The sequence below is a fragment of the Kryptolebias marmoratus genome, linkage group LG11, assembly GCF_001649575.2.
Source record: "Kryptolebias marmoratus isolate JLee-2015 linkage group LG11, ASM164957v2, whole genome shotgun sequence".
In the NCBI taxonomy this organism is placed as follows: Eukaryota; Metazoa; Chordata; class Actinopteri; order Cyprinodontiformes; family Rivulidae; genus Kryptolebias; species Kryptolebias marmoratus.
In genome coordinates, this window is record NC_051440.1 from 8,152,983 (window position 1) to 8,225,071 (window position 72,089).

Consider the following 72,089-nt stretch of genomic DNA (forward strand, 5'->3'; position numbering starts at 1 on the left):
TCTGCTAAATTCTCTATAAGAACAATTTAGCAAAGGGACAAACGCAGTAGGTAGTGGAAAAGTCATAAGCAAACAAATAGCTGATAAACCCAACAGACGCAACCCAACATCAGTCAATGAGTAAGTGTTACCTACGCATTATCTTAACATCTAAAATGTGCTCGGAGCCACCATTAACCTTTGCTGATTGCTCCAAAATGTTGTTTTTGCTTTAAAATGTCATCACCATGCAAAGTACTATTGATGGAGGTGTAAAATAGGGCTGCACAATAGAAAAAAACGTGTGATGTTTGACATTTTTGTTTAATATTGCAACAATGTTATTATTATGAGAAACCCACATTTCCCTCACTCTTGACTTTCTCTTCTATCATCACTATTATCTAAACCAGGTTTGGACATCATGGGCAGTGAGAGTTTGTTGGATTGACCAGATGCACTATTAGCATGCGGAACATTAATATAATATAAAGGCCTATGATTTATTGCCATCCAAGCAGTCTTTTGCGATGATGATATTACATTCACTGATATTGTGATGACAATAAATTTGCGATATATTGTGCAGCTGTAATGTAAAAGTTTTGAAGGTAACATTTGCATGAACCACCGTTAGACTGGCCATTGGCTCATAAATGTAAAGTTGAAGCAAATCAAATTTGAACTCCACCAGATTTCTATTAAATGCTTATTGCAGAATGATTGGAACCTGTTCAGATAAACACTTAAATCTGTATTTCCTTAAAATACATAGAAGTTGCAGCATCATCTGGTTGTGTCGAGCACACATCGCTGCTGCCGTGAGGCCCTTCCTCACCACTTTGACCACAGGTGGCTCGTCTGACACAGAACCATATGTACCATATCACTGTTTCATGTGATATGCAGTATCTGGCTCTGCCCACAAGGTCTTTTTGTGGATTTGGAGCAATAGTTGGTTAGTTCTAGACACAAGACTCATTTAATGAGGGTCCCGGTGGTGCACCTGTTTATTGGAAGCCCAGAAAATATCAGAGCTGCTGTGGTATAGAAGTCCTTGTCTTCTCAAGTCAGAGATGTTGTCAGTGAGCGTCTGAGACATCTCATTGCCTTCCCAAAATTGCAGAGCAGAGTTTTCCTCTGCACACAAAAACATGCCACGTTGGTTTCATTTGATATCTGATCACAGATTATGTTCCCGATTCATGATTAGGAAATATTTCTTTCGGTCATTTTGTGCCAGCAACATTATATTATGGTTAAAGAAAACCATTCATGCAATGTTGAAACAGCAGGGCTTGAGGGGGGAAAAAGAAGCCTTTTTTTTTTTTTTTTTTTTTTCAAAAAATGTCCTCGTATTCTGTATCATTGAAGGCATTTCTTTCCCCTCTGAGTGCCCAAATTACTTTAACCAACACTTGTCACCAGCCAAACCATCAAATAACTGACATGCAACATATTTTAAACCAAATGTGAGCAAGTTACCACAACAACTCTTAGAAAGCCAAGCTCCTCTCAGGCAGGGGGGCTGTAAATGAGTCCAAATAATGACACAATGCCACTAAGAAACAGCTGTTTGGGAATGATGGGAAAGAAAAGTGGCCTGACTAGGCAGTGAGGACCCATGTGGGGTCCTTTTCAGGACTAGGGAGGAGAGATCTGTGAAAGGGCCTGCCATGGGGGGAAAAAGAAACCTCTCATGGCTCATTGTGCATGAATACACCAACCTCCAGACTTGTCTCCCTGCTGACCCGTTCTCATTGCCCAGGCTCTCCTGCTCAGCCTGTAGGAATGTTTGTGTTTGTTTGTGCACCTCTTTCACTTGACTTCACTTCCACTGTGACAAATTTCAAGCTTTTCTGTAATATCATACTACTTTACATTGTTATTGTGTGAATGCAAAGTCAACATTCACACTATTGTTTTCCAGTTTGTTTGTTTTTTCCGTACGTTCTTTGCAGTCTAACTACGTCTGCATACTTTTTGCTTTTTAAATCGTTCATATATGAAAACATTCATGTCAGGACTTGTTGTTTTTTTAGTTTCCTTTGTATTAGGTTTATTTTTTTCTGTAATTTTGTTTAATTTCTTTATTGTTCCCGTGTTTAGTTTTGTGTTTAGTTTTGCTCCCTGTGCCCTCTGTGTCTTCTGCCATTAATAACCTGTCCTCAGTTCAGTACCTGTCAGCCTGCCACACCCATCTGCACCTGTCCCTCGTTTGCTAATCATTTCACCTGTGTCCACTTCCTCATCGGCCCCTGTCTTTAAAACCTGGTTCTCAACTTCACATACCCACTAGTTGATTGTTTGTTTGCTATCTGGTTCCCTTGTGTTTTCCTCCTAGTGTTCCAGGTTTGTCGTTCCTTGAGAGTTTTGTTATTTAGTCTCTGCTGCCACATCCACCATTTGTTTTTGTTTCTTTTCTTTAAATAAAGTAGTTTTACTTTTGAGCTCCTGTGTGTGTCTGCATTTTGGGTCCAAATCCTCTACCCATTATCTTGACAATTCAGCTCATTCAGAAGATGTGTTACCATACCAATCAGCTACCTTTATTGTTTAGCAAGCCTTTTGGTAGTTTTAGCTTTTACCTAGCTTTTTTCTACAATTGGCGTATAGCTAGTGTTTTGTTTTCTTTGTCTCTAACAACTCAATTCCATGTTTGTATCAAAATCGTTCAGCAGTCAGCATTCACTCTGCATCTTCACAGAAAATGGAATTTCACTGGTTATTACTGTCATTAGCTGAAGTCTGTAATTTCTGCTTTCTTAAAATATTGCATATTTTGTTATTTATCCTGGTATTTAAATACAAAGTGAAGAAATGAAGAATGATAAAAGTAATTAATTTAATACTTTGTTCTTTTCTCCTTGAAGTCCACCACTCTATAATGTCTTCCGTTTTTTTATTACATGAATGCAGTGATCTTTATTATTCCGCTATCTTTTTGCCAAGGTTGATATTTTAGAATTTATTCACAGCAGTTTATCAACCAGCGACCTGCAGACCCTATCTGGCCTGTGGGCTTCTTCGATTTGGCCAGTAAAATATTAAAATTGAATCGTATAGATCCAACTGAGCTCAACAAACCAAAGAGCTGCAAGAAACATTAAAATTCAGAAAATGCAGGAGTCCTGGGGAATCTTGTGTTGACTTGCAATTTTTTTTTTTTTTATTGTTGTTGTTGTTCTTTCCACATCTTGGCTTACTATGATTTTTTAAGTTTTCTGTGATTGTTTTGAAGTAGGAGTACACGGCAGATGTGGTAACTGCTAGAAAAAATGTCCCACATTTGTGCTTAAAGAAGCTCCTCTTAAGAAAAACTAACCCTGTCAATTACTAATACACTGCTTTTGTTTTTTGTTTTTTATAGGCATTCATGTTATCTCATATTAAAAAAAAACTATTAATGATTTATTTAACATTTGGAAACCACAACCAAAACTTTTAAATCTCAAAACAGCAAGGCAAACACCATTTGAGTTCGATAGCGGAAACTGAAATTCATAAGACAGATCAGTTATATTTGGTTTAAAAAAAAAATTATTGCTAATGAAAGGTCAGCACCCTATATGTGCTACTGTAGATCATTGGTCAGTCAGTGCTGCAGCCCCGTTACTCTGAGGCTGCGAGTTTGAGTCCAGATTGCATCAGGGAGGGCAGCCGGCATAAAAAGAAAACAATTACCAAATCTCTTGTTCAAGTTCGCTCGCTGTGGCGACCCCTGCTTAGTGGAGCAACTGAAAGAATAACAAAGGTCAAAATCTTTGGTTTTTGGTTAGGAAAAATTCTGACCCTGGAAGGAACTTTGTTAGCGATCTATAGCTGATTTGATTATCAAGTACATTTTATATTATATATAAAATGGATGCAAAGTAAGAAGCAATTGTTCTCATTATGATCAGGTCTGGTTGGCAAGGAAGGAAAGAGAGGGAAGGAAGAGGGGTGGATGTGGTCAAAGTTCTGCACAGAAAACCTGTTTTCCTGCATTGTTTGTGCTGCTAAGTGGTGTTTCCTCTAGAGCAAGGCTGAAGCTGATGGTGGAGCCCCAGAAAACTTTGCTTGTGACAAAGTCATGAAAATATGTGCAGACATGAAACCTGTGGCGGTATCGTTGTGCTAGCTGCCTAATCTTCTACCACAGAGCTACTTCCTGATCCAATCTTAGACGGTCATGCCAGAGCATGGAAGATACTTTCATGGAAGTATTGTCGTGGGATCGTTCTCATGTGTGGTGAGGATGCAGGAGAGCATCTTGGCAATGTGAAAAACAGCACAGAAATACTATAAATGAGCACTAAAGAGTGTTGCAAATTGATGATTACCTTCATACTGAAGGACATTTTTCCAAATTTGTTGCAATCCACCCACATTCTGATAGGCTGTGTTGACCTTGAAGAACACCAACAAATATTAGGAGGCCAAAATCAATCCTCCAAATTAAGCCTACAAAATGTGCTGCAACAGAAATGATCACAGAAAACGCTGACTCCATTTTTTTTTACAGCTTTATCAGAAATTTGAATGTAATAAAGTTACTTGTTTAGATCACAGGTAATGTGGCAGCATTTCAACACAACATGGAGAGAATGGAAGTGAGAAAACGGTATGCTCCCCTAATTACAACCCACCCCTCTCTCACCCCCATTCTCTGTACATTTTATTATTCTACATTCATCACTTTCATTTAGAGTCAGCCTGAGTTGTGAGGCTTTAATGCCATCATGTCTTAACATTATGGCCATCCAGCTCTGCAATCATGGGGCCTCCAAGGTACTAAGTGTTGAGTTTGCAGATAGTTTTTCTAACTGCGCCTCCAACCTATAATCTGAAAGATTTACTATCTACCTTTTTCCCACCTCTGTAATTAGCAAACTCTTTAATAACTCACCTCATACATTTAACAACATTCACCGTCCCCGTACACCAGCGCACAACGGGACCTATTGAGACGTCCAACTGAAAACATGAGGGTGTTGCCATGGTGACGGCCATCACTCAAACTAACCAAGCCTTACTGTTCTTCTGCCAAATCTGGAGATCAACTGAGGGAACACAGGGTAGCATATTTTATGAAAGAGGGAAGAAGGCAAGTCTTCATGTTCAAATAACAGGGTCACAAATCCCAGTTTGTATGGCTGTAAACCTATTTAGCTGGATTTCAAACCATTCATGACAGATGGATAAACATGTGAATATAGAAAAACATTTTTCTGTCAGAACCCTCTGGATCTGATGCGACCATATACACACAGGAAATCCAGGTCACCTAGGCTGCTGTCTTTTATCTAAGCAGTCGTTGACCCTGAGAACCACATAACGTCAACCAGCAGTCTGAGGCAGGCTTCAGGCGTCAATTCTCTGCCTGTGGCTCAGAGCAGCAGCGCAAGTGCTTGGTCAGACCCGCTAGTCAGGAACAACGCCCTGCCAACAACCACTGTCTGACAGCTGCAGTTGCCTCAACAACCCCTGCACATGGGAAAAGTCCACAAAGGGGCCAAGCAGACATTTGGACCTTCGGACAGTAGAAGCCTGAGCGTCTGCACGCTCCATCACTTCAGCTGCCTCAGCTCCACGTGGAACAGGCCGTGTTCTTTATTGGTCTGAGTGATGAGAGGTGTAACTGCAGGTTGTAGACCAACGAACTGGCACAAGCTTGAGATGGATTTTACCGCTGCTCCAAGACCTAATGGCACTTCCCAGTGAGGTCTAATGCGTTTATGTATTTGTGGATCACATTTTACTGCAATTCAGCTCAATAAAACAGAGAATATAGGGGTAGACGTTTTCTTTGGAGCGACGACACACAGTCCATATGTAGAAACCATGACACTTAAAATTAGAAACATTAATTTTTCCTCTGCTTTCTGCCCAAAACCAGCTAATTGATACAACATATCCAAAAGCGGGTAAAGCGATCCTGAAATGAACAGATTGAGCAGCCATTCTTCCAGACCCTAATAAATTTTTAACGTAATGAGATGATTTTGCAAATCTTTCCTAACAATAAACAACATTAAGCCTTAAAAGGGGAAAGAGAAACTCTGTGTTAGTGTAATGTATGAATATAAATTTGATTTGTTTTTACATTACTCAAAGCTGGAGGATGTTATTAACATCAGACAAGGAACTGTTTAACTCCTTTATCCTCCGAGCAGATTTATGGCACATATGGCACTTCACAGTCCTGCTAGAATCCCACAGAAAGAAAAAAAATGTTATTCACAGAAAAACTTCAAGAGATCAATAATTAAAACCATGAAGCAATGACGTTAAGCAGAATTTGGTTCCTATTTCTAAGATGTTTTTATGCATGGGCAACTTTGGCACACCACTAATGTATACTTGTTTCTTTTGTACTGTGCGCTTGGGGGTCTTTGTTATGACGTCTAGCTAAAGAAATATGCTGCACATTTCCTCAGATCAAGGCTGCAAACAAGCTTATGCAGGCACAATAAAATGAGCGTTACACAGTCAGTTGCAGAGAGACTTTTGCGAACGTTCTGAAGATATTCACTTGACCCAGACAAAATGTCTCGCAATCATGCAAATGATTAAAAAACTGGCCTCACGGGGTAAATGTGTTCACAAGTGCAAAAACAGAATCCATTGATTTGTATTTACAGATGCAATGCTTGCTCTTTTTGTTTCTTGAGGTAGCAAAGACAGAATTTGGAAACATATCCCAGAGCATGTTTGCTGCAAAGCTGCGTATTTTTAAATTAAATTCTGCTAGACTTCATTACACACAAAATCAATAAAGAAAGAAATGTTTTCATTGTTTTATATGCATAGTAAAAATTGTTTCTTGTTTGTGTCGGTCTTTACATTTTTACGAGGCTATAACACTGTTAGAAGGTCGGAGGCTGTGGCTGTGGAGTTTTACACGATATTCAACCAGAATGCCCAGATTTCGCCTCTGTTCCATTCAGTAAACTTTACACTTCATTTTGCTTTTAATCCACTTTCGCTATAAATCACTGTTTACTTTTGTTTTGTTTCTTTTTCCCTAAGTTTAGACAATTAATGACTTGGCTGAGTGAGGGAAAAATAAGACTTGATTAGAACACTCTTTCATTTTAAAAGTGGTGCTAAACTAGGCCGGTATGAATAAAACATACATTTTTTTGTGGAAATTAATAAAATGCTTTTAAATGTGAAACTATGCAAAAGCTAATTTCAAATGATTTGTGTGAGTTCAAATTATAGTAAGTGACAAATGCACTGTTGAAGCCAAATGTCCAAATTTGAAAATTACATTCTCCCTATTCACAGAGACATCAGGTGTCTTAAATGGTTAGTTCAAGTTTTTAAAAGTGGGTTATTTTGGTAAGATTATGAACAGTTATTATCTTACCTGTTGTAGATAGTTTTTTTGAACAACCTCAGAATGTAGAAATAGTTTAATTATTGACAAGCTATTGGTTAGTAAGAGCGGGACTAAGACCAAAGTGGATTACTGATGTCTTGAAACAACTCCAATCTCAAAAGGTTCAACAAGGTTCACAAAATTGCCAGTTCCGTATTACACAACTACTGTATTTATGCAGAATCTTGTGGTCATATGCAAGCACAAATAGCAGCAGTAGCAACCAGCTGTAGCACTTCCAGTCCAGTTGTGGCAACCCTTTCAGCAGGAATATCTTGCATGAACTGCTGTAAAAAAAAAAATTTCGACTTGAGATGTTTTATTATGGCAGCAATCCACATTGGTCTTGGCCCATCTTGGACCAGCCATTACCTCATCAATCCAGTCAAAATTAATCTCTATTTCCTCAAACCGGGGCCATTCAAAAACATACAGTATCTACAACAGATAAGATATTAATTGTTTGCTAGATTTCACATAGAAACCACCTTTAAATGGTCAAATGGATATTGGCTGTACTTCTACATTTATCAGAAATATATAGGAGTGTTAAGAACTTTCAAATTCATGCTGATTTCTCGGTTTATCGATAGTTGACATTTTAAAAACATGTTTTTCAGTAAAACATACAAGTGTCTCTGTGCACTTTCTCTCAAGATCTGCTCCATGTTACTTTTGTCGGGGTTTTAAAGACGCAGAGGAGTGTGGGGGACTGTCACTGATGGAGCTTAAACAAACCCATGTGTGAGCAAAGGGACGTCAGCCTGCTCCATACCCAGCGCTGTGTAACTAAATCCATATTCTCATTCACTGATGGGGGCTCTCAGAAAGAAAGGGTTAACTATATTGATCAAAGACTGATGATGTACCAAAGGGCGTCTCCAGATCATTAGCATGTGATCAGCGCATCCATCAGCCATGTGGACATTGGGACTGTGACGAGGCGAGGCCCAGCTGGTGGGCAGGGGCTTGGGAGGGGGTGGAGCGCGACTCCGTTTGGGAACTGGGGTGCTGATGGACCTATGTGGTTCACCGGGAGCTTGTTGGGGAAAATAAAATCCACAGAGACAAGAAAAAAAAAAGGGAAAACTGGAAGGAAGGTTGCTGGAATAAAGCCTTAACCAGGCTTTAAGTTTTCCCAAACCACATAGAGCCGGTGTCCAATGCCCTACATGTTAGTAGTACACTTGCCCACTTCCAGCTCATGACACAGATGGTGATAGAAATATACAAGAGCTGTGCAGTCACTTTCTCTGATGTTGTATTCTCTGTGGTGCACTCTGCTGACAGGCCGAGTTAGCCATCAGCTCTTGAAGCAATAGACGGACAAGTTCACTTTGTTAAATGAACTTTGCCACCGTGCCGCTCATCATTACTTGCCAGAATAACTTAAAATCTGTAGTACTTGCTGGGTTTGGCACAGCTGAAAAAGCCATTAAACGGATGACGATAATTGGTCTGAACACTGAGGATGAGTGTTGTGTGGAACAGACTTAGAGCATTAGCACATATATTTAACTGGAGCTTTTTGTGTTTTGTTCCGGTGACCTTCCATCCTCATGGAAAAGCAACAAATTCGGCAGAAATTTCCATGCATGAGGCCCACATCACCTCCACCACGGCTCTTTCCACAGGCTACAGACATGGAAGGATGATCCACTGGCGCTGGATCTCATTGGCACTTGCTGTGTTCTGGGTTTGGTTTTCCCTGAAAATCCCATCGAGCTGCTGACATTTAGCGGAGTAGAAAGGAAATGTATTTGATGCTCAATTTGTTGACTTACAGTTGCAAACTAGCTTTGCGAGGTTTGTAGTGAAGCAGCTCAAGGGTTACAAACTGCTTTGAGGATTTTTTTCTTTTTTTTTCTTGAGTTCTAGACAACATTTTTGCCATGAACGAAGACCTAAATTTTACAAATAGCAGCTGCGGAGTGTCAAGTTCTGTGGTCTCAGCTGTGTAGCATATTGATGCCGTTTTTATCAGAAAGGATCATTTATAAGTGAAGAACTTGGCAGTCTTTGTTTTTTTTGGTTTTTTTTTTGACGTGATATGGTTTGGAGGGAGTTAATTTGTTGTATTTTACTTTTCAGTTTTGTTTATCAGGTGGAGCTTCTGAATGATTTGTAAAATTTTATTAAAAGAGAAAATATTCATCCTGGTTTGGGAGAATGAATTGTAAAGCAATCAACTATGGAAAAAAAAACATACCAAAGCCTGATCAACAACAGGTAATGGAAAAATATGTTATAAAGAAATGATATTTCAGTTGTTTATGCTTGGCGTATCTGTGATTCCCTTCCTCCGAAAAGTTTTTATGTTTTAAATCACAGAGGGCGAGGGGCAACTTTCTAGGAAAAGGGCAGTCCAAGGGTCTTGTAGGCTTTTTCCCTGTGCAGAGTCCAATTTTAGAACCACGACCTCACTTCATTAAAACAAAGCACGGTGAGAAAAATAACCTCAAGGAGAAGCCGTGGCCTAGCCAACCGCTGGACGCTGAGCAGCACAAAAGCGCGTGTGGGCTGCCCTTAACCTCCCGTTATTAAACGTATCCCTGTAGAAACCCACTTCCCATAAGATCGTGTGTGTCTTCTTGCACACTTTGCACACACATAAACAAAAGTACACACCTAAAGAAACACGAGGTGAGCAGACGCAGCAGCTCCAGGAAATAGACCCGTCCAGTCATCTCAGACTGCTGATGCTGTCCTCCCTGTACCTCTGAGGCCTAAGAGCGTCACCACAAAAGTTTTAACTCCACTCCTAATGGATTTTACTCCCCCACTCCAACATAAACAGACATACATGCCAATTTGGCTGCCATTACATTCCAAACTGCTGTCTCTTAAAGGTGTAAAATGCAAACATTTTACTTCACTATCGGCAAATCTCACGTTATTTAGTTTTCACCTTAGCTTGGGATTCACCTCTAAATCACTGTAGCATTATATTATCAGTTTAAACAAGATAATTTTATCCTCATGCGCTTCCTTTTTCTTTTATGTCGGCTTGTTTTTCACTCAATTTACTCAGCTCTCAATGCTTTTTTTTCTTGAGAAGATTATGTAGTTATTTTGAAAAATGTTTTTTTTTTTTTTTGTCAACACACAGCTCTACAAAGAGCTCAAGCCCGCATGCAGAAAGTCTTGCTGGTTCACTACTTGAACAATATAGTTGCAGATGGGTGAAAACAGTCAGGTGGTGTTAACAGACCTCAGCCTGGGGTCTCGATGAGCCCCACTTTGCCTTGTGGTCTATGATGTCACGCCGGGTTTTGCCTTTGAATGGCCATGTGTTCCTCACCACTAATATCAAACAGATGGATGCGAAATCTCCGAGTGATGGTCTTTCACAAAGACAAGCAGACAAAACAAAGATGTAGGAACACAGAAAAACACCACTCGGAGTGGTCACATGACAGAATCGACTATGCACTTTTAACTGCTGCAGGCTGTGCTGCGGTTCAACTGTATTGTGTGCTACTTTGCTTTATTTAAAGTTTAATTTTAAACCTGCATTTATGACAGCATAAAGAATGACTGAATATCTGCCCAGTGAGGCTTTACAGATGTTTTCCAACATGGTAGTTTCTCAGCAATTTTACATTACGTGAACCATAGCTTTAACATCCTGACATAACAAACAATGCTCAAAGAATTGCACTAGAATAATTTGTCATGCATGAAACTCTTAAACATCCCTTTCCGCAATTTAGAAGCAGTCTGTAATTAAACAGTGGTGGAAGACAACAGTCCTCACCGAGGGTCTGGGTGAAGGAATCTGGAATCAGGTCAGTGTACGTTTGACTCTCCAAGAAGCCGAGTGTCTAGCCTGAATTTTCTTGCCAAAGCTAGAAATTAGGAAAGGATGCAGAAAATTAGTGCAATGTCAAAGGAATTTAGGAGAGAATAAACAGCTCAAAGAAGCTATAAAAAAACTAGAAAAATTAGCATTTTCTGCAAAAATGTATTGTAAATGCTGAGTGCTGAATGACTTTGTTGAAATTTGTTGAAGCCAGAACTGAACTGTTGAAGTTAAAACAATCGGAACAAAAGCTAAATATAGCAAAACAGAAATTAAAACCTAAAACCAGCAGAACAGTAGCTAAAAACTAAAATCGGCAAAGCAGCAGCTAACAGCATAACATTTGCAAACAGTCACTAAATGCAACTGATGGACAAGAAGACTAAATTAGAAAAACAGCAGCTAAAAACTAAAACCAGCAAAACAGGAGATAAAAGCTAAAACTAAAGCAAGTAGAATAGAATGTTAAAGAGCACAAAGGTTATTAAGAATTTGGATTGCATTTAAAAAGACTTAAAAAGTTAACAAAAAAAGTATAAATGTTACAAATATCAAAAGTTATAGCTGTAATGCTCTGAACAATTTGTTACCTGAATGGCTGAAATAGATAAAGGTATGATGAAGTAGTTAAAGTCCAAAAACAGACAAAACTATAAACTATAAAGTTTGTTTCATTTTGGAAAACGTGATTTCCACGAAACTCAATGTAAATAGCTGTTTACTGCAAAAGTGACAGCATAATAAAGTTTAAAAAAATAGTCTTTATATGAAACTATAACATTTTTGAAATAGCAAAGAAATCACTTTGGAAATAGCACCAAAACAGCAGCTGAAAGCTAAAATTAGCAAAGAGTTGTTATATGCTAATAACCAGCAAACCAGTAGCTAAAAGCTGAAACTAGCAAAATAAAAATAAAACAGTCTGATGAGGTCTGATGATCCCATCTCCACAGAACTCCACTTCAGAAACCTGACAGATCACCTTTAAAGGATCTGTTTGAGCTGAACTAACTGCATTAGTTCAGTTCTTAGTTTTCTAAGGACCAGGAAGTGACTGACTTGCATACTGAGGCAAGGTTTCTATTTCCTTTGTTCTGTCAGGCCTGAAACCTCACCTCTCCACAGAGCAAAGACTCTCCTGCGTTTTATAGAAAGACTAAGTAAATCTAAATGGGGATAATGAAGAATACTTTAAATTTAGTCTTTTCTAGGGTGATCTTATCTACAAATTTAAAAGGTGATTATTCAATCCTCCTGTTATAAAAAGGTCTAGAAGAACGAAAATGTTTCAATGAACTGATGTTGACATCCAAACAAAGGCTGCTTTAGAAGAAGGCACACAGCAAACTGTTTTTTTTATCTCTTATTTTTCATGACAAAATGTTTGTCGGAAACAAACGAATTGATTTTTCTTTGCCTGGTACATAATGTGGGGGAGCTTATGGGGTTCCGGTCCCCCTGGGTTTCAGACAACTAACAAAACACAACTTACTTCTGCTCTGCTGCCCGCCTACAATGCTTTTCACATACAGGAGGATGGGTGTGAGCGTCCAGCGAGTACATGAGGTGGCGTGGCTTTCTTTCACAGGAAAAGAAAAAGATGCCTGAAACTGCTGATATGAAGGGTGCAAGAAATAGGAATATATGGATGGTGTCAATTTGTGGTTAAACAGTTCCTGACATGATCTCTTTCCATTTTCACCATTGACAAGAAAAATCTATATTACCGGAAACTTTATCCACAGTTTATCAATATATGATGAACTGTTTTTAACTCCGAAAGCTCAATTCAAACAGTATATCTTTGTGCTACATTTCATCCCAGTGCCCAGCTTGCTGCGACAGCTGCTCCTACTTACACAGTGTACCCGCTCTTTCCTCCAAACCGCGCTCAATTAGCTCCTATCCTAAATAACAGCTCTTTTCACTTGCAGTTTCCGGCTACACATGCACCTCCTTTCATCGAGGCCATTCCATCCATCTCCCAAACACCCCCACAAAAGAGCGACACTCATGTCTGCGCGTTCATAAACAAGAGGCACACTGAGCCACTTCCTTTTCACATCGGATCATTTGCATGAAGGTCCTCGCTTCTCATTAGGTTTCCTCAAACAGCTCGGCCAAAAGCAGAAAACACGAGATGTTCGAGAGCTGAACCGGTTTGCGGAGGGAAACAAAAAACAAAACAAAACACGTGGAGCTTATTTAGTTATTTAAGCTTTGAGAATATCTGCACTTCTGTCCAAAAGTGGTGGATGTGACCAACCAAGGAAAAAGCAATTTTTCATCCTTATAAAATATCTATTTCTAATAAAAGAATCCAGTAATTATGTTGAGATCTTTCTCTTCTTGTGACTAGTTTTTGGGCTTCATTGTCAGTGGGTTTATATGATCCCTTCTTGATTTTAGTTTTTCTTCTTTCACGATTTTGCTTATATTTCCATCAACAAAAACATAAAAAAGCAAATATGTGAGAAAAGGGGAAAAAAAAAAAAAAGTTAAATTTGTTCTCTGTTGGACCACCGTGTATTCCGAACATGTGCTGTGTACAAATAGCACTAAAGTCATCACACTGCTTGCTTTATTTAGTTTTAATTTGAATGATTTATGCTCGCTAATATGCTTGCCAGTTGTGTGTGTGTGGGATTTTTTTCCTTCAAAGGGAGAAAATTTATGTAAATAATAAGTCGGGAGGCCTGTTGGAACAGTCGATACGGGCAACTAAACACTGACTGGGAGCTGTCTTGTACCAACACGCAAGAGCAATAAAAGAAGAATGTGGATTCTTTACTCGGGGATCAAGGAACTTGTGTGCGTTTCATGACACAATTCATCATTAAATCAAAGCAACACCAGTTGTTTTTTTGTTTTTTTTTTGAAATGCGGGAATAAATTTGATTCATCTTAAAAAAACATTTCTTCTGTTTGAAGGGAAAAAAAAGTCTATAAAATGAATCAGTTTGACTTATTTAATTATACATTAAAAGAAAAGTTTCAGAATTAATTAATTATTTATTTATTTATTTATTTTTTACACAATATGTTTATGTTCATCTTTTTAATACATCTGAGCTCCACCTTGGTCAAAAGAGTTCAGGCCAGAGATAAATATCGTCTACTGCATTACAATAATAATCCATCCATCCATTTTCTTTACCCGCTTCTCCATTCTGGGTCACGGGGAGCTGGTGTCTATCTCCAGCAGTCACTGTGCGAGAGGCGGGGGACACCCTGGACAGGTCGCAAGTCCATCGCAGGGCCACATAGAGACATACATTAATAATCAGGGTATGAATTGTACAATAATAATATTTATGTATTAAAAGGACGGTTCAAATACTTTGAAATGGGGTCATGTAGAAATACTGTGAACGATAAGCATCTTATCTGTTGCAAATAGCTTCTTGAATGACTATTTTAGATAAATAGAATTATTTCTGATCAAACAGAAAAGCTAATGAGAGGGGATAAGGTAAATGGAATTAAAAAACAACTCCAATGCAAAATATTTATTGGAATGCCATTATATATACCTTTACACTGCTGTCACTATCTTATTATACAGTTATTCTGACATAAAAACTGCAATAATCCTATCAGAAGTGTCACATGCTGCACCAAGTGCTGCCGACGACAATAGAAAACCATTTTCTGAGTCATGCAAAATTGATAAAGGGGTAAAAACTTTTAGATTGTTTTAAAACAGCAGCCTCACTCAGACTAGCCAAGGATCCATTAGATCTAAATTACTTTATTGTTAAGTTTTCTCAGAAGCATAACGTTATCATCAATCCAGTCAGAATTAAACTGTTTCTCCAAACTGAAGCCATTCAAGGAGCTATCTACACCAGGTAAGATTTTAACTATTCATAACATTCCACACTCTCCATTTCAATACATCTGAACTGTCACTTTAATGTGCAAATGATACTCCACACCATATGAGCTGATGTGAAAACATCAGCTGAACTGACCGTATAGGAATCCCACATCACTTAAAACGGTTTCTGTCAATTAAAGCTAAAATACGCAGGTAACTTGAAGACTGAGCAAACAAATGAAGAAGTTTTCAATGTAAAAAGGCACCGGGCATTCTCAATTATGAGGTTTGAATTTGAGAAGTATTTTGGGCATTTTCTCTGACGCGGAAGGTGGAAGAAGTTGGAGGTTTGTATGAAGATCGAGGGTTAAATATCATTTTACTTTAAAGGTTTCATCCTGAGATAATCAAAAAAGATCTCAGATTAACTGGCTTTGAAGAAAAAAGCTGTGCTGTCCTCAAGATAGCTGTCTACTTTTCATAAACATATCACTACAAACTATATTTATTAGGCATGTTGGGTTTTTTGACATTTTCAGTTTTGTAGATTTGATGTGTGGCTCAGAAGTAACCATTGTAACTAAAATGATCCAAATAGCAATAGTTTTTTATTTCTCAAAATCCAATAAACTGTCTTAGAGAGTAGGAAAATGTGAAAAGGCTCAGTTAGTGTTTACTAAAAAAGAGAAAAATAAAGAAACAACTATAAAAGTCTGCAGGTTTAACTTTAGTTCATAATTATTTCAAAGCAAATGCCTTTCTTAAATTACCTCTCGGTAGAAAATACAAGTTTAGAACCCATAAACACATTCGGCGTAGTTTAAAAGTTCATGTTTAATAACTTGACGAAGGATCTGTGCAGTTTAATGTGTTTTCGCTCCAATATTTCCAACGTTTGTTGCAAAATCATCCAAAAAAAGGTTTGTGGGGTGGAAAAAAAGGACTGCAAACAAACTATAATAACCCAGAATGATGAGATGTTTAAATGTGAAACGCACTCTAAAGATGTATTTTGTTGTCAACACAACAGCAGCATTAAAAGCTCTTTTTTTCCCCCCTGTCTCTCTTTTCTTGTCGTTAAAGAAAAGTTAAAGTGTTTTAGGAAATGTGGAGTTATCTTCTAATAGACACACATCTTTAGTCAGAGTTTAAAAAAAAAAGTTTTCTTTCTTTACATTTAGTACATAAAAAAGACATCTCTACCCGTTAGTGCTTTGTTTTAAGATACTATAACATAAATAGACAATTTATTTTCAGTGTTCAGAACAGACAGTTCCAGTGTTACTGGAAAACTAAACATTCTCCACCGTATTCCAGTTGGCAGCAGAGGGTTTAACAGAGTTCTCCACTTAAACTTTATAGGTGCAACACAAAGCACCATGCTTACAACATGTTCTTCCTTTCTACACCTCGAACACCGACCTCAGCCAGTGCAGAGGGTACTTGTCAAGATTTACTCATAAGCTTCTTTTTTTTTTTTTTTTTAGCAAAAATACAACAAAATCTGTAAAAGTCACTTTTAGCAAAGATGTGACAAATCTTTCCCCATCACCTCACATCAGCTGATGTCTTGCACCCCCTCCTTCCCGCCCCCCGCCCACCAATTCGCATGTTCCTCCGAGTTCCTCTACATGCAAATCCCAGAGTGCAAAGCACAGTTTCCACTATTCATTATGGGTACTCCGAGCTTCACTGTGGATGCATTAGTACATGATCACAATGTGACAGTAAAGTTCTGGGCTATTACCTACTGATAATTAGCAATTACTTTCCGAAAAGCAATTAGATAGATTCTGCTGTGCAAAACGACGCCATGAAGAGCTGATAGTGTAAATTCCATTTGTTCCACTTTGAAAATCCCCCACTGGTCGAAGACGCGTGGATATCCCACTCTGTCCGGTTCTTGCTCATCCAGCTACTCCCCGGTGCTACCTGATAACAAGAGTTTCCTGCAGCCTTATTTGCAGGTAAACACCTCCGTCCTCTCGCTGCACGTGTTGCATTTGACGAAGCAGCACCACTGGAATTTACAGTTGCACTGCCACACTTTGGTGTACTGGTGCGTATTGTAGCCCCGACCGCAGCACATGAGGTCGCAGCCGTCCGTGTGCGGCGAGGTGCGGTTGCACAGGCGTCCCTGGGTGCCCACGCTTCCCGTGGCTGCGTCCTCCTCACAGTAGTTGGGCGACCTCTCAATGTAAACAAGGTCCATCTCCATGGGCTTCCTGTAGCCCTGAGTCTGCTTCACCTTGAGGTGGGTGGGCTGGCGCAGCCGGCTAGCCCGGACGACCTCCACGTGGACCGCTTCATTGTACTTTTCCTTGAGTACGTAGCCAATCTCGCGGAACTTTGGGAGCGTCGTCCAGCAAGTCTTGGTGGTGCAGGAGCCGGAGACGCCGTGACACTTGCACTCCAGCTTCATCTTTTCTTCTAAAACCTGCCGAATGACAGAGAAAATTAAAAAACTAAAAAAAACAAAAAAAAACAAAACAAAACAAAAAAAAAAAAAACAGCTGTAGAACTGCAGCAAATGTATGCATAGACCTACAACTTGTACTTGTATTGTTAAATCAGCTGTATTAAATTTAATTACATTTTTTAACTGTGTTGCACTAAAAAATAGACACAAACCACACATGGAAAACTTTATCACAAAAAAAGTGAAAGGCCGCAGAAAATCTCAAGCAAGCAAGCAAACAAAACAATTAAATAAACAAAAGAAGTAACCAATAAATAAACAACTAAAACAGACAGGAAAACAAACAGGCATCTACAGCAAATAACTGACTTCCTGAATAAACCAACAAACAAAACAACTTAACAACCAAACTAATAAACACACAGATAATACTAAAATAAACAAGTAAACAAACATATATTTAAAAAAACTAACTGGCTTCCTGATCACATAAACAAAACAAGACAACTAACAAAACTGATAAACCTTTAAATAAACAACTGAAACAAACAAGCAAACAAACACACGTCTAATACATGAACAAACATCTGCTGCCTGCTGGACTAAAACAACAAATAAACAAACAAAATCTATCCATCATCTATACTTGCTTCAAGTAGACATTTAAATAAACAAATAAAACAAGCAAATCTGTGAAATAGTTAATACAACTAACTGCCTGAATGACTAAACATACAAACAAACAAAGTAACTAAATCAACAAATTAACTAATTCACAAACATACTAATAAGTGAACAAATAAATAAACACACAGATTCATTTGTCCTTTGGTTTGTTTGCTTGTTTGTTTTACTTCCTTTCTTATTTGAGAGGTTTTGTTCCATCAATCAGAAGATTTCCCAGGTGGAGTTACTGAAAGGGAACCAGTCCCCTAAATGTAGATCTTCGAAGGCCGACCACCATTTTTCTCTTTTCCTGCACCTTATCAGTAGAAACATAAAAAGTGGTGCTCCTCGTGATTACACAATCGCACTTCTCTCACCGGCGGCGTATCATTAAACTGTCAGAGTTACGGATCCATTTTGACAGGTTAATTTTGTCGAGTGCTGGGGACACCAATAATTACAGTTTCCAGTTTCACAAACCTGCAATAAAAAGTTTTAGGCAAATTCCGGCTTTGTCTTAATGTGCAATTAAAAAGGAAAAAAAGGCATTTCTTATCTCCACTGATGCTTCTTGTAATTAATGATTGTGCTGATTGCTTGCTGCTACAGGCACTTATCCAGACATCATTAGCGTGGATCACTGCTGAGCTCAGCGAAAACAGACAAATCCAAACATATCTGAATTTTCCGCCACCAAGCAGCGCATGCAGTAGCATGTTCTGAGACAAGGTACACTGCATGGAGCGGTAATAGCCCATCCTGTAATTTTCTCCTCTCTTCTCCAAAACCACATCAGTGTTGGAGGAAAAGAAACACGGCTTTCTTGTAGCCATCAGTCATTCTGGGTGATCTGAATCGAGATTATCGTGTCAGTAAATGTGTTGCACATGCATTTCCAAACACAAGACAAGCTTAATTCACAACCAGACAGGACATTGGAGGATTAATGTGATTCCCTAAATTATAAACTGGTAATTAAAAGTAAGCTGTTTTACCAAATGGTATATTAAAGGATTTGAAAATAATAATGTATTGTTTAGAAATATTATGTTCTGCTCTTCAGGGAAATTACTTCTCTGTGTAGAATTGGTCCTTTTTATTGTCCGCTGCTGAAAGGCGAAGTCGGATGTTTTGCTCATTTCTGTGTGTATGTATGAGTGTTACCAAAATATCTCATAAAGCACTGGTAGGATTTTAATAACATTTGTAGATGTTAATCACTGGATATACATCTACAACTGACTAACTTTTGGAGTCAGTCTGATTCAAGATGGCTGCCATGACCAACTGACCTAAAAAACACATACATGGTTATAACAGATATTACAGATATTGAGCTAAAATTTGGTGTGGTAGTAGCTGAGAGTTATTTCCAACACAAATTCCAAAAACTACCAGTTTGCATGAGATCTTTGTTGAAATTTTGTGCCCTTGACTAATTGGAGTCAGCTCTGCCTATCGGATAACAAAGTATATCATGAACCACAATATCAATAGATTTCAATAAAGCTTTCAAAACGTAATCACTGGATTTCAATCTACAACTGATTAACTTCTGGAGTCAACCCTATTCAAGATGGCTGCCACAGCTAATCAATGTTAGCCAACACAAAAATGGATATAACTCAGGGAACTTTACAGCTATTGAGCTAAACTTTGGTGTGGTAGCTGAGAGATTTTCACAATGCATATTCAGAGCGTGACGTCTTGTGATATCACACAACCTCATTTTCAACGTTTGCTCAACACAAGATGATCTTAGTCTAAAACTCTGGCATGAAAGGCAGGAGGAGAAGTGCATTCTTTCAAGGAATGCTAGGTCTTTAATTTGGTATTTATTTTCCAATTATGTTCAAATAAGAAAAAAAAATCCCTAATCCTGGTGCATAAGCTGACTGCTGTACTCTGTTGTCAGGACCCTATTGGGGTTCAAACAAACTGTTGTCAAAGTCAGAAGGGAAAAATAGTAAGTAGAGTTCAAATGGCTTCTATTAACACATCTCTAATAGTCTGACACGAGGCCTTTAACCCAATTACAAACTCCTAACTTGCTTTAAGAGAAGGATATGTTTTTGTAGTGTAAGTTGCTCGTGCAACTTTTTCCTGGCACCTTTCCTGAAGCACAAGTCATTGCTTCTATCCGACACTCATGAACATTCGCGAGTGACGCTCAGTATCTTTGTCGGTCTTGTCTCTTCGCCCATGTGGTCACAGTTTCCCAGTTTAAAGACATTTGATTGAAAAAACATGAGTTCCCCTGTCTACATAAAAAGCCAGGGTCAGCTGTCAGCTCTGCCGCGGATGTTGATTCAGAGTGAGGATTTCCAAAAATGCACAGCACAAAAAACCACAAGGAATGCCTGGCATAAGGAGCCTGACAGATGCATGGAAACATTTACTTAAACTGTGTCCATCAAAGCCTCTGATCTGTTACTGATTAGTCCAATATGAGCAGATTCTCATCTAAAGATTGCTCGTCAAACACCACCCCCCGCCTCACGCGCTCTGCAAGATTTAAGGGATGTGGTGTTTCACTGGGTGTTGTTTTACATTCATTTTGGTCAAAGAATAAAATAAGATACAGTTTCTTCCCTCAACAGGGGCATATTATTTTTTTCTGCCTATTTACCATTCATTAGTAATGGAATGTTTTTTTAAACCCAACAATTCTTTTTTTAAGACACCACCTGATACTAACTTAACACACAATGCAGCATGTGTAATTAGCCCCAGTTTTCAAGACTTTAGGGGCCAAAGCAAGATCTTTGCACTGACAAAATCAATTCTGGGACTGAACTGATTCATCACGTAACTTGAATAACTCGACTACAAACATTTCTTGAGGTAAAATGTTTGGATGTGATGGTTTCTTTGATTCACCTGACTGCGTAATACTCAGCGGTTGAAGCGTTTCACAGGGACAGTTGTTACTGTCGCACCGCATACTTAGGCTACTCCATGTGAAATGGAGGAGGACAGAAAATAATGAGGAAGAAGCAGAGAAACAGACCAAAATGGCCAAAGATTTGGGACTCTATAAAACAAAGGAAAATGAAAACGTAAAAATGTATTAGCTTACCACAATAGTGCAATGTCAACAACTTTGTAAACCAATTATGTGTCAAAAAACTATTTTCAGGCAAACACAAAGAGCTCTGAAAGGTCAAAGGACACTCAAGCCAAACACAGAGTTTTGGTAATGTCAGATCTACCTATTGGAGACTTCAGCATCTTAAAGAAAAAAACAAAAGCCTGTAACAGACTGTCACAAACCTCCAGACATCTCATCTCTGGACAAAGGTAGGCAAGATCAGTGTTAAATTTCTACATAAAGATCAATAGTCTGAAAAAAATGTTTCAAACTAATGAATAAATAACTGATCTTTCATGGTGCACCAGCACATGCACAAGTGTGGGTAGCCCACACTTCTTCCAATGGAAAAAAAAGGAAGAGGCAGCTTCTTGTTGTAGGTACACATCAGGTGCTTCCAGAAAAGAGAAAGGTTTGAACCTTGGTATTGCTTGGTAGCTTTAAAGAAGCATATGTGTATACTTTCAATCAACTTACTTCTAGTTACATGTCTCTCAGCCACCTTTTCTAGTGTGTCTGTTATGTGCACGCCACACACTGCCACTGGCTCTGCACATCTGAGTTGTGCCTTTTATGTTCCTCGGTATTACATTAATAATTAACACTTACCAAATTGATTCAGATTCTATGTTCACAATGCAGTGCATCTAAAAGTAGATTTTACCCCCCACTCTTACTGTGTATATTTGATTACTTGATTACAACATGGATTATTTGAGAGAGTATCCAATTACTAAAATACTGTATAAAACTGCAGCCCTAACCTAACCCATTCACATATTTAATTATTTATATTTAATTAAATGTTTAAGCTTTTTGAGTAGAAACATGATACTCCCAATAGTTGAAAGTTTAGGACAAACATTTTAATATCCTGTGTTTTCTTCTTGTAAGTAAATCATTAACCACCAGAATTGACTAGCATGGATTGTGCACGTTTATGCCTGCAGGTCTTCAACTCTCAAACGGCACAGCTTGCACCAAAAGTGACGTCACAGCACCCATCACATGGGGCACGTTTATGTTGTTTCGGCTGGTCATGTTGTGTGCTACATGTGTGGGGCATTGGGAAGGATCTGTAAACATTCTAAAGACAATAATAGCAAACGTTACATAAACTTAGAAAAATACTTAAAAGTAAAGTAGATAAAATGCTATGTTTGTATGTGAAGAACATGCTTTATGACAGACTTCCCACTGTGTAGCTTTTATTTGCTAAGAATAAAAAGTCAGTACAATATTTTTTTACCTATCAGTTGACTATATAGTTGACTACTATATACTAATAGTACCTTGTTATGCGTGGCCTGCTACCACCTCAGTAGCATGGGTGGTTTGTTTTTCTGTTTCTGCTACTGAGAGGGTTATTGTCTGAGTAAAAAAGCTAGTATTTACAACCTGCTTTTTATTTTTCCTTGTTCTGCCAAACCTTTATTGAACTGTCACATCAAAAATGTACGTGTGCCGTAAACATACAAAAAAGACATGAACTGAGTTTCATGTGAGTCAGCATCTCTAAGTCAGTTCAGACCTCAATGCACTCAAACTCTGGCATGTAAGTTAGAAGTTAAAGTTTGTGACCATCTATATCTGTATTCATAAACGAACACACAGTTCAAAAGTCTTGTGTCACGTCCTTTCTGAACAAACAAGATTACACACGTTCAAATGCTTCTGAAATTAATTCACTACTCTGAGGCAGTGGGGATGAATCATTAGCATGTGGGAGTTTCCGAGCTCCAGAGTGAGAAAGGCGGCAGACGGTGCCAACACGACAGTCCGGTCCAGCGTGCCAGCACCCTGGCATGCAGCACAGACCCTGTCAGTCTGCTGTGTTAACACCGGCATTGTCAGCCTGCTTTCACACCCTGAATAGATGCATTCAAATGGCAGTGACATGTTTTGGTATTGTGCAGACAACTGCAATAATATCCTGTTCCTGACTTCATAACTCTGTGAGCGGAGCTGGAAAAGGAGGGAACGTCAGTCTGTCAACCACTGGCCAAGCCCCATTTTCCCAACGGACAAGGCAAATACATTTGACATTCATATCAAATGTATTTGATATTATATTTTACCTCCTTATTTCTCCATGGCTGTTCTGAGCCTAATAACAAACAAACATGTCCACTGAAGCCTACCAGAGCTTCTAAACTAAAAACGCCCTTCCAGGATTTCCTTCTTTACATGACTATGACATGTTTAGCTTTTGTTGTTCATCCACCCAACTCTGCATCCACATCTGAAAACACACACATATGACTGAAATAAACTCCTGAAGGTTTCTCCATCTTCAGCAGAATGTACAACTTCTTTGGGATGAGGTTCTGCTATATAAACAACTTGGACCAATGTTTGTTTCATGCATAAAATGCTGCATTAATCAAGTCGCAAAAAGCAGGAGTTACAAAACAAGGCAGGATTCATGTGACTGTTTTAGTTTTGAATTTTATCTCACAAGCTTCCCAGACTGTAATCACAGAATAGTTTTTGTATAGAAACAAATGTAAAGATTTCTCTAGTGTTATTTTGGCTCCTGATCCAATTTTTCTGTAAGTACAAAAAAAAAAAAAAATCTAAAGAGTTCATTTTGAGTCTTCTAAAGAGTCATATTTTGTTTTCTAATGTCAGTTGGCTGTGGTGACCATCTTGAATTTGAGTATTTCCCAAAGGTTTCACTAAAGTCTGTGTAGCGCTTCATGAAATATGTTGTTAACAGAGACAAAGTTTACTTCTAAACGTTTATGGCAAAAATGTTTTAATCTGTTAACATCAGGAACATGTGTTGGGGATCTGTCTTAGCTACAGTTACACCACATTTTAAGTCCTTATCTGTGAAGTTGACGGAGTTATATCCATTTTTATACATTCAGTGATTACTTTCTGTAAGTTTCAATAAGGTTTGTCCAGTGGATCATGAGATATTTTGCTAACAGACAGACACACACACAGACACAAGCAAAAATGTTTGATGTTCTTGCTTTCTCAATATTCCTGTATCTTCAGTCAAGAGAGTTTCAAGTGAATGAAAAAGCCTGCAGATCTGAGAACGCTCTTTACCTTTCTGCCCGCCTCGTTGTTATGCAGGTTCATCAGGCGGCGGGGAGTCTTTTTAATTTCACGGGCGTCCACAAAGCGGCGTGAGAACTCGATGCCGTACTTGATGTCAGCCGAGCAGCCTCCCCACTTCCAGCCTTGCTCCTGGTTGTAATAGCCCTGCTTCTCGCGATCGCAGCCACACTGGCTCAGGTTGCCCTGGCTGCACGCCGCTGTGATGGCGTGGGCCACCCCTGCCGCCGTGATAGCATAGGTGAAAGCTGCTTCCCGACTGCCTGGAAGAAAAAGATATTGAAAAACCAAAAACATGTTAGTTGTGCATGTAGAAACTCTCGATAAGCCACATCAGTTTCAGTATTTATTGGTGCAGAAAATGAATCTGTTACACACAGTTCTGAAAATCCACATCTGGCACAAAATCTAGATAAGTGACTCGCTTTCCTTCCTTTTTCCTAAACAGCTTCACCTCCTGCACCTTGGTACAAATGTGGTTACATTTCCGACCACAAAGTCCTTGGGCTCAGCCTGCGAGAGTGCAGAGCAAGAATACCAGAGAGGGGAGAGCTTGTCTAGGTGCTGTCCAAAGTGCTGAATTCCTCTGCAGGAGCACCTTGTTCTGCTGCCCACACGGCACATAGCTGGGGTCTGCAGGTCTCACTGATGAACAGAATGCCACGCCGAGTCCATCACGTGCAACCAGCAGCTACATCTCTATGGGATGGGTTAATATTTCTCTACTTCAGTGTGAAATGCTCATTAATACCATTCTGTGCTTTGATCTGATAATTGAATCGTTTCCATTTTGTGGCTTTTTAAGCAAAAGTCACAAGATATAATGAAGCACAATGTTTTCAGTTGTGGAGAAATCCATATAGTACAAAAGAAGGGTTTTGGTGTAGTTAAAGGAACAATTTCTGTCTGAACAAAATGTTTTTAGAATAATGAATTATTTTAAAATGTGCATACAATGATGCAATGGTTTGTAACATTTTATAAAGATGGTTCCTTGTTTGAATCTGCTGTGGCCTTTAAACGGGATGTTTGCAGAATGGATGGATGAATCTGAATGAGGTCTGATGATGTCTGAATATGATTGTAACTTGCTGTCTGCCTCTGTGTGTTGGCTCGGTGATCTGTCCAAAATCAACCCTATCATTTGCTCTATGGATAGGAATTACAGCCTTATAACAGTTTTGTGTGATGAAAAATTAATTTTCAACTAATTCACAAACATTTAAATGTTCAGCTATATTGTGTCCCAAAGTAAAATATGCAAATCAAATGTCACCATCTTTTTAAACTACTCTGACCCAAAATGAATAAAAAATGCAAGTCTTCACAACTGAGAAGCTGGAAACAGAAAATTGTCAACTTTTTTCCTTCATAAAAAACTAAACAAATAATATAATTTGTAATATTTATTTTTTGATGATTTTTGAAACAATGTGATATGATACAATATGAAATGACACAGTTTGATATAATAGGATCTCAAATAATACGGCAGTATGCTACTATAAATAGCACTTTACAATAAGGGTATGCTTATAAAAAGCTAAGAAATAGGTAATAATGCAGATATTACTTAAGCCGTTAACGCTTATTAAATTAAATACCTATTACTCCTTGAATGACAACATATTCCATCCCGCCTTTAATGCTAGAGTTTGAAACTAGCTTCATCTAATGTTAAAAAATGAGTTGTAGCTGTTTTGGTCAAACCTGGAGTGTAATATTATACATCATCTTAGGTGACTACTATCACAAGCAAATTTTAGCTCAGTATCTGTTAAATTGTCTGAAATATAGCCCTTTTTGTGTTGGCTCGTGTTGATTAGCTGCAGCAGCCATCTTAAGTTAAACTGACTCCAAAAGTTAACCAGTTGTAGACACGCATGCAATGATTACTTTTCATTACTTTCATTTTTCATTTTTCATTTTTTGATTACTTTCATTAAAATTTATCTAGAGGTTCAAGAGCTATTCTGCTAACAGACAAACACATGAACACACACAAAGACAAACACAAAAACTAAATTGGCAAAAAACTTTCGGCAGCGGGTGCTAACAATTTATAAGCAGTTATAGTGCATTAGATAAAAGGCCAATAAGGACTCATAAAAATAAACAGACAATTAAAATGAGTTTGAACCATATAAACATTATCCATCAGTATGGTTTATTGCATTTTCCTCATTTTGAAAAATAAGTAAAAAAGGATAAAAAGGGTGATAGTTTTGTATGATCTCAACTACAGTACCAAGAGATTATTACACAGCCCAGTCAGCCTTTTGACACATTATTTAAAAAAAATTATCGAAGTGCGAATAAACTATTATTTTAAAAATAGTTCAGTTTAGCTTCAGGGATCTTTTGCCATCTGCCAGAAGACAGGAGCTCATAACTCAGATGAAGGCTGTGTGATTTGTTGTTTCAGCACAGCCATAAGTTGTGTTATCATGAAACCATGTTATCACTTATCATGTCTGTGAAATCAGAGTGATGGATTATAGGTCAATAAGTGGCCACACAGGACCAAATGTCTCAGAGCTTTTCACTATTCTACTGTCTGCAGAGGGCTTTGACTAAATGTCCTGGTCTAAAGAGGGCTGTGAGTTATTAGAGCCCTGCTTTTCCTTCAGGAGGAAATAATCTGGAAAGAGTCAGGCATCTGAAACAAAGTTAGCCGCAGAGTGTTTAAAAGAGCCTTTCAGCCTGTGGAGAGAAATGTTTTCAAAGTCTTTTAATGTGTGTTGTTTTATGTACTCAGTTGCAATTACTTGCATTTTTCTAGGTAAAATGCCTTTTTTCTCTCTCTCTCTCTCTCTCTCTCTCTCTCTCTGCACTTGAGAGAGAAAAACAAACTCTGACAATTTGTCAAAACTGTAATGGTTTTCAGAGAAACCTCTTAGAGGCTCTTCAGATCGGCACAAAACACAGTACACAGAGCAGAATGTTTGGGTGTGAACAGCCAAGTAAGGATCAAATAACACGGTCAAAAATCCCTCTGTAATTAAAATCTGGTCAGATAAATAGTTATTGGTTGCAAATATTAACAAGTCAAATTCCAGCACTTTGTATTTGCCTAGATTTATCTGAAAGAAACTGAAACTTTTTAGGTGCCATCTGCAGATGTTTAAAACCAGAAAAAAAAGAATCTAAAACCATTTTGAGTTTAGTAAAAACACTAGAGTATAAATCACAGCTTTTTTAACTCTTAGAAAAGGACAATTCAGATGTCACGCATTTACCAAAATCTTGCCAACCAAAAACAGAAATAATACTCATAAAAACACAAATTTCTATAAATGCATCAAAGTTTAAACAATGATCTTCAGTTCAGTGCCATCAGTTTGAGCTCAGAGTATATGTTGAGGATAACTCTTAGCTATTACTACACCAAGCTTTAGCTCAATATCTGTAAAACTGACTGAAATACAGCTATTTTTAGGTTTGCTAAAGTCAGTTAACTGTGACAGCCATTTTGAATTGGGTTGACTATAAAGTTAATCAGTCGAAGATGTACATCTAATGATTACTGTCTGAAAGTTTCATTAAAATCTGTTCTCTTTCTTGTTAAATGTTTTGCTAACAGACAAACAAGATTGACTCCAAACGTTGATACAAGTTTTAAGCACAGATCTTGCAAAATCTGTTAGCACAAAGTATGTGTTGGGGATGAGTGTCAGCTATTACCACACCAAACTTTAGCTCAGTGTCTCTAAAGCTGCTTGTGTTATAACCACTTCTATATTGGTTAAGTTCAATTAGCTGTAAAGGCCACATTGAATAGGACTGCCTCCAAAAAGTGTTTAGTTGTAAATGTACATCCAGTATTTACTTTCTGAGAGTTTCAATAAAATCTGTCCCCTTTTTTATGAATTGTTTTGTTGCCAACACAATAAAGAAAGACAAGCAGGCATTTCCAATCTCATCAGCCTTTTATGGCAGCAGGCAATAAAAAAATATGAAAGTGAGCTGAGAGCTTTAGAGGTAACTTGGCAAAAAGTCATTTTCTTAATGCAGCGTTGTAAAATATACTATCTCCTTGACTTTATTTTACCTTTGGGTACTAACTTTTTATGCAACTTTTATTTAAAAGCGTGTTTAATTTATACGTTGCTAATTATACTAGATTCATGATGCCATTTGCAGCTGTTTTCTATTTCCTTTCGTCCTCTGTCGGACTTTTTACACCTCTTATTCTAGTCCCAGGGGCATTTTTTGAACTCTCCATAGCTACTGTTAATTTCCTATCCTGGGGCTGGCCCCGTCAAGCTCCTACCACAGCCACAGGTTTGCTCAGCGGGGACTGACTCACAACCGCTTGCTTTTTTGGTGAGCTGCAGAGCTGTGCCCCACCAGCCTGTGGTAAGATTCTGCTGCCCCCACCTCACACACACACACACACACACACACACACAAACATAAGCATGCAAACGTTAATGCCCATGCATTCACACACTAAATGACCACATAATAAAAATACACTACAAGCTCATACTACCCTCCACCCTCACACGCGTTTACTGTTAAAATCACATTTGCACATCAACACACACAAAGCTGAACATCACTGTAATGTTTAAAACAGGATAAAGGTAGTTTCCAGAGAAAGGGTGGTTCCCTGAGCTGTACAGCCCAAGTCCATTTCCGGGCCCAATGAGTTGTGCTGTTTATGGGGGAAAGGATGATGATGATGATGATGAGGCTTGTACTGGTTGTTACCCCCTGATGGGTCTGGCACTGCCGAGACGCTGCCTGGTCATATTAAAAGTCAATTACATAAACCACAGAATTTGATGGCATTTAAGCCCAGTGTTTTTTTGTTTTTTTTTTCATTGAATAAAAATCACCAAATAGGAAGACATTGAAAATATATTGTTTCACACTTGGATAGTCAAACACGATAGTTCAAGCTATTTGAAGTGGGGCTTTGTGGAAAGGTTATGAGCAAAATATACAACCTGCTGTAAGTGCTCCTGTGGGCAGTCTTTGGGGAAAAATCTGGTAAAACTTTGCTTGAGACATGTGCATAATGTGTGCTTAGCCCCGTAAAAGGTTGCAGACTGGACATGGAGATTTTTGGTGATGCACTGAAACTCTACGGGTCTTGGGGAGAAGACTTTGTGGTGCTTTGTAGTGTCAATAAGATGCACAAGCGATGTGAGGTAATAGATCTTGGGAGCCATTTTCTAACATCAAAACAAATACTTTGTACAAAAACCATTGGTCAGGAGTGACTGTACTGTGTTAATCACTTGCATCACAAGTGTTCTCCTGGTACATAAGACTGGTTAACTGTTGATCACATAGACTCACATACATGCAGTTTGTCCCACACCTTAAGCAAGTCAGGCATGCAACCTATACTTGACAAGTACTTTGTACAAGTACAATTTATCAAACTTTTTGTTAGTGATCAGCAGGATCTTGGTGGCCAGCTGCGAGCTATGAGTCCTTGTGAACTGTAAAATTTCAAAACTCTCATGATGGGTTGTGAGCTTGGCTTTAGCTCTTTGAACCACCTCAGTTTGAAGAAATAAAGTTAGATTCTGTCTGGACTGACGAGCTAACGGCTAGTTTGAGCAGAGCCAAGACAAAGGTGGATTGCTGCCATCTTAAAACAACTACAATCTCAAAAGATTTATAGCAGTTCACGCAAACACAATTTTACAACCATTTAGACCATCATTTTCACATTACATGGTTATTCCAGCAGAAAAATTATGAAACCTCCGTTGGACGTTCCCCAGGCTCCACTGAAAGTGCTACAGCTAGCTGATGTTCTTCACCCCCCGCCCACACATACACACACACACAGAATTCCATGTAAAGAACCATGTCATGCAAAACTGATAGCAGTGTAAAAAATTCTACAATATCCATGATGAACTTCTATGAAATTTATGATGCTGGAGTTGTTTTTCAAATAAAGATCATTCAAAGAGCTATCTGCAACAGGTAAGATAGGATTCATTCACACAGCACTTAAACTCTTTCGTGTCCACCCACTGCAATTCAACTACTTTTTGTGAGTCCTAGTCAAATGCATTTTTCCCTCAAATTTTTTCAGAGCAATGAAATTAAAGCTTGATGAGTTTTATGCTCTAAACACATAAATCCACATGTACAGAACATCAAACCCTGTAATTATCAGTGGCAAAGTGCAGATGTTGCATTTGCAAAACAATCAAACTCCTGCATCTATACGGAAAAAGAAGCCGTGCACCACTGAACAGTTGAGCATTAGATGAAATTTGGGGGAGAAAGTGCACCCATAAGAGCAGGAAAAAATCCCTAAAGAGTCTGGCCCCAGAGTTCTGACATGCCTCCAGGAGGAACCTCCCTGGGATAGCCTCGCTAGCTGCCAGTGGAAAATTGGATTGACCAGAAAAACCTCAATGAATTTGGAAACATCCAGGAGAAAAAAGAATGAGGGGAATATTAAACCAGATGTTTAATGGAGTTCAGTGGCAAGTGTCTGCTCTACCAGCCAATACAGGAGGCGAGGGGAAGATCGGTCCTGCTTTACTCAGAACAGGTCCAAAACAACATAAAATACCCTGTTATGTCCCTGTGTCAGCAGCTAAAACCTGACATGCACTGAAGGATACTGAATCAGTGTGCTTTGACCTACACTTTAAAAAAAACCCACATCACTTTAGACACTGGCCCCTGCTGCGATGTCCGTTGTGGTCTTTGACCATGTGCCGGAACTGGAACACACAAAAAATAAAATAAAAACATATCTCTGTAGCTGCAGTGGCTCTCTGCTAAAATGGCAATTTGTGTTTAGAGACGCAGCTGACCCAAAATTCATATGACACAGCACAGTGATTTACAGCCAACAATACTATGCAGCAGTGCTAAAGTAGCACAGGCTAGATGATGTTAACACAGCCACTGACCTCAACAGGCCTTGGTTTCTTTTACTGATCACAGACTATGGTCAGGCTGTGTTGCTGACAGGAGAGGAAAAAGGAAAAGATATACTGACAGGATTTGGAGGCAACTGCTCTGTCCAAATAAACATTCTGTATGGTCACTTTTGTGTGTATTTCCACAACAATGAAAAATAAAAAGTTTAAATGAAAAAACAAAATCAAAACAAAGCTTTCTACCCAGTGAGACACACTGACATTAAAAACAACCATAAAACATTTTAAACTTCTACGACCCTAATTCTGAAAAAGTCAATAACAAGTCAATAAAAACTGAATGCAACTTGCAAATCTCATAAACCCATGTTTTATTCACAATGGAATGAAGTAAACATCAAATATTGTTTTTTAGTTGGGAGCATAAATTGTTCTATAAACTGTGTACACTTTTCTAAGTTGTTGGTGCTTTTTCAGAAGTGTAAGCCGCCTATGCCACAGGCACTAATGCACCCACATACCATCAGAGAAGCAGGCTTTTAAACTGTGTGCTGATAACAGACCCAACTGTCCCTCTTCTCTTTAACACAGAGGATGTGGCGTTTGTGGCCTCCACACAGAAATTCAAATTTTAATTCATGATTGTTGTGGAAATACACACAATTCATCTGACCACAGAACAGTTTTTCATTTTGTCTCAGTCCATTTTAAATGAGCTTTAACCCAAAGATGATGGCATCGATTTTTGGATGGTGTTTACATATGGCTTTATCTTTGCATGATAGAGCTTTAACCACCATTTGTTGATGGCACGGTGAACTGTGTGATTCCGGGAGTGTTCTTGAGTCCATTTAGTTTTGTCCAGACCTGTTTTTAAAGCAGTGCTGTCTGAAGACCCAAAGATCACAGCCATCCAATATCGACTTTCAGATTTTTTCTTTGCACAAAGAAATTACTCCAGATTCTTGAACTCTCTTGATGATATTATGAACTGTAGATGATGGAAAGCTGATTCAAAGTCTTCCTGATTTTCCACTGAGGAACAATATTCTGAAATTATTTTGCATATTTTAGATTGTCCATCTTTACTTCTAAGAGATTCAGCCTCTCAAAATTGCTCTTTTTAAACTCAGTCTTTTCAATGACCTGTTACCATTTAACCTAATAAGTACCAAAACTCTACTATTAACTACTATTAACTCTCCTATAAACTATTTCTTAGTTTAAACATTTGATATGTTTACTATGTTTCCTTGTGGGGATAATGGATTCATAAGATCTGCAAATCCATGCATTGTTTTCATTTACAATTTACTCATTCCCACTTCTTCAGACTAGGGGTTACATTTCGCAAGTAGATATGTTGCACTTATTTTTCATTTTTACTTGTTTTATCTTGTCCTCGTTGCATTGCCAAGTTGTTGTTTTTTCTTCTACGCTAAAACTGCCTACAACCAGAAGCAAATTCCTTCTTTCCTTGTCAGCATAGTTGGCCTTTAAACTTGACTCTGATTGTGACTATTCAGGTTGCACAAGCACAAAGGAAGGCGTGCAGCTTAAGCGAACGGCAGTGAAGCATGCAAATGTTGAGTTTTAAAAGCGCCGAAGAACAAAGCCGACTTAATGACCAAAACTGAGGGGAGCTGGACACAGAGAGAGGATACACAGCAAAAGGGGTTATTGCTGGTTGGAGCCTTGCAACAGGGAAGCACACACATGCACAAAAACATTCACAGACAGACAGAGGCCGGCAGAGTTTAGCGGTGCTGCTGAACTGCCTCTCCACACAGAACAAGCCTGTAGGTGGTGAGGCAGTGAAGGGGAAAGCTTTGTAAAGTCCACTCAGACATGCACTCACAGCCCGGGGGGACACAGGAGGGTTGGATTGCATAAGAAATGACATCTCAGCTACACAGTCACACACTTGAGTTTCAAACTTCATATCTGTCAAGCACAAGAACATTCTGTTACAGATAAATGACAGCACAGTGAACAAAGGGGAAAGTGTCACCTGCTGGTGGTCAGGAGTCTTTACACTGACCAAAATGACAATGGAAACCTTTTTCCTCTAAGGGTCATGGTGGTGTAAAAGTCCCAAAACACATTTGCTACTTTAAACCTATTGCTAGCCACAGGGAAGTCTAAAGTGCCATAGAAAAAGATAATTTTTTTTCAATATTTCTGGAATTACATTTGAAAAAACTCACGTTGACAAAATCCCAATGGGTGTTTTCCTATTTTTTTTCCTGTCTTGCTATATTTGTAATATGCAAAAATAATCCAATGATTATAAACAGTGAATGCCCAGTTTCAGTTTAAAAATATGTGAACACTATGAAGTCAGTTCAAACTACAAAAGCAAACAGCTGCAAAACAGTTGGGTAAACATGACACTGAGTGCACGACATCAAAAAGACTGTTGTTTCACATCACTGAACATATAAAATTATGACACCAAAAGCACTGGAAATAGGCTCTAACCATTGCTGGAACCGTGTTTCCAGGGCCCCAAGAAAAGGGAAAGAAGTCTGGAGGAAAACCCCGAGCTTTGTGTACCAATCGTTGAACTGACTAATGCCTGCCCTACTACTGTTTTCCGTTCCGCTTTATGTACTGTTGCTATGAACATATGCTCCCAGCAAATTATAGGCACAGTTGTGGTCCATGAGGTTTGCAGCTTGAGGAATTAGCACAGCCATGTTCCTGTACAATAAAATAATATTGTTTTACCAGAACTAGGCTCCGCATTCTCTGAGAACTTGCCATCACAGAGCTGAGGAAGTGACACGCTTTGGCACAGCCGCTCGCCGATGGGCTCCCAGGGCTTGATTCATATAATGAGGAGGGCTTAAAGCAGTAAAGGTAAAGCAATTATAAGAGAATTTGACGTTGCCAGTTGCCAGTATTGTATTAAATGTTGAGAATTTAAGTAAGCTGCCTCCCAGGCACAGAAAATTATGCTGGCAGAAAATTTTTTTTTTGAAGCATTCTTTTTTTTCCGTCTCTGATCTCCCTGAGGAGGATATAAAGCCTTTTGAATGAACACTCAGACTTGCTAAAACAAGCACAAATCCCCCTTTCCTCCCTTTCATCCTAATAATGACACCGAATCAGGAGCTCACCTGCTCAGATCCAGGATGGTAGGCAGGTACGTGCTGTACAGGGCAATCATCAAGTTCAAGTGAGGACAGAGTTCAGGATTTTCCTCAATTTCATTCTGTTTTTCATCTTCAGGGGAAACATGTTTACTGAGATATACACCAATACCACATCATATCATTGACGACATCATTATCATCACCACTATAATCAGCAAGTCAAAGGTGCCACTGATTACATGTTCCCTTTCTCATTACAAAAAAAAACAACGCTTCAGAGTTGACATTACCTCATTCCCTGATATTTATCATGCTCTTAAATAAATCTCTAGGTTTTGTAAAGCAATAGTTCAGATCTTTTCAAGTGGGACTCTGTGGAAAGGTTATGAAGAATATTATCTTATAGACAGCTCTTTTAACAACCCCAGTTTGGTAAAAATGGAGTTCAACTCTGACTGGCTTGATGAGCTAATGTACATGACTTTGGTCCAGTGTGGCTGTTTAAAGTGCTTTACAAATAAAGTTAGACTGGATTTGAAACATTATAATATTCCTGCAGGGCGTGAAGAAATAGGCTGCATCAGAAGTGCTAGAACTAGCGGCCGCTGTCACTGTTTGCACTTGCATATTACCACAACATTCGGTGCAAATAAATACCCTGTTGTTGTCAATCTCTGTCACCTATGTAGAATTATGTGGGTAATAGTGAGTGCAAATTTTGGCAGTAGCAGCTAGCTGTAGCACTTTCATTGCAGCCTAATGCACTTCCTGCAGGAATATCACAATCGTTTTACCAAAATAGCACTGATATGACTCTAATGACTTATGAAAAATAGTGCTACATTGTTATTTACACAGAATTCTATGGTCACTGCGAGAATAAATAGTTGTAGAAGCAGCCACTAGAAGTAGCTTTTTAGCAGAATTCATACTAATATCATAATATTTTTGCTGGACTATTTGTGCCAAATTGACAGCAATATAAAGCTTGATAAATTAATGTTAGCATGAACTGTTGTGAAATTTTTGGTTCATTAAAACAACGCAGATACATTTGTTTGCACCCTTTTGCCAAAGAAATAAAAACCCACAAAGGTTACTAGAATAACTTGAAACTGACAAAAGCAATAATAAGAAAAAAATACAAAAAATCAACTAATGAATATGTGGGAGGAGCTGAAAATGCAGTCTGGAGAAGAAACCTTTCAAAACCTGAGACAGCTGAAGGAAGGGTGCTCACAAGGAGTGGGCCAAAATGCCTGTCAACAGGTACATCTCATAGAGAGTTACAGAAATTTCCAGATTGCAGTGATTACCTCAAAAGGTTGTGCAACAAAATATTCTGTTAAGGGTACCATCATTTTTGTCAAGGCCAGTTTCATTCAATTTTTTTTCTCTTTATTTCTGCTGAACCAAAATTTAAAAGCAATGTCTGATTTTCATTAGTTGATTTTCAGTAATTTTTTCCTTATTGTTACTTTTGTCAGTTTCAAGTTATTTCAATGACCTTTGTGCCTTTTTTCTTTCTTTAACAAAAGGGTACAAACAAATGTTTCCACCTCTGTAATTGTTTAAAGACAGCAACAGTCCAGTTTGTTCTTGGCTCTGCTCAGATTAGCTTGTTCTCTCATAAATCAGTTCATGATTAAACTCTGTGACTCCGAATTGAGATCATTCAAAGAGCTAATTATAACAGGTAAGCTAATAATCATTCCTAACACTTCCGCCAAACGCCACTTTAAAAGGTCTGAGCCATCGCTTTGACATCATCTGTGTCGAGCATCTCTCTGACTCAAACCAACTAACTTCCTCACACACCGGTCTCACTCAGTCCGCGGGCTGGCGGCGGTGTGATTGTTGGCACATGTAAATGTCCAGTGGCGTCCCCCCACATACAGAGAATACACTGATCGGCCTGGGATTGTGAGGGACAAAGCACGCTGCGAGATTACAGTTGATCCTCTCGCATCCTGTTTCCTCCTGCGTCTAGTGGCACTGGCAGACACAGACAAGGGCAGATCCCGCCGATAACACAGAGTTTTTACATAGGTTGGGGGGTGGGGTGGGGGGGCAAATAACTCTCACACACATGAACCTAGGTCTGGGGGTCAGGGTCTACAACGACCCACTGGGGCCAAGTCAGCAGCCAGACAGACGATGGGTGGGCAAGAGACAAAATGGGAAAGGGATCCCTGCTCCAGACACACCCACACAGTCTGAGAAGGAGACAGAGCTGATGAATGAACAAGGAAAGGAGGGGGCCTGGCAGTGATAACCCCCCACCCCCAACAACCCTGGATACAGACACACGTTGTGGGCATGGGATGTGAGGCGCAACATTGGGAAAGAAAGAGTAAGAGATGACCTTTACTGAGCCACGATGACCACAGCCCACACACTGCAGAACAACAAAGCACCAGTCTCCCCTATCTGATAAAGATTGGGGGGTGAATCTTAAACACACACACACGCATACATACACACATATACAACCCCACTGTTTTTTCTGGACTCCCAAGGAGGAGGGCAGAGAGGATTACTGCTGCCCACATGATGGTGGGCCGAAAAATAGGCCTTTTATCCACCACCGTTCCACCAGAACACAATGCACGCATCATTTCCACGCTGTTATCCGCGTGGTGTCGAGCACTCAGTCGACCTCTGAGCCAAACTGCAGTTTCGTTGCTATCTCAGGAATACAACGCATCAGAGATATACAAAGTATTTGACCAGCTGCACCGTCCTCTCGTGACAATTTTTCTATTTTATCTTTACAGAATAACAGAATTAGGTGAATCATTACATGTCTGAGCTGATAACCACAGTTTGCCTGAGGGGAGTACAATCAAAGTAATCCCAGAGAGGAGAAAATCTCGACAACTGTGAGATGATTGATGGTGTTTTAGGGGAGTTCACGGGTGTTAAGGGATCCACTTGTGTGCTCTTGAAACCCCCCAAGTTTTGAATTATGAGATTTTGACTGTCTTCATTAGGCTAAGTCCTGCCTAAAACACTCATTGCCAGCTGATTAGGCTCATATGTCAAACAGCAAAACTATTTTTCTTTCAAGCAACACGTTTAAATGTGAAGCCTCGCTCATAAACAATAGCCTTTACACTGTGACATACAAGTGTGTGCATATGGCTTCATGTAACTGCATATGATTATTATTTTTTTATTTTGAATAATAATGGGGTTGATTGTGGATAAGATTGCACGGCACAAAGAAAGCTTATCCTTCAGCTGAATTCGGACTTGCATGTCTGATTTACAAGGAGAAAAAAAGTTCCAAATTATTATTTCAGCATGCATTTTCTTTCACTTTGTCAAAATGAGGAAACAAAGCACAAATGGAACCACATGGTCGTTTGAATAGATTTTCCCGGCCGTTCATTATTAGCTTCGGTTGGACCGTGCCGTTGTACTTTCTGCATTCTGCCGGGATACGATTTCACCACAATGGGCCATCAACGGATTCCGAGAAGTGGAAGGATCTCCGCCAGCGCATTTATTATCTGCAAGTATTTTGTCGTCCTCAGATCGAGAGTTTGTAGAGCAGCGTTTGAGAAGGGGAAGTGGTAACAGTGGACGGAAAAGCCAATTAATGGCTACCTCAAGTCCTCAACAAGAAGTTAAATGTGGATATCATTGTTATTAGTTATAAATATAACTGTGGCTGTTATTCTGATAAACTTCATTTAAAATCCCCAAAAGTGTTGTTCAGGAAAATGTAGCCGACACCACAATGATTCTCCAATAACACTGAAGTCCCAACAGGACTTGATCATTAAAGTATGCACTAAGGTTAAAACCAATGTTTTGGTTCATGCACTTAAAAAGTAAAGACATGAAAACTTTGAAAGGGAAGTCCAGATTGTTTTACATAGAGTTATGATGAAAGGTTACGAACAATTACCATCTTAGCTGTTGTAGACAGCTTTTTGAATGACCTCAGTTTGGAAAAGTGGTTTAAATCATCCCTATTTGACAAGCTAATGGCTGTAACGGAAAAGCAATTAATGCAATGTAAAGATGTTTAAAAAGGGTTGCATAAAATCCTAAGATTTTTATTTTAAGTCCATCCATCCATCCATCCATCCATTTTCTTTACCCGCTTCTCTATTCCAGGTCGCGGGGAGCTGGTGCCTATCCCCAGCAGTCACTGTGCGAGAGGCAGGGGACACCCTGGACGGGTCGCAAGTCCATCTCAGGGCTTTATTTTAAGTCGAGGACAGCAATCCATTTTTATCTTTTATGTCTAAACTATTGCTTTAAGTCAATTAATTCTTAATCTATGAAGTTTTAAAGCATTAAACAAAAACCTAATAATCCGTATAGCCTTTTTTTTCTTCTCTACTGTTTAAACTGGGAAAACAAAAACTAACATCAGTACTGACTTATGTCTAGTACTATCTGTCTGTTGTGACCTTTCCCCTCTTTTGAGAGGGAGCTCTGCTTCAAGGAGCCCTGAGTCTCCAGCTCACAACCAAGTATGTGCCTGTCCAAACTTTTCCTTTCTTCCTCACACAAATGGTTTTCAACAAACCTGCTAGCTTCAAAATCCTTTATCCTGCAAGACACCCTGAAGTCCTGTCAGGTGGATTTACCTACGTCTTTACCCTTCTCTGAACGTCTGGAAAAATGTAAACGTACACATTTTTTAAACTTCTGCAGTAATATATTGTTTTGATTTAACCCACATCAATTGTTGTGCAACTACTCTGTACCCATGACATGAATGAGACAGTAAAAAAACTGAAAAAAAGAATTAAGGTTTAAGAAAAAGAAAAGCTAAAAGTCATGGGCGACAAAAAAGTATTTTCCCTGTCTTTTTCTAACAGGCTTCCTGTTTCGCAGCAACATTAATAAACCATTACATTTATTCTTTTTTTTTACTCATAATTCATCCAAACCTCACTAAAATAATTTTAACATTTTTTAATCATACTTTCTGCCCATGCTTTAGGAAATACCCATATCCACCTGCTTGAGTGCCGCATCTATTCTTGTGCAATGAGCCAAAGGCCAGATGATTGAACTCTTGTAATATTTCACTGCCGGGACAACAAGAAACCTCTTTCAGATTAAAAAAGAAAAAAAAAAGAAGAAGAAGAAAAGAAGCATGAATCAGGACGGTGACAAACTGGCTAGAAAGTCAAACAGAGAGTAACCAGAGCAGGCCATTTTATGACAAGGGCTCCAGTGTTGGCCTTTGATGCTGAGTGTAGCCGTTGAAAGGTGTCCATTTTCAGGCTCTAATTGCTGACTTCAAGTGCATTGCTTTATGAAAGAGCTGCAAGGTGTTCATAGACAGGTCTTTTTAAGTGAAGGGCATCTCTATTACAGGTGGTTAGCCAAAGGAATGTACGACTGCACACAGAGTAAGACTTTCCCAGTCATTAAAGGCTAAAAAAAAGAGAAAACACACTTAATAATAGGTATTGATAACCACAATCTGGATGCCACAGTAGTATGCAACAGCAAAATAGAGCAACTTTATAGGTGTTAAAGTTGAAGCACTTAAAAGGCTCAAAAACAAAAGTTATTGTTTGATACGCTTTTAAAAAAATACAACAAGCTTCAAAGAAGAGACTGAAATATAGAGCTTCAAACAAACATTTCTACAGCAGATCACTGCCAATGCATTGAATCCCTAAAATAATATTAAAAGCAGAATTATTCACTGAAAAACAAGACAAAACATTATCAATGAAGGGTTGACCAAGTTTGTAAACCTTATTCTAAGCTTCCCCCAGGCTTCTTTGCCTCTGAATTGCTAATGGATCTGGTTCTAATTTCATTATTAGTTTCTAATAGGCTGCAATAAATTGCTCAATAACACCCATTTCTCTTAGCGCAGGATAATTCATTCCACATTTTCCCCAAACCAACAGTACCAACTCATGCCAACACCCAGGCTGGGCATGAAGAGAGGAATACAAAATATGCCTATTTTGCACAGGAAATGGAATAGTTTCACGTCAGATCATCTAACATGAACTTCTGTGTTCAGCATCTTCAAGACTGAATGCCCACCAATTATAGAAATAAAATGAGACAAATAAAAAACTGACTAACACATTCTTAATTAATCAAGATATCTCTAGTGGTGTAATGCCAAGAAAAACCCAAGTATTAATGTGCTCTCTCTCTCAAAGAGACTATGGAGCAGCTCCAGAGCTGCCTCCAAAAGCAGAGAGAACACATTAAACTTGCGGTCAGCTGATCTTTAGCTCTTGAAAAACTGCCGAAATCTCCTCCCCTCCAATTCAAATCTGAGACTGGATCAGAGAGCGTTGGGGAAAAGGTTTAGTGTTTATAATTTGAGAGATTTGAATGAAAAACCCTAACAGGAACAGAACGTGAAGAGCTCTTCCGCCAAGTTTGATTATGATGATATTCCCAAATCGACATCTGCAGATTTGTTAAAGGAATTGGAACATTTTGCATTTTGCTGAAAGGGGCATATTCCTTCCCAAAGAGGCCTATAACATATAGAAGGCCTATAACATATATATATGTGTATATGTGTGTGTGTATATGTGTGTGTGTGTGTGGCTTCTGTGTTCTCCTGTGATGACCTAGATGACCATATCTAATGTCTGCCTCTCCCTTAGCAATCCAGTGAAGCTGCTGGTATTAAATGGGTTGGTTAAATAAAGGCACTAATTCCATAATAATCCAACATTCTAGTGAGCACTGATAAATTAAGTGTTCACCAACTTCTTTTGACAACCTCACTCCACTGACTACAACCACTTCTGACACAAATACATCCAGTCGCAGTAATACTTGGTCACATAACTTAAGAGCTTGTTTGGAGTATTTGTTTTGTAATTGCATACACTAACCGTAAAGATTAACACATCCCAGTGCAATACGGCATTTTAACATGATTTTATATAGTGATTTATTTAACCTTCTGATTGGTCATTTTACATCTAAGATGTTTCCTATCTGATTTAAATTAAAAAACAGAAAGCTGTATACGTTTTTTAAACTTGACTCACAAGCCTAACACTCACACAACAACTGGCGACTGGTTGGAGAAAATACACAAATTTTTACTTTGAGTCACACTGAAATTGGTACTTGCAACACATTTCCATGCATTTGTAATTACAAAGAATTTTCTGCAGCTTTTCAAATGAAGTGCAAATTTATTTCTCACAATTTATTCACAAGTGTCTTAATTATTTCTCAGTTTGATTGCAACTCATTCTCTTGTTTGTCTTCAACTAGTCACAATTTTTGTTTTTGTAAAGCCTGAGCTTCATTACAGCCTGATAAAGCCCAGGCTTTACAGTTTCTTGTTTGACATCTAATTTTATGTGTTCTTCCTCCATCAAACTGTTCAATTACAGCAAATCACACTATTACCAATAACAAATCTGCACAAAAAAAACATAACAAAAAAAGATTAACAATTTTTCTGTAATGATGTGGTGCTGTTTTTTTTTTCTCATTAACTTTACAATCTTCTCAGAACTAGAATTACTTTTAGTGAAGGGTGAATCCACAATATGATGACAAAGAAATCTGAACAGGACAACAACCATCAACCTGCAGTAAGATCCCAGTTCAAACCTCTCATGGCCCAAAGATACATATATTAGGATCACTAGTTATTCAAAACTGGTTTGGGGTCTTAGTCTGTATGGTTAACGCTAACCCAATGTTAGTTGGGTTATGAGTAAATGAGTATTTTCTCTACATAGGTAAAGAATTAACATCATTCATTTGAATAGGACCCATCACAGTTATTGTTCTCTAAGTGATAAGACCTTAAGTAGGTCTGAGCTCACAAGAGTTGTTTTTTAGTATTTAAAAACAATCCAGAGAAAAACTACTGAGAGAAGATGCACTGCTGCAACACTGACTAACCTATGAGGAAATAAAGACAAGTTTAAAGTGATTTCAGTGAGTTTAATATATCCTAATAAATGCATATTTTTCTTTAAACTTTTTACTTAATTAATATGAATTCATACAATTCAGTATTCCATGTACAGTATGAAGACAACGAAACCTAATGAATTGGAACTGGAACCAGTTGATGTTTGTTATAAAACAATACATCTTTATTGGCAGTCCCTACTGTCATTGTTCACTGATCAAAAGTGACCAACAGTGGGGATAAAATGAGGATAAAATTGACATCTTCCCTATAGCAGAGAAAACGTAGAAGTCACATCACTAATAAAAAGTAGAAGAGACCATAAAAAGACTGATCATATGAAGTAAATGTGACTTTGAACATCAGCCAAATCAAAGAAAGATCCACCAGCACATGAAAACACAAAATGACCAGCACGGGAGAATGACAATGATGGTAATTATAAGAATCACCTTGTACATTTTCTGACGCAATGATGTTTAGTAAATGAGAAAAAATTAAAACATTATCAAGAACAAATGAAATTAACAGGTTTGAGCATTTCAAAAAGCAGTTAAGGAGGAAATAAAGTAATACGTTGGCCATTTTAAAGTAAAAGTTATTGATGATTAATATTCTACCCATTGTAGATAGTTTCTTGAATGACTTCTGTTTGGAGAAATCAAGTTTACATCAAACTCTAGTCATTTAAGGAGTTACAACTGATAAGATATTAATCATTGATACTTTTTACACAAAAACCCACATTAAAATGGTCATTTTTTCCCAGCTATCTCTATTCCTAGCCTTCCTAGTTAGCATGCTGAGAAAAAGAACACGCAAACTTGAACCTCTAACCCAGTTCTTTGTAAAGGAAGCTGGAGCTAATTTAGCTACTTCCTACGAGGGGATATTTTCTACCAGAAACACTGAATTAGACGCACAACCTGACCACAACATGATGGCAACAGTTTTTTCAAAAATCAAAGAAAACACTGTACATGATGATTATCAATGTACAACCAAGGGTACTGCAAAATGAAAATAAAAAAGAAGAAGAATTTCAAATAGCAGCATGGCCAATAACATATGCCTGCTTTTAAGGGGGGGGGGGGGTTCTGCATCTATGCACCTACCCTCAAGAACCAGCCAGGCATGGACACAACCAATTGAACTCAATTAACAACAGATGTAGCCATCTATTTTGGTTCAGCATGAGCTCTCTACAATAACACCATTAGTTGTCTCCTCATTTCAGGTATCATTTTTCAACCAAATGTTTCCCCTATTAGGGCTAACATTTTTTTCGGTAGCTTTTCCATAACTTTCACGCAGCCAGAAAAAACGGCACGCTGCTAACCGACGAGCTCACTGCAGAACCTACACCAACGGAAACCAGAGTACTCTCAAATGGACTGAGGGCGACTTAGATGAAGTGGATTCAGCTGTATGCGAAGTCCTTGTGAGCGTGGTTATACAAGAAAGTCCAAAAAAACAGTGTGTTACTGGTTTGAGTTTTCACTGTGTGATGTGTGCAGTTTGGGTTTGGCTCATGACAAACCACATATCCTGGGGTTCGACTGGTACCAAATTTTTCTAATTCCTCTGGTTCCTTCTCACAAAACTGGGACAATATGATGGCATGTGTCATGTAGCTTTGCGTTCCTTTTCATAAGAAATACACAGAAGTTGTAGTTGCTGGCTACATTATTGCCACCAAATGACTATTGGCAACCACAAACTGCAAAATACTCTCTACTCAGCAAGATGGACATCCAAAACACCAAAGATGCAATCTGTATTTTTGTTATGTATTATCAAATCTGAGTAATCCATTTGATGATCAGCTATGAGTGCCACAAAATACCACCATGTAACATTTCTTAGTAACAAGAAATAAATCCAACACTTCTCATGAATCTCAATTGTCCTTAAAACTGCCTACATGTGGTGTAGCTTTGTAGTTCCAAAAAACAAATCCACAAAATGGACTTAAAGCAAAGGTTATGGACAATTTATATCTAACATGTTGTAAATGGAAAACAGACAATAATTTAAACCTTTTTAATACAGTGTGATATTAGTTTAAGAGAGCAGCAATATGTTGTGGTACAACGGGTAGGATGTAATTTATTCATACCCTTTTCACAGAACCCCACTTCAGAAGATCTGAACTATCTCTTTAAGTTGCACACTGTGCTTTTCGCAGTTGTGAAAGAACTCAGACTGACCTACTCGCAGCTCCTGACCGAAGACCGTCCTTTCTCCCAGCGCCGAGCAGTTCCACCGTCCATATCGGAACTGGTATTGACACTCATTGATGCCCATTTGGGCGCCTTCGCCCACAACAATGATGGCGTCTGGGCGGCTCTGGCAGATGGCCCGCTGGCGAGGTGCCAGCCCAGGAATCTTGTTGCAGATGATGTTGGCACCCAGAGCCACCACTGAGGACAGGGCCCTGCCAAGGCAAGAGAAACACACACAGACGTTCATCAGCACACATCCACAGACACACGGACACACACAAACTCAGTTAGGATGTCTCAATAATTAATTGTTTCATATTGCAGCACAAATTACTGCCTGTTATTTAAGGAGATGAATAATTCATGATCAGTTTATTTAGTTTGAAACTTTCTCACACTTTACAAGAAACTGTTTTCCCTTTAGTTATGTGATTAATCTGCATGGAGTATATGTAAGGTTTTCAACACATATTACCATAATTCATAATATTGTTGTACTGTAAAGAACATGTGAAAACTCTTTATTTCAGAAAGACTACAACATGTCTGACTATTTGTTGTGAATATATATAAAAAAAACATATCTGAGATGACTTTGCAACTGCTAAAGAGGGCAAAGCAACTCACGGCTAAACAAAGCTGTAACTCCCTCTAAGATTTTGTTTATAGCCATCAAAACCATGTAGATACATACTTTTCAAACATGTCAGGCACTGCAAGCCAGAAATTAACATGGAGGAAAAGAGACCAGCTTTGAAATATGACGTTAACCTCAAAAGAATTAACCACAAACAAGGCAAACTAACGCCGTCAAGTTGTGTGTCAGCAAAATGCGATGGCAGAGTAAAAAAAAAAAGGGTGGGAATGAACGAACTGGTGAGGAGGAACAACACTCAGAAGTGGAAAGATTTAGGAAATATATTCTTGTGGATACAGACTTAGGATCACAGTACTTGTTTGGATACCACTGACTCAGAACAAGGATTTGGTAAGTCTGTTAAGAAAGACAGACTTACATTTTTGTTTTGCTTACGTTTCCCTATAAACAGTAAACAACATAAATTTTTACGTCAAGCACATAAAATCGAACAAATCTTAGTGTCTGTGAGACGAGCTTTTAACTCTAAGAAGTGAACACTTTCTGTACTTATAAAAGTGCATAAGAGCATTTAAAAAGAACTTTCACTACTGATTTTTTTGACCTTTCTCTTAAAGTTACCACAAAAAACTTTTTTTTTTTCATTCATTAACAGCAAACATAATAAGATATTTCTCGCCACATGAAGAAATCTTTAAGCCAGGTGTTGTTAAGGCACAGAAACGAGACTTCTGTCAGGTGGATTTCATCTCCACGGTAAACACTCTGCAGCCTGCTGCTGCTTTCAGTCCCTCTTTGCTCTCTCGGCTGTTAAAAAGGCTTGAACTCCTCTGACCCTTTGTGACCCCCCCGCTGTATGTGTGGTTGTTCATGGCAACGATGATATCTAGCCTGTACAAACTGAAAGGGCTGGCTCATTAAGACAAGTAATATGCAACTGGAGAAAGTCCCTCACTCATATAACAAACGTTCAGACTGCACAGAACTGCCCTGATCATGGATTCGTAATGTTTTCAACTAAACTTACGAAACAGATATTTTCAAGCTCCTAACGTCCTCCTTCCTTTTGACTGTTTCTCGTGTCTTTCACCTGATAGCTCGCAGAGACGCAGAGGCAACCAAGAGCATCAAACGCCAAACAGAGAATTCCGGAGCTAAGCTTTTAAATCCCTGCATCATCAAAGTGCACAAATGCGATTCTGTTTGCTTAGCCTGTACTCTGCATGTATGCCAGCAGCTTGGGGACAGCTCGACCACAGGGCACAGATCTCCCACCCGATAGAGCGTTGACACAAAGTCAAACAACAATGAAAAATGCCCCAAACTTCTGTCTGCACAGTTCTGCAGTTGTATGCAGACGACTGTAAAGACTATACAAGACACATCACTGTATTAAGTCATAAAAATAAACATTTATTTAGGTGAATCTGAGCAGTTTATGAAGGTAAACGTACATACAAGGCTTTTGCCACCTTTTTTTCACTTTTGCACATGGTGGTGTTGTAGGAAAAAGCTAAAACGCTTATAATCATCATTAGATATACAAAAACACTGAGCATTCATCAGGCTTAACCAGTCAGTCAGTGACAAGCTTAGATGTTTGTATCACAGAGCAGTAAGAGAAACTATAGCCCACCTCATGGCATACAGCGTGCTTGCAGCCACCTACTCCATCACATGAAACCAACTGAAACACTGTTAATCTCTCAGGGCATGCAACTTCTGCTGAGGAATGCACTTACCAACACGGCACAACTACGTCCAGGGAATAAGAACACTATTTCTTTGAAATAAGAGCAGGAAAATAACTGTAGGGCTGAGTATGATGCTCCTACTTTGCAAATGAAACCGTGTCTACACACATAGAGTTATAGGTTCATTTAGCTCAACTGTTTTGTTTAACATGCCCCGACAAAACCATCACATTTTCCAATAACGGTGAAACGGTGACGGGCTGACTGAAATGCGAAACGTCCACATATCTTAGGTGGTTTATCCTTCACATTAAAGCGAATTTTACGAGAAGCAAAACAATCGATGCAACGCAGCCGAAGTTTCGTGTGCAAGTCATCGCTATACATAGCAATGCAGCCCACTTACAGCGAAAACCCCAAAACCACATCTATTTCAGGTTTGGGGTCTCCGGGCAGCGAGGAGAGAAGCAAAAAGGGAGCTGCATGGGTGAGGGATTATTTAGGGAAACTTCAACAAAGCCAGTGTTTCTCCTGTTAGTCATTTTTCCATTCATTTAAAGCCCCATCATCAGCTCATTAGTGTCAATCACCTGCATGCTGCTGCAGGAGGGTATTATGGGTTTAATACAGTAAACACGGGAAAATCCAGAGATTTAAAGAAAAGATGAAGCATTGCAAAAGTGATAATCTTCGTTTGACTGAGAATGGTGTTCCCAAATAATCACGTTACATTCAGTTCTTCTCGCAGGAGGAGAAAAAAAAACGAATCTCCACATCCGATTGTCTTGAACATCTCTGCCACTCTGTGGCCGAAATGAATCCATCTGTTTTAGTTTCAAAAGGACAAATGTTCCTTTTTTTCTGATCTTGCAAAACATTTCCCAGCTGCGACAGATAATTAACAGTCTTTGCTCGCAGACTCGTGTTCATCCACGTTTCCAGTTAATTAACACCACACTCCCACATGTGCTCCGATCACATTAATTGGCATTCTCTATTATGTTTAAACACTTGTTCAACATTTAAGAAAGCCGCGTGTTTAACATTGTACAAATAAATACGATTTCCCAACTAAGTTACACACTTTAGTTACGCGCGATCCCTGCGTAATTACGCCGCAAGGAGCAGTGATGAGGCAATACACGGCTTCGACAGACAGATGCTTAAACAGCGCGTCTTAAATCGGATTTATAGATCAGTATTTAAACGCGAGGTAGACAGTTGTCCCTTACTGCGTGACACCGGGTTTGCGCGTCTCTTCGTGCAGCTAGGGATGGGAGCGCGCGCGGGCTCTGTGGAGTTAATTAAGAAGCAGTAATTGGCTCAGACTTACAGGTAGCTGCCGCTCGTCAGGATCAGAAAGATCTGCGGGTAGTAGACTGACAGCAGCACACTGCGCGACGAGAGGATGATCATGATGACATGGAGCAAAATCAACACGCTCGGACTGAGAGAGAGAGAGACGAGGCGGACAGCTAGGGTGATTTAAAATAAGAAAGAAAAAAAAATCCTTTTATTCCAGGCGTTAGGTCCCTTTTACGCGCAGGATGAAAAGCAGCGAAAATCTCTAAGCGCCCTAGGCTCCGGTGGTCCTTACGCAGCTCCAGCGAGCTCCTGCTGCGGCCGTGTGCGCGCTGACACCCGCTCTGACATCTCTCAGCAGCGGAGGCTGTTGCACAGTCGGTGCTGCGGCTTTCCGAGCCGGAATGATGCTGGTTTTAGGGATTCTGCATGGCAGAGAAGTGCCTCCCTGCGCTCTCAGGAGAGTCGTGCCTGCCATTGGGCAGCGGAGAGACACTGCTATCCGCCCACTTCGCCGCGGCGGGACAATGGGGTGACACCGATCCGACCCCCCCCCCGCACACCCAACGGGGGTGGGGGGGCTCGGTCATCAGCATCACCCACCTTCTCAATAACCCCTCCACACCGCCACTATCCTCACCCATCCAGCCAAATATAAACATAGACCGACTGCTGCATGGATTTCACATAATAACAGCTTCCTGTGACAAAACCCTTCTCGGAGTTTACTATTTATAAATATGTGTTTTGGTAAAATAAACATTTTTGTTTTATTCTATGACCAGCTGACAACACTTCTTCCAAATTTCAAATCACTTACTGGTCATTCATTTCCAGAACATGACAGAAGGTCAGACTAACAGAAGACCTGCAGTGCTTCTAGACCTCAATTAATACAAAGAAAACAAAGTTATATTCATTTTCAGACAAAACAATACCATTTGAACTTCGGAAGAGACCAGAAATCAATATTTGGGTTAATAACTCTGATTTTAAATCACAGCTTTTATGCGTCTTGGCGTGCTCTCTGCCAGTCTTTCACGTTGCTGTTGGGTGACTTTTTGACACTCCTGGCTCAAACACACCATCAGCTCAGCTCTGTCCGAAGGATTGGGACCATTTATCTTCCTTTTGATCACATTCCAGAGATCTTTTTTTTTTTTGGATTGAGCTGTCCATGATAAGGTCTTGATCTTGATTGTTGATTGTTGATCTTGATTGTTTTTCATTCACATTGTATATTTGAACCGAGACACAATGGGGTCACTTTGTCACCATGATTTTGTAAGTTGTAAGCCAAAATGGTTTTGGAACCACCACCCTAAAGTACTGGCTCCTCTGGAAACAAGTAATAATATTTGTTTATAGGAATCTAATGGAAGAGACAATAATATTCCTCTGTCTGCCTTATTTAAAGGGCAACACGATCATAGTTTTTTTTTCAATTTAACAATTTCTTCACATTTGTTTAAAGAAAACTTATTGAACCTATTAAATAACACCATTGTTGTACTGAGATTGGCTTTGAGCAGAGAAATAAAATACTTGAGGAGGTTTTTTTTTTACTTTTTCCTCTTTTCTTTTTTTCAGGTCTGAGTGAGTGTGGGGCTTTTATCGCCTCAGCAACGTGACTCTCACTCAACACCTGCAGGCTCCAACCATTGTAAAGTGAAGAGGGTACCATGAAAGATTTAACCCAAGTGAAAAAAAAGGGATGGAAGGAATGAGCTGACTGCCTGGGATTAGTAAACACAAAGATGGGGTGACTTTTACCTCATAATGGAGCTACTGTCATGTGATAGGAGAAGCTGGGTGGAACTTGGGAGGAGAAAACGAGCATTTGTCTCGAAAGAAAAGTAGAACATTTGGATGAAAGTTTGAAGGATTCCAACACAGCTACTCCCCAAAATGCCCAACATTCACTGTGTAATAATAAAAGCTAAAATAAAATACACATTTCAATGTATAAACTGTCTAAGAAGCGTAAAGACAACCAAGAATTTAAAGAAATGATAAAGCTGCTGCCAGTGGCTCATTAGCGTCACCATGGTAACCACACACCTGTGTCTCTCACTCCCTTACAACTCTTAAGATACAAGAAGTTGGTTGTATACTCAGTGATAACACACGTTGAAACCATGTCTTCACAGTCGACAAATGAACACCCTAACAAACGTATCACCAAAACTAACTCGAGAAAAAAGAAAGTAAAAAAATGTGACCAAGTTTTAAGAAAAAATGTTAACCAGTTTTACAAAAAAAAAAGTTATATAAGTGTATATGAAAAGAGAAACAACTAAAAAGCTATAGCCTCAAACAGTCGCTGTGTAAAATCTGTAAGTTGTCTCATAAAAAAAAACCTCTTGAACTGCGAGCAGCAAAGGACTCTGATGGTCACACGTAAAGTTAAAAACATGCTTTACTTCCAGTTTTGAAGATAGATTTGTCTTAGCTAAAATATAACTTAAGTCGATAGGAACTCAGGTGTGCTTTCTGTGCCCTCAGGGGATTTGAGAGAAAACAGCAAGTCCTGTAGCAGTAATAGACACACTGGGTGAAAAAAGACAAAAATGCCTAAGATTTGATGTATGACTTGTAAATGTACTACAAAAGCTGTCTGCTAAATTCAGGAAAGTTGTGTTATCCCCTTCTGCGTTGAACACTCTGTGGAAAAAATTTCCAAAATTCCTGAAAGTGTATGAAAAGATTTTAAAATACCAGTTCAGACATGTAAAGTCCAACTTTCTGTGACCTTTTTAAACTATGAATGATGTTTCTACTGTGGAGTATGTCTGAGCTGTAGAGCTCCAAATAGGGCTGGGTTTTCTCACTCTTTTCTCTAAATCCCATTATTGTCTACGGAGAAATTTGGCACTTTTTTTTTTAATTTTGCAAATTTTGCCAAAGTTTTATGATGTACCTCTACCGAGAGTCATAACACAATATTCCCGATCGAGCCGCTAAATTCGTCTCTCTTTTTTTTCCAAAGCTGAAGTGGGTGAAAACAGACTCAAATTGTAAACATGTTAGTAATTAGGGTGCCGTTAATTAAGCAGTAACAAGACCCCGGGTTGTTGAAAAGGTTTAATTTAGGTTTCAAATGGCGCCGCAACCAAATCTACAAGCTTGCCTCAAACGCATAAAATCACCAAAAATGGGCAAGTGTTTTTTTTGGTCATTCTATAAATGCGCTTCAGAGCAGGCAGCAGAGAAGGAAGGCTTTTCCCCTGTGTGTTTATGCATCCAGGTGAGCTATTGCAAAACAGGTAAGAAAAAAAAAATCTGTCTGGGCGATGGAATGTGGAAATACAACTCAGTCTACCGCTATTAATGAAGGTATGCAGGGGTGAGCTGGATCCAGAGCAGAGACAGTGGCTCAAATGATCTGGGGGTGGGTGGTGGGATTTTTTTGGAGAGAAATAAGCTCCCTTCTTATAATAAACCGCATCGCGTTTTTGCTTGATAAACCCCGATTTGTCACTTTTACGCACAAGAAACCCTCCTAAAATCCAGACAAAATGTACTGATCGCTCTGTGTATTTTAACATAAACCCATCTAACGTGATGCTTGACATTTAAAACCTGAGGTCAGAGGGCAACCAGAGCTCCTACCTCTTTGTTTGTCAGTGGAAGCGACTCTTTTGCGCGTGAGAGGGAAATGTACAGGAGCAGGAACTCACCCAAGTCTGAGGTATATGATGCCGAAACACAGGAACACGTAGAGACTCCGCTTTCGGAGGGGTTTGTGCATGATCGTTAGCACTTTGTCCGGAGGCCATGCACTGTTTGTTACACAAAGTGGCTTTTCCGTTCACATTGGCAGCTCGGTCGGGTTCGCTCCCCCCAGCCCCTCTAACCCCCCCAGATGCACCGTCTGCGTTCCGTCACATCAAGCTGAAGCTCGCTGGAGAGCTTCTTTGGAAAATCCATGCTTCAGTAGGACAGGTGAGAGGTGCTGATGAGAGGCGACCAGAGAAGTATAGCAGTGATAAGAAATACTAATAAAAGTCCAGAGTGAAAGCTGAAAGAGTGACCTGAAGGGTGAAGGAGTGCTTGGAGGAAGTGCCTCCTATTCGTCCTGACTTTGACGGTAAATTCTAATTAACTCTTCCTCCCCTCCTTTTTTGGTTGTTTTTTTTTTCTTTTCCTCTCTCCTCCCACCACCCTTTTGACTTCACCCTTTGGCTGCGCCCTGAAGGTAGAAGCTGCCTTCTGCAGAGAGAGCCGCAAACGTTTCTTCTGCGAAGCTGTCTTCCTCGAAGCTCGTGCGCCTCTCGTTGCTGGAAGTCATCTCAGTCTGCAGAGCATAGCTTCCAGCAGCCAGGTAAGTCTAACACAGGTAACAAAAGGGCTGAGCGCCTCCTTCCTTCTCCTCCCTCCCTCCCTCTCTCCCTCCCACGGCAGAAACCTGCAGCGAATGGGACGGGCTTCTCCGGGCTGAGCGCAACACGTGGAGTTGTTGTACAGAAAGAGAACCGAGTGAAATGGCCCTTTTATAGGCCTGCAAGCCCAGGGGCGATGCAACAATAGGCATGGCCCCCACCGTGGGGTGTGAGGGTTGAGTTTTGGGGGTGGCACACCACAACTGTTAGCTCCATAAAATCAAATGGCTGCTTAAGAATAAATAAAAACCCAACTCTGTGACTAATCATGAGCAATTATCAGGAACTAAATGTGACCTCTTTTTTTTTCTTCTTCTTTTTTTGAGGTGACTTTTAACAAACAAGCAGCACAACAGTGATTAAACACGGATATTTATCAGGGGGCTGAGTCACTGCGATGGGAGTTTTCTGCAGATGTTTTCGCTCCTTTGGGAGCCTTTATGTGACTTAAGTAGACTCCCTCTGGTGGCTGGGAGACATTGATTGAATCTGCATTGAACCTCCAGAGATAAGCCCCCCGCCCCCCATAAACTGCGTGCACAGCGGTTCCTCGTAAGTCACGAATGTCACAAACTTGGGCGCCTTACTCAGCCGTTTTATGTTCTAATTGAAGTTCTTCTTTTTTCATTATAACACGGGGATCTCATTCCCATTTCTGGGCAATAAAGCAGCAGGAAGTGGAATAATTTATCTGTGCTGATATTATGATAACTAGTATTGTTTACTTCACAAAACATATGCAAGTAGAGATTTGTGTTGTTATCACCCATTGCCATCATGTAATTGCCTTTATCTGTGTCTGTTAGCGAAAAATCTCATGAACCACCGGATGGATTCTTGTGAAACGCTCAGGAAGTAATCACTCAGTGTGCATCTTCAGTTAATTAACATTTGGAGTCAACCTGATTCTAGATGGCCACTAAGGCTAATCAAACTCAGCAAACACAAAAACTGATATAACTCAGTCAACTTTACAGATGTTGGAGTCAAATCTGGTGTGGTAGTCACTAACAGTCATTCCAAACACAAACTTGGAGCTCTAACAGATTGCACAAGATTTTTGTTTAAAACTTCAGCAATTTGGCAAGCATTTTTAAGCACTTTACATGACTAGATATAAGTTTTCTTCATCTTGTTTAATACTCTGAATTCACCCTGAAGGAAAAGTTGTGATAGTTCTCATTGTATAAAGAATGCAATAAAAGATATATTATTTTGACATAAAGTAACTGTTGTAAAACCAAAAAGGCTTACATGTGAACTTTTTTTCTTTTCCACGCTTTGCCAAAAATCAATGGAATCCCTCTTACTGTTGTGGTTCTAATGTTGTTTCATAAAAACAATAAATATGAAGCATCTTTTCAGAACGTTTCCAAGAAATGACATGAGAAGCAGCGAAGTTGTTGTAATAATGAGGGCATAAACTAAAAGTGCAGACATAAGCTCTCCGAATCTGCCAGCTTGTTGTTCGCCACGAGGAACAGACAAAACCGCAGAGACCTTTTGTTTCAAGACTTTATGGTTTCAAGGCCTTTTCCTTCGAAAACATGCCCATCAAAATTCCAGATGGATTTTTTTTTTTTTTTTTTTTAGAAATAATCAAAGTCAACATGCAGGCCTAGGGTGACAAAACGAGAAAAAAAAAGGAACGCATTTGATGTCTACCCTGTAAAAGATGTTCTTGTTTGTCCTCAAATGTCCATAAATCACAAGCCTGGGCGGGGATGGTCCTGTTGAGTTTAATTAAAATGTTCAAAGGACCCGGCTGTGTTTTATGGGAGCGGGATCAAGACCGGGGACGGCGTGCGTCAGCGTGACTTGTCCCCTGCCGTCGTCGCTGCAGACATGTCACACACATCGACGCCTGCTCGTTGTCAGCATACACATTTCTGTGCGCGCCGTCATACACACACACACACACACTCTATCTTTGCTCTGTGTGACCACACATACAGTGAGGAGGCCCACAAATCAAACCGTAGACACAAGCTCTGTAGGTACACACACACACACTGTAGCACTTGGGTGGTATGAGGAGGATCTTGAGACACACTGTTTATTTAACTTCAAAAAGGCTGAGGAACGGATGAGAGCATTGGGTTAGCGAGGACGTCAATCTGAGAAAGTCATACATCACTGTGGATGCTTTATGCTTCATGCACAGGCCACTGCGTGTGAAATACTTCCACTTATATGCTCCTGAAGGAAAATCTTTGCTTCACATATTTATCATCTACTTAAAACATTGGCAATAACTGTGTGCATCAAATCTGTCTGTCTGTTAGCAAAATAACTCGTGAACCACTGGATGTAGCTTAATGAAACTCTTAGAAAGTAATCACTAAATGTGCTTCTACAATGGATTAGGTTTTGGAATTACATCAATTTAAAATGGCCACCACAGCTAACCGACATGAATCAAAAGAAAATGTCTAAAATCTAGTCTGTTTCACAGATTTTGAGCTAAAATTTGCTGAGGTAGTAGCTGAGAGTCGTCCCCAACACAGCTGAGTGTTAACACATTGCAAAACAGCTTTGCATAAAACTTTGATTGTTAGAGTCAACACTGTCTCTCTGTTAGCAAAATGTCTTTTGAGCCACAGGGCAGATTTTAGTGAAACTTTCAGAAAGTTATCATTTGATGTATGCCTCCAGCTCATTAACATTTGGAATTAATATGGCTGGCACAGTTAATTGACATTAGTCAACACAAACAACGGTTCTAATTTAGTTAGCTGATAGTCATCTCCATGATATCCTCTGCTTGCACATCTTTGCGAGATATTGCATGAGACAGTGCATAAAATGATTTCAGTTTGAAACGCCGGCATGAAAGGCAGCGGGCGATATGCATTCCTTCAAGGAATTATGTCCTCCAATTTAATACCTGTTCAACAAACGTTTTGCAAAACGGGGCTGCTTCGTTAATTTGCTCCTTTCTGCGCTTTCTGCTAACCGTAGAGAGGAAAGGGTTCGGAAGAAGGGGAGGAGAGAGCAGGAGATCATATTTTGGCAAGCATGGGATGCTATGTCGCACTGTCTTCTTGAATATTATTAAGTACTCTTGACCGACAACTAAATAAGAAAACCCACCGGTTGCCCATGTGTTTGCATGGGAGCTGGTTCAACTGGAAACAGTGAGAGGGCTGAAACGCAACGTGTGCCAAAACCACGGAGTGGCGTCTGGGGCTGGGTCCACCACATCTACACTGGGCCCCAGGCAGGAGGGGGAAAATTACTACACAGTGCTCTCAAAGTCCCCCTTTCCATCTCCATCAGACATCTCATTCCAAACTCGGCGCTCTTCTTGATTTTAATACTTCCCACAATTATCTAATCTCAGACTTTCTACAATGCACACACAAAAAAAAAAAAAAAAACAGAGAGGATTCACATAAATTTGTTGCGAGGAGGCGACCTTTTCAACCTGAATGTCAGATGTCTCTTTGTGCAGCTAAAACTGTGAGGTCGAAGGTTAAACCAATCCCACCGGTCCTCCCATTCTTACCGATGGCTCTGACCTTTTCATCTCTCCCGCTGAGTCGCAGCTGGGATGCTGAAACACTGTGTGGTCTGATTAAACCCTTCCCACGCTCGCTGGTATATCAGGTTCTTATAGCGTCGGACCTGTGTGCACACATGCGCACAAGTCCATAGGCCATCCTGCTTCTTAGCGGCTGATTAGCCCGGCTCCCTCTCAGTGGTGTCCAGTACCACTTGCAGAACTTGCAGAAAGCTCGAACAGAAGCTTAAAGAGAGATTAGTGTTTTCTCCTAAAGCCTTCAAACACTAATTTGCAAGCTTCTTGTTTTAAACAGAGGTTCCTTCTTAGTGAGGCCGCCGGCCAAACTGTCATGGGTGTTTTCTTGATCAGGCCAGGGCTCTGAGAGAGAACAGGGAGGCAGGATAAATTTACCCAAATCTGACAGTACGGGACGCCGTGCCAAAGCTGTAGCCTCTATTCAAGAGCACACTCAGGAGAATGACATAAAGGAAAGAAAAGAGTCCAGTTTCAAGCTGAAGAGGCTAAAGAATGACGAAGATTAAATCTTTGCTGCTTCTGGGCCGTGTCTCAAGACCTGTCTTTTGAGTTTATGCAAGCGATAATAGCTGGATATGTGCGTTTTGACAAAATTGTTATAATAAATGCTGTGTGTGTTAGTTCAGCAGGAACACAGTCAACCCTAACGGATCATGATTCCACCATCAGCAACATTCGTCAAAAGCACAAGACAGCAGACAACATAAGTGATGGTTTGTTTTTCCTGACTTCGTGTTGTCTGCACAAACACTTCTAATTTACAGGAAAATATTGGCAAACAAGTAGGAAGTACAATCAGAAAAATGTGTTTGTCCTTGTTTAGTTTTTTTTTGTTTGTTTGTCTGTTCCAACACATAAATGATCTATAAATCATTAGTGAATGGTTGTTTTTAAAAGTTTGTTTCCGAATTAATCTTCTTGACACGTTCAAATAATAAAAAGAATAAAAAGAAGAAGAATAAAAAGACAGAAAAACAACTGAAACAATTTTTTAAAAAAGCAATTTATTTTTTTAACTGGAGGCCATAATGTGGGCAAAATAAAGCCTGAGGTCTAAAAGTGGCCCTTGAGACATCTCAGTCCAGTCCATGAAATCCTCATACAAAATAAAACAACTTCAAATAGTTGAATGAAATCTAAGATTTTAGTAACATCTCATGAAGAAAGTTAAAACAACATTTAAACTACAGGTTTTTTTTTTACTTTTGTAAACCTTTGTAAACCCTATATATATATTTTTAATCACGTAATGGACATCCTTCGAGTCTCTGTGACATACAGTTTATTTGTTTGGCCAGACTTTTTAAAAATAAACCATTTGTACTAAGATGCTTTAATGAATGAAATCAGAAGTTGTGGAAACTTTTCTGCAGATGAAGTGAAGGGGCAAAGATCTTGTGCTGTACAAGCCAACTCTGACAGTGAACTGCCTTTCAAGGATACATTACTAATTCCTCGATGTCATGGTTCTTTGGTTTCTAGGATTAAGTTGGGATTTTGTTATTTTGGTTTCTCATTGGTAATTACCCCTGTTCTGAATTACACTTTCTGTTCTCTTTTGCCGAATGGGACCCTTCGTCAGTCTTGCTCTCCTGCTCCTCTGTCACACCTGACCTTAATTGTCACCCGCTACAGTCACTTAGTTATGTCCTTCAGCATGTAAAATCCTGGATTTTGTTAACACACTGACAGATCCTTGTGGGGCTTTTTCTGTTGTCTCGCTCTGTTATGTCACTGCCACCATCAAGTCTGTGTTCTTATATGTTTGGTTTTGTTTGTACAAGCTGTTCCTGCAACACTTTATTTTTTAGGTTGGACTAAAGTACGAGTTCTTCTTTTACTCCATGCTCCTTGTCCTGCATTTGGGTCCCTTCCAACCCTTTACCATCGCTTCAGATTACACTTTATGATCTTTTTTGTTACATACTGCATATCTTACAATTATTGGGTTCCTTCTCCTTTACTTTTATTTACCTGGTCTGGTGATTAAAAGCTATATATATTCCACATTTGACCATAAAACAACATTTTAAGTTATTTCAAACTCAGGATATTGATCATGAAAGTTATTCTGATCTTTACCAGAACTTCACCTGTTCTTCTTTTGAGAATGTTCTAACTCTACCAAATTTCATGAAATTAGGTTTGATCATTATTTTTACATTTTGGACAGGATACCTCCTGAAATGTTATGACATCTAGAGGCAACAATCTAACTACAGTATCAGTTTTCAGGTTTTCTAAAGGCATTTTAATACAAAATTAAATCTTAAAAACCAAGGCTTAAATAACACAACAGGGTTGAGGTTTATTTCATTACAGTTAGGGGTTTGTACCAGTTTCATATGTCTAAATAATCATGTTTATCTTAGATTCAGGTGAATATTGGTCCCATAGATAATTGTGAATATGTTGATCATGTTTTGCCCTCATAGGCTGGGATATTCAAGCGATAACGTCGCAAAGTATGAACTTTCCTCTCCTTGTGGGTAAGCTCTGCGGGTACATCAAATGAATGCTTTGGCACTGGAGTTTACATACCTGTGAAAGGTAAACAGAGTGGCATTGACTCAAGGTGTGGCGCTATATTTGTATCTGACCGCTGCAATGGACGAGCACAAGCGCCTGGGCGTGTGCACTGACACACACACACACACACCTCCCACTAAACAGCTGGGAGTGTTTGCAGTGTGAGTGGGTCGTTGGTTCTCCTCTCTGCCTCACACAATGACCCATGCACTGTCTGTGTTTGCACTGCTCCTAATTCAAACAGCCCGAGTTTCCGTCCCTTTGCCATTCAAGCACGACTTCAGGTTTGCTTTTGTTGAAGACTCACACAAACCGAGGAGGCTTGGCCTCAGGTTGCACTTACAAAACACGGGCCAAGTTCATTGAGAAATCAACTAGAATTTCAGACATCCACCTGATATGCTTCTGCTCGCACTCTCTCCTCCGCAAGTTGATAATCTTTCGGCGTTCCAGTCAGGGTCACTGAGATATTAGCCATGCCGTGTTTAGTTTCCTCAACAATGGCGGTCACGAAGACAAACACGCTTGCTGGGAAGAAGCATGAGGTCTCCACTTTTCCTCTCTCCGCTCTGTTGAAAAGTGGTTCATAAAAATGTGGAAAAACAATGAGTTCCAGACTTTAGTTACAGAATGAACAAAAGGCGTTTTCAAAAACAGCATTCCTTATTATTGTCTTGAATTACATCATAAATTACTTGCAGTTTGAAATTAGATTGAAGTTAGAGTAGCTTGAAACTGAACAGGCTCGTCGCTTTTTTCTTTTTTTTTTCCAGAATTTCATGAACCCACTTACAGTAAACCCCTCTGGATGGAAGCTTCATTAAAATTTAGGTTTCTCAAACCACTTCACCATAAATATGTTGTTTTCCTCACTACCACCATGCTTTTTGTATTATTTATTATTAATATTACGGCATTAACAAACTGACTTTGGTACAGAAATATCTTGACACATTTGAATATGGGGTAAAAAAAATGTGCATATTATTTAATAGTTGTGCATCATTCAAAATTTGTAAACTCTTGAATAAGTCATATCATTTACAAACTTATACTGCACATTTTCTCTCAGGGAATATGGCTTTATAAGTTATGTCAAGAATCTATAAATACAACAGTTAAGTTTGCATTTGTGTTGTTTTTTTTTCTTTATGAATACAAATTTCTTTTACGAGAATACAAATTTATACCCATGATCATATGTCAGAGGGTCACACTCTTAGTAATGGATGTAGTTATTATATTGTAATAAGGTACCCCGGTTTATATGAACTGTTTAGCATTACTGGACTTGATTCTATAGTTTTTCTATTGAGTTGAAAGAATGCAAGTGCAACTAGTGGTATCAATACATCCTGTGCTCCATTGATGACCCTGTTACGTATGATCACGGTTGTAAATTTCTCACAGGGAAAATGCACACTACAAGTTTCTAAATGATTTGATTTATTCACAAGTTTACAAATTTCTAGTTATGCTCAACAATCAATTAATATTTACACCTTTTTACCTGTAAAAACCCATTTATTTGTTTTTAATAACATCTATACCCCATAGTCAATCTAATTCAAGATGGCAGCCACAGCTAGTTCACTTTAGCAGGACCTAATATTGAGCTTAAACTTGGTGTGGTAGTAGCTGAGAGTCATTCAAAACATATAACTGATTCAAAAAGATCTTTATTTAAAACTGTGTAATGCATGTCTTCCAGGAATGCTAGTTTTATTTTATCTATAGGTGAAATTTTTAGGAAATATGGGCTATTATAAGACTATGCAGTGATTTCAGATTCACTATGTTGATGTGTTATTGTTGCTTTGGATTTCTTTCACCTCATACTGTTTACTTTTTAAAAGATTTTAAAAAAGGAGGATTCCTGGATTTTAGAAGTACAAATGTTACATGATATTTTGCTGCTTTTCAGATAAGTCACTGCTCATTCTTGCTAAATCTTTGAGAAACCACAGCAAACACACAAAATGCTGGTCCAACAGATATGGCCCAAAACGCACGAGAACATTTTGTGTTTTCATCGCTCTCTTTAAAGCGGTCCGGTCTCAGGTGGGTTCGGAGTGTCCCGGCGCTCCCCTGACATCCTCGGAGCGGGCCTGGCATCGGCCTGCTTGTCAAACACAGGTTTCCTTTGTTGTGTCAGCTGCACACTGAACCTTGCAGGGGCCTCACACACACAAAGGAATGTTTGGATGGATCCATTACACAGTCTCACACACTGCTTGTTTGCCTGTTTAACTCCACAACAGTAATCTGACGTTAAAAATGGGTCAATGGGAAGGTGGCGACGGACGCTGCGGTTGGACTTAGGAACTGATAATCACACGTAGAATCATCTCAGATATTATCTTTTAGTTTGGTCCAGTTTCTTTTTATTCTAAGCATCCTCCAGTGCACGCATCCCTCACATTTTATATTCATCACAAACACTTTATTTCAGCGCTCTCGTTGCTCCTGACCTCCACTTAACCCCACACTGTTCTTCCTGTGTGTTTGTGTCTGCAGAAGCCCATTTTGTTGCGTCTGAGCAGTGAAGCGGCGCAGTGAGCAATGACTTCCTGTGAAATGTGACTGTTATTTTGAACGCAGAGAGACTGGGCTGCCTGCGGTTTGTCTGTCTGTCTGTCGGTCTGTGCGTCTGCCCTCAACTTTCCCCTGGGCATGCAGAGGAAGAAGACATTTCCGCAGACCCAGAAGAGTGACAGCCAGTGTTGCCAGAGCCTGTCGGCAGCCTCGACTCGAGTGCACAAGAGTGGATTCTGGGTTGCTTGACGGCGGGGGTGGGGGGCAAAGACATTTGCTTTAACGTGATAGTTCAGATCTTTCAGAGCAGTGGTTCACAAAGTTTTTATAAGAAGTCCCACCACAGAAAATACTTAGCTTTCCAAGTACCACCATTATGACAGATATTAAAAAAAACAGTAGTACAAGTGTATGTTCATATTTGACATAAATGAGCAAACTGGCAAAGGCCGTAACCACCTCCTTGGTTGAATGGTGCAGTCTTGTCTCTTCCTCTGCCCCACGACAACTAAATAATGAGATAAACAGTGAGTTAATTGATCTCACTCACGTCCTCACGTGAGTCGCAAAGGAAAAAATTGGTGCAATGACATTTCTCTCTCATTGTTGGCATCTCCAACTCATCTCCAGAACACTAGAGTTGTCGTTTGACCCCTGCATTGGAGCTGTTATCTAATCAAAAACATCCAAGTCAAATGTCCAGGTCTAAAACCCACATTGGTCCAAATCTGTTGTTTTCATTTTAGTAATGTATTCCAGTAGATTAAACCATAAATATGGGGATATGTGGCTATGAAGCGGGCAAGAGGGGTACAAAGTGAGTGTAAGTGGGAAATGACACAATGTGCACAATCTCAAATACAGTTTTGCAAGACGTGTACACAAAAATAAGTTGTGATTTTCAAAAACTGGCTGCCCAAAATGGGACCACACAGATTATTGGTCACTTGGTTACAAACACTCAGAATTCAGAAAGACTGCAAAAGAGGATTTGCATTTTTTTATGCAATTTTAAATGAAGTTTGAGTTGCCCACTAGTCTCTAGCAGTTGCAGCCCAGTGACAGACTACCTTAACCCCATCTGTGATTGATATTTAGAGACTTGTTTCTTCCTCTGTCCCACAACACTTAAACACTATCTTAATATGACTTGAGTCAAATTTTCTCACCCTTTTGAACCTTTGGTTGCTATCAGGTTTTATGGACTTCGCTGGCACCGCTTAAGTAGCCCCTACCGCATCTGTTAGTCATTGTTCACTCAAGTTTCCACAGGGGTTTTCTGTCGCACTTTCGTTTCGTGTCATTTCCATTTGGAGTCAAAATTGTAATGAGTTTGAACCACTTAACTTTTTTGGAAAACTCTGCTTTTTAGCTTCAGCTTGTGATGCTCAGATTCATTGAGCAATAAGTTTGTAATTGAACTTATCAATAGTTTATACCAGTTTTATATACCAGTTTATACCACTCGTGGTACTTGTACCATAGTTTGAGAACCAAAGTTTTAGAGTTTAATTTTGACCAGATTACCAAGCTAATGGCTAGTTTGATTGGAGCCCAAACCAAAGTGGATTACTGCCGTTCTAAAACAATAAAAAAAAAATTGTGACTATTTACATAGATTTTTATGGGTATTTGCCAGCACACATAGAAGCAGCTATTCCTAGTACTTTCTATGTAACCTAGAGCACTTGCAGTAGGAATATCATAACATTTCTGCTGTATATTACAATGTAAAAAAGTATTCACATCAATCAGTATGACATTGTTTTTACAGTGAAGCCATTTTACGACAGCTGTAATCTACTTTGGTCTTGGCCCCGCTCAAACTACCAATTAGCTCTTCAGTCGAATCATCAGTCTAAATCAAATAATTAATTAACTCTAAACTAAGGCCGTCCACAGAGCTATCTACAAGTAAGATATTAAATGTGAAATTAAACCTTTCCACTGATCTCCACTTCAAAAGATCTGAACTATCCCCTCAAAGCTCCATTAGACTTTAGCAGCTCTGAGGCATCATTCTTTCCTCTTCCTCCTCCTCCTCTCTCATTAACACCTCAAGTCTTCCATCCATCTGGTGTTAGAGCTTCTGTAACACGAAATAAGAGCCATCCTTTGCATTACCTCAACCTTCGACTGACGCTCTTATTCATGCTGTAAACATTTTAATAAACTAAAGTTGCAAAGACATGAAAGGCGCCCGCTTTGGTTTTATTACGTTGCGGTGCAATCCTTTTTTTTGTTACATGCATTCCCCGAGACAAATAAAAGAATATATCCTTTTGTTTGGAGCATCTTTTAGCAATTACACCAAGAGCAACGCAAAAGTCATCAACAACTTCTGTGGAGATGCTCTTCTGAACACTGGATGGCAATACAATGGTCTCATGAAAAGCATTCATGTGGAAGATTTTAGCCTGATCCTACATCATTTATTTTTAAATGCATGTTAGTTACTTAACAATTTGAGCAATTTACTGGCGAGGAGTTTTTCCCTAATTTTAGGTCAGTTGCAGGAGACAAAGTGTGGCCCATGTCGTTCCGGCAGCGTTTTCTGCTCCTTCCAGATGTAACATATTCGCAAACGACTAAAAGAAAACAGACCGAAATGTTCTTCTGCTCCTCATGTGCCGTTCTTCAGAGTATTTATTTTATTCTTTGCTGAATTTATTTGTTTTTGGTTGAATCGGCCGCTTCCGTATCTCCGGGAGCCAACGTTTCACCCTGGAGTGTTTGGCCTTTGAGTGGATTAGAACTTTTCCATTGACCAGCGGTTTGCGGAGGTTATAATCTTGCACCCCCAAAGACAGATTTCCCGTTAAGCCCACGAAAGATGTCTGCCACCACTTACTGGAATCATGCGGAATTTGTAGAAAACGTTTGTTGGCAGTTACACACAAGCACATAAAGCTGTAGAAAAAAAAATGTGGACAATGCAATTCCTCTCGTTCAATCGGTGGTACGCAGAGGCTATAAATTTGTCATCCCATTGTCTTTATTGAGCTTGAACAGATTAATAGGTCCCTGAACGTGCACGGAGTTGGCACTGCTCGCCGCCAGACAAATAAATCATTCATAATAGAGTGATTAAATATATTGAGGGGTATATTGGTGGTTAATGGGTGGTTATTCTGGCTCCCTCAAAATGAAATTCAGACATGACGGCTGTCATCAGGAATCCACTCGTATGATGATGTGTGTTTGGGAATCCCTGCCTGTGTGTATGTGGTGTTGAAGCAAATCAAAGCAGTGTGTCAAAGAATCCACTCACTGTTGTGTAATCTATATTAAAATGTGTGTGGGAACTGTTCTGCTTAAAGTGCACAACCTCCTCCTGAAGCATCAAGATACTAATCTCATCTTGCTTTAAGGGGTGCAATATTCCTAAGCATCACAGGTAAAACTGGGAAGAAGTTTTTGAATTGTAAAAACAACAAGCTGCTATCCAAGATAGGCATTAAACTTGAAAAGTAAATGGATGCCCGATTCTTTCCAGTAGATGGAGACAAAGTATGCAGCAGGGAATCCTACAAAACGTGAGCATTTTAATCACCGCCAAATGAAGACGGACAATAATGTTTTTGCACGTGACTGTGTGCGTGTCTGTGAATGTCTTGCCATTAACTATACAGAGTAAACTATGTCTGTCTGTTAGCAAAATATCTCATGAACCACTTGCCAGATTTTAATGAAACTTTCAGGAAATAGTCATTGGATGTATCTCTAAAACTGGCCATCACAGCCAACTGAACTTAAAAAACAGAAAAATTGCAATAATTCAATCAATTTTATAGATATTGTGCTAAAATTTGGTGCGGTTGTAGCTGAGAGTGATTCACAACAAGTGCTACTCATTGGGTAAGATTTTTACTTTGTCTATTAGCAAAATGTGTTTTGTACCAGTGAATGGATTTTAACTTAATTTTTAATTAATGATTAACTTTGGGAGTCAGTCCAATTTGGCATGGTTTCCAAAGCTAAACAACACTAGCCAACACAAAAAAATGGCTATAACTCAGTCATTTCTACAGATTTTGAGCTAAAATGTCATGTGGTTGCAGCTGAGAGTCATTCACAACACATATTCTAAGTGTGATATTTTGTCATTTTTGCGTAGGATTGAGCATAACATTATTAGGCCAAAATGACTACAACTTTGTCTCCTTTTAACATAAGGCAGCAAGAAGGTTGCATGTTTGTCTCCTGTGTTTGTCTTGTTTGTCTCATGTGTCCCTGTGATGGACTTGTGACGTGTCCAAGGTGTCCCCCGACTCTCACACAGTGACTGCTGGAGGTAGGCACCAGCTTTCCTACAACCAAGGAAGGAAAAAGCGGGTAAGGAAAAAGGATGGATGTTTAGAAGATTGATCAAACAGAGCTGTTTTTTGACTTGTGTGAGCACCCAGCAGAGGGAGGCGTTGGACAAATAATAAGGCAGCAGCAGGAAGGACTTTCTAACTTTAAGCAAAGTCAGTGGTGGAGGCAGTGAATATGATCCATGTGAGACGAAAGTCTGCCTGTTCCCTCCAGCCTCTTCGCCATCTTAATCACTCCCATCTTTCCAGTTCAGGGCTTAGACGTATCACAACAACAACAAACTCATTCAAATGCTGGGGAAGACTTTATCACATTTATATTTAAATTTGTATATATTTTATCTACATTTTTGGGGGGTTTTGCTGTCAAATCTCTTTAGTCAAACTAAGATGGCGGAAAGCAGGAAATAATGAGAGGCATCCAAAAAGCCATCAGTACATTTCAGGAGATTTGCCAGTAATCTTTTAATCACTTGCAGAAATCCCCTTATTGATGAGGTGACCTTTTTATTTCTATCCGTGCCTGCACCATCTGTTTGTCTTCTTTTGATGTGAATAACTTGCAGTTTTCCTTCCCACTTCATCATGATCACCGTGAACTAAAAAGGGATCATTCAGATCTTTTGATCTGTGAAAAGGCTATGAGCAAATATTATCTTAGAAGTTGTAGATAGCTCTTTGAATGACCTCAGTTTGGAGTTTAATTCTGACCAGATTGATGAGATAATGGCTAGTCTGAATGGAGTCAAAACCGAATGATATTCCTGCCAGAATTGCCCGAGGTTGCACCGGATGGGCTACAGTTAGCTGCTGCTGCTGCTGCTGCCACTATTTGCACTGGCAATTACAGCCTATTAAAAATAACCATATATCGCAAAACTGACAGTGGTTCAAAGATTTATAAAACAGCACAAATTTCTATACAGTTCTGAGGCGTTTATTAAGGTGGCAGCAATCCACTTTGGTTTAGACACTGTCAGGACTAGCCATTAGCTAGGGCTAAATTTTATACCTTCGAAATGAGATTGTTCAGAGAGTTGTCTACAACAGATAAGATATTTGTTCATAACCTTTTCACAAAACACGACTTCTACAGATCTGAACTATCCCTTTAAGACATCTATAAAAGGGCCAACAGAGGCCCGATCCTTTCTAGCACACATGAATATCATTAATAACTTCATTAGCACTTCCTGACTGCAGCCAATGCTACAGCGGATTGGATTGCCAACTCCTTTGTGTGTGTGTGTGGGAGTGTGTGTGTGTGTGTGTGTGATGATTAGGGGGGTTAACTCTTGATTGCGCACCACTTCTCGATGCAGAGGCACACATTTCCTCCAATTACAGCCTCGACGTGTGATTGAAACGGTGTTTGGCTCAAACACCTTACTCCCCCCGTCGTCCCACCGGGCATATCACTGTACAGTAACATTACCCCCCCCCCCAATTCAAAGGAACATGATCAAAGATACACACTGTGCCCACTCCTATAAGCTGAAGTGCTTTATAATCTATAGTTCTGCTTGAGTGTGTAGCAGCAAGCCCTTAAAGATCAAACTAATGTAAATACTCTGTCTGATTGGACAATCTCTGCCAGATCTGGCAGACCGGAATTAGTTGTCAAACTTGTCTCCTCTCGTCGTCTGCGGACGGATTTTAAAAATCTGGAAAGCATGGTGGCGTGTACAGCTCGCGCAATCTGAATAATAATCACAAGAGCACTCAGTGATCTGATTATTCCCCTGTGAGGAAATGTCATTCAAGCACACGAGTGTTTTAACTTCACAGCACAATATGGATCCTATCAGTATCCTTCACTGATACTACTCTTTCAGTAACAACATTAGAAACATTAGCTGCAGAACTTTACTAGAAAGTCTTCACATTTTAGTGGCAAAACGTTTTTCTTTTCCTGCTCCTTTTTCTTAGGCCAGTGCTCATTGACTTGTCCTAAGACTTTCTGCATTCAAACACCAAAATCATTTTTCAGAGGATTATCAGGTGGCTGTCAGTTGGAAAAATGAAGGGTTGAATACCAGCTTTCGCCACCACATTTTCAAGTGTCTGTCATGGTTTGTGGAGGTCGGACCCAGGGATGCAGACTGAACACTAGCGATGGCAAGAATCGAATGTGTTCCGGTACGTACCAAAACCCTGTGAAACATTCGTTCCTAAACGCCGTTCCACCATCTGTTCTGAGCGCAGCATGTCACAATTGTTCATCCCGTGTTCCGTTACTGTTCAGAAACGTCACAAAACAGTGGACTGAAATTCAATAAAACTCTAACAAAAACACAGTAAGCTTATCTTGTTTACTAATAAAATAGTAAATAAAATACAACAATTACACCAAATGAAAATTATTCCTCATGTTCCCTGATTGGTGCTGATTTTCGTCCCAACTTTAAAAAAACATTTTAAAGCTCTTCTAACCTGCAGTGCGTTTCCAAAGTCTCACCTCATTTACGTGAGTGATTCGTACAGAGCATGGTTTTAGATTTTGGAAAATTATTGATCTGAAAAGGGTAGAAAGCATCTCAGTTTCGCCTTTGTTGAACAGATTGGTTTTCTGAAGAATAATTTAAAAGAAACTCTTAAATTTACAGAAGCACCCCCTACAAATACTGACTGATTCAAGTAAACATGTCCTTCTATTCAAATAATATTTTCAACCAACACAGAGGGTTACAAGAGAAGAAAAAACACATAAAAAAATGTTCCCTTTTTTGTTGAGTGTAACATTCTGATAAAATAATCACTAAACTGAGAATATTTCTCACAATGTTCTTTAATAACAAGAACCCGTTACATTTTATTTTTGTGTTATTTGCTTATTTTCTATGCTTAGAGTTAAGTTTATTTCTTTATTTAGTTTAGTTTAGTTATGCGGTTGGAAACAAAAATAATGTCATTGCTCCATGTAACCAACGCGTTTTGCTATGTGTTAGACAAACTTACTGACTCTCGAGTTCATTTGGCCACCAGATGTCGCTGTGGTGAGGCATTCCGAACGTTCGATAAGATGAAAACTTTTTCTGGAACAATTGCTCCAAACGATTTGATTGCTCCAGCGGTCCATTTCTGCCATAGCTACTAAACACAAGGGAAAAAAAAAACAAAACTTAAAACTTTAATATAGAAAGCAAAATGCTGACCCGGCAGCAAGAACTTACAGCGAGAGGGGAAAGGAAGGGGAGAAGAAAAACAAACAAAAAAACAAAACAACAAAGAACAAATCAACAAATCAACAAAAAAAGAAAAAAAAAAGCTATTCCACAAGGACACACAAAGAAGGAGCATACAGTGCAGGAAGCTTAACAACGCCAGACTAAGGGTGAGGTGTAGACTGGTAGACTAAAAGGACTGGAGCTGATGAGAAGATTGGAAACAGCTGATCTTAATGAAACAGGGAACAGGTGTGAGTGGGCGGAGCAAGACCGAGGAGGCGCTGACTGAGGAGAAGTACTGGGACATGGGTAGGTTATGGTATTAAAAACTGAACGCAAGGAAAATACAGAAAAATCATAACACAACAATCTTCAAAATAGAAAAAATAAATATGGAGAAACACAAATCCTAACAATATCTTGTTGAAGTCATAAGTAGACAATATCTAAAACACTAAACGCCAGCTTGTCCCCAATAAATGATGGAATAAGACTTGTGTAAAAGTGCTTTGATTGGTCATATATATATATATATATATATATATATATATATATATATATATATATATATATATATATATATATATATATATATATATATATATAAAACTTGCCCTATTTGTTCCACATGGGCGGTTCCAGTTTCACTTCAAGCTTGGGTCCTCCATCTTGGGAGCTTGAGGGTTCTACGCGGTATCTTAGTTGTTCCTAGGACTATATATATATATATATATATATATATATATATATATATATATATATAAACACCTAATTGTTTTTAAATGCAAAACCATAGGTCATTTCTCCTGTAATCTAAACATAAAATTAAAGATTTAATATTTTACCCTTATTGATTAAATATATGCCCAAAAAAGAAATGCGATAAAAACAAAATAAAAATCAATGAACGCAACTCACTAAATCTGTTAAGGAAATAACTCCCCAACGGTCATTTAACCCCAATTAAACTAATAACAATAACAATTTGGACACTTTGCCACCACCCTGTTTTATGAACAAGCAAGTAGCCTTTGCTCCAATACTTTGGACTAATACTGTGTGTTTTGAGTAGAACAACTTACAATAAAGAGTCTCAGAAACTAGAAAAATGTAAAAAGTTGTACTGACCTTTAAAACATAAAAAACAGTCTTTTAACACCAGTCTCATAAAGTCTGATTGATGATTGGAAAGTCATTTTTCTAAGCATGACAGTTCAGTTTAGGCAGTGAAGCAACAAAAACGTGTCACTAAAGCATTTTGTTACAGTAATATGCAACAATACCAGCCAACTGTGATGAAGTTTGGAGTCAGTACAGAACAAATTTGTACTGCAGCTGGTTTTAATGCCAACCTGACCATCTACTGAAGCAGCACACCTGCATAAGAGGCCTTTTTACTTCTTTGGTTTGCAGAAACAGCAAAAAGATGAATGCTTCTGAAACTCATTAGGAGGCTAGCTTAAGATACTTGAACAGTTCTGAAAATAAAAGCCATTTCTCCATTTTCTTCTGCTTATCCATGGTCAGCTTGTGGAGGCAGCAGGTCCACCAGGGAAACCCCGGCATCCCTCTCCCCAGAGACACCCTCCAGCTCTTCCTGGGGGATCCCAGGGTGTTCCACAGACAAGAAGGGATATATGGTCCCTCTGGCAAGTTCAGGTTGCATCAGTAAGGGCATCCGGCATAAAGTGATTGCCAAATCTTTCATGTGAGTTCGTTCGCTGTGGAGACCCCTGCAGAAGGGAGCAGCCGAAAGAAAAACAACATTACAGAATTTATTACTTTTATGACTCTCCAGCTGAATATTTTTCATCAAATAGCCTCCCCAAAAAATGCACTTCTACAAATTAGATTATGTTGAGTATTTTTTTTTCTTTTAAATGCTTTAAAAGATTTTTCTAGAGATAAAAATTAAGATTTAATGACCCAGTAAATGAGATTGACAGAGTCTGAGTTAAATGTTCTGTAAATATCCTGTTTGGTTTGCTGTGTCTGGACTAGTTTGCACCTTTGAACAAAACGGACCCCAGAGCTACAACCCGCTCGCTTCTTCCACTCACTGCATGTTTAACATCTACTTCATACGCTGCCCTCTAATCATACGGGTCAGATGCAAGTTCTGCGAGGAATATTTACATGTGTGCCAATTTACTCTGATCTACTTCCACAGCATCATGCTCAGTAATTATGGGGTTGTGATGTAATCTTTGGCCTGGAATTTACAAGTTCAGATTCAGTAAAAAAAATGTAATAATTAAACACCTAGCATTTGTTAAAGGAATGCATAATTTCATCTTTAGTGCTTTAGTCAAGCCTTGAAGATAGCATCATGTGCAAAAAACTGCGATATCTGTTAGCACTTGGAGTCTGTGTTGTGCGTGACTCTCAGCTACTACTACACCAAATTTTAGATCAATATCTGCAAAATGGACTGAGGTGGAGCCATTTTTGTGTCCCCTAATGTCTCATTGTTTCATTAAAATACATCCACTGGTTCATGAGATATTTACAGCCAAAGAGCACACACACACACACACACACACAAAGGAAAAAATAAAATGGGCGATAAAAACAATAATAAATCTATTAGAAGGTAATTGCAAAATCCACTCATAATGCTTCTATAAATAACCTTTTTTATGTCCTATTTTTTTCCACATGTGCATTTTTTATAGTCTTGCAGTTCCTCAAGATCCTTGAACTTGACTAACCTTTGAGCATTCCACCACAAAGGAAGCGATTGTTCTGTCCTTGCACAAGGACAATGTGTGTTTGTCATCTCTGGGAAGAGTGTGTGTGTATGTGTGTGTGTGTGTGCTGGAGGTTGTTGAGGTCAAATACTCCTCAGGGAGTGATTATGTTGTTTTGAGATCAATCCACAAGGCTACCCATTAGTCAGATTCATGTTGTTCTTAGCTTTTTTTTTTCGTAGGATTTTGAAAATTTTATTTTTCAGTATTGACTCGTTGGGAAGATTGCTGTATTTCGGTTTCTCCAGTCTTTTTAGTTGAGACATTGCACATCAACAAAACAGATTTTTCAAGTGCAGCATAATGTGGGCTGCATGTAAGGTGAGGCCGGCGTGATCGTTTCCTAAGCAGAAAAGCAGCGTTTGTCACGGCTGCTCGTGATAACTCATGACACGTACCGCGTTGGGAGAGAAAACTGCGACAGGGTCATGTAAATGGGCCAGCAGACAGCCTGCAGCATCAAAACGCTTCTTGTTTTTGCCACACAGACGAGACCCTGAAATGGAGACTATCCAAGTGTGCTGACAAGAATCAGGCGCAGCAAAGATTTCCCAGAACTCTGAACATTTAAAAAAGTTTTGTGCCACTTGCAAAAGTCTGTCGAGCACTGATCTAAGCCACATATGCAAAAAACATAATGAATGCGGTTAACCGTGAATACAAAGCATTTCTCCCCTGTGCACTAAGCCATAATTTCGTCCCCGTTGCATGGATTTTTATGAGCACAAAACAAAGATTGTGCTGGGTTTTAACATTCGAATCTCGAACCAAACGTTTTTTAGTTCGCACAGGCTGGGATGAGTGAGTTCATGGAGTTCCATAACCAAAAATAGCGAGCTCATCTGAGTGCATTATCAAGGCCAGCCCCACATCTTGTTAAGGCATGTCTGCCTGCCTGTCAAAGCCTATCACTGAGCTCCGGGGAAAAACAAACAAGACCCACATACACTCACGTACAAAAACACCTGGCAGTG

General features: G+C 39.2%; 1 protein-coding gene across 2 annotated transcripts; it reads right to left on the reverse strand.

Annotated features, from left to right (window-relative positions):
• Positions 1–15,681: 15,681 nt before the first annotated feature.
• Positions 15,682–52,279, reverse strand: wnt7bb (wingless-type MMTV integration site family, member 7Bb). Of its 2 annotated transcripts, none has more exons than XM_017434256.3 (4): positions 51,576–52,279; positions 44,287–44,513; positions 24,204–24,475; positions 15,682–17,404 (listed from the first exon to the last, which is right to left on the reverse strand). In XM_017434256.3, exons 1-4 carry the CDS (start codon positions 51,644–51,646, stop codon positions 16,925–16,927), a joined length of 1,050 nt encoding a protein of 349 aa, XP_017289745.1. In that variant the 5' UTR covers positions 51,647–52,279; the 3' UTR covers positions 15,682–16,924. The 2 variants fall into 2 exon arrangements, with proteins under 2 accessions (XP_017289745.1, XP_017289744.1); XM_017434255.3 differs by lacking the exon at positions 51,576–52,279 and adding an exon at positions 47,927–48,385.
• Positions 52,280–72,089: the final 19,810 nt, after the last annotated feature.

What these genes read in the sequence shown, in the direction of transcription:
- wnt7bb (XM_017434255.3), bottom strand. Translation starts at nt 48,009, where the DNA reads ATGATCATCCTCTCGTCGCGCAGTGTGCTGCTGTCAGTCTACTACCCG. An exon ending in CTGACGAGCGGCAGCTACCT is followed by an intron (nt 44,514 to 47,926) that starts GTAAGTCTGAGC and finishes TTGCCTTGGCAG; the next exon opens with GGCCCTGTCCTCAGTGGTGG. An exon ending in CGGTCAGGAGCTGCGAGTAG is followed by an intron (nt 24,476 to 44,286) that starts GTCAGTCTGAGT and finishes TTTTTCTTCCAG; the next exon opens with GCAGTCGGGAAGCAGCTTTC.